This window comes from Pan paniscus, chromosome Y (assembly GCF_029289425.2).
Source record: "Pan paniscus chromosome Y, NHGRI_mPanPan1-v2.0_pri, whole genome shotgun sequence".
Classification (NCBI taxonomy): domain Eukaryota; kingdom Metazoa; phylum Chordata; class Mammalia; order Primates; family Hominidae; genus Pan; species Pan paniscus.
The window spans coordinates 36,695,939-36,768,027 of record NC_073273.2 but is presented as its reverse complement, the minus strand read 5'-3'; the positions used below and the strand labels follow the sequence as shown (position 1 = coordinate 36,768,027).

At 37.0% G+C, this 72,089-nt stretch overlaps 1 pseudogene; it reads left to right on the top strand.

The window, feature by feature from the left end:
- The first annotated feature begins 27,306 nt into the window (after positions 1-27,306).
- LOC129395508 (glyceraldehyde-3-phosphate dehydrogenase-like) lies at positions 27,307-63,059 on the top strand (annotated as a pseudogene).
- The last annotated feature ends 9,030 nt before the right edge of the window (positions 63,060-72,089 follow it).

Here is a 72,089-nt window from a genome sequence, read left to right as displayed (position 1 = left end):
CTCCTTCTTCATCTTCTACCATGATTGTGAAGCCTCTTCAGCCATATGGAACTGTGAGTCTATTAAACCTCTTTTTCTTTATAAATTACTGAATCTCAGGTTTTTATCCAGAGAAGTATGAGAATAAGCTAATACAAAGGGCATGCCATTTGCCTCCATTACCTAAGAGGAATTGGAGGAGGGTTGCTCAGGGATTAGCACAGATTAGGCAGCTTTTTAAACTCGGAAAATAAAATTTAATTTAATTCTATTTAATGTCTCAGATTTGCTCTTGACTTTATCTTGTTAATGACTATGTCTGAATTGAAAGCCAGCCAGAGCAAAGAGCTCCTGCAGCTTAAGGTCATCAGGGTTTGGGACTCTCTCCCAGGGACCCCTTTGCTTTCAAGGCAGTTTTGTTTTTTCATGGCTGAGTTTTTGGCAGAGTGGGCAAATCGTGAGAGGCTTTTTCCCATTTATATCATTGGTTTGCCTTACAGTGTCCTGGCCTTCTGTACTGGTTACAGTTACAAGAAAAGTGTCCTTAGGACAAACTGGAAGGGTTTTAACCTTTTAAAGCAGCAAAAATCATCCTAGTTCTTGTTTTTGCATTTCTTTTTTTCTTCTTAGCACTGTCTTCTTATTCTGCTGTCAGTTAAAAGACTAACAAGGCTAATATAAGAATTTATTTCATAGGGACCATCATGTATTGCACTAAAAAGTTAAATTATTTTTGGAGTCTGAGGGTTAAATTTATTCCAGTGTTTTAAAATGTAGCCCAGGCATGAAGCTAAAAAAATGGAGGGGCTTTGTCTCACAATAGGAACAGAAAGAATATCCACTGGCGACACAAATCACAATTTATCTTGGGCTTGCAGCCATTGAAAAGGGGCTTCATTTACAACTGTTGAGGGATTTTGAGATTCACTTTCCAAAGGGTCATCCACTTATTGGCAAAAAAAATTTCGGTGCTAGGGCTTCATGCTGGTACGAACACTTGGTGAGTGTCCCCAAATAAGTGCAGGTACCCATTACTGGGTGGAAAGCCCTTGTATGTGTTACACTGGGTGCTCAATCTGTAATAATAAGTAGTCATGCAAACATGACAGGCCAGGAGAGGACCCCCTCACAACTGGCAATGTTAAGTAACCGTTAGGTAATAGTCAGGTGTTTTTAAACTGTCTCCCTAATATAATAATTGGTCACAGCCAATTGCAGGGAAAGGCAGTCTCCCAATAAACAAAAACACATGAAACTGGTAATCAGCAGCTTATTAATACAATTTTAGGGTTTGGGTAAGTGGGCTTAAGCATGCACATGAAGAAGCAAAATGATAGAATTTAACTATGTATATGACCTTCTAGGGACATTTGCCTGGTAACAAAAGAATACCTTAAGTGAGTGTGTATACGACTTGAATAAATATACTGATGGGGCCATCTTCCAAGTGCTGGCAGACCTCTGTACCTGTGGATAGCCCACCCCAAGTGAAGAGTAAGAGGGAAAGGAACACAACTCCAAAAGTATGCCAAAGTATACTAAATCAAAGATCAAATTATGCACTTAATCTCTTAACTCACCCACTTGGGCCTCTTCCAACTGTACTTTCCTTCCTTTCTCTTCTGGTGTAAATTCTTAATAAAATTTCACTTCTGCTTGAAAACTTGCCTTACTCTTTCATTCTTCAGTAAACCTCTCAGTCAAATTAATTTTTTTCTGAGGAGGAAAGAATTCAGGTTACTTCAGACCCATACTAATTAACTGCCTCTAACATATTTTGATGCTATGTTACTCAAATTCATTTTCTAGTGTTAAGAAAACTGCAGTCTTTTTTTCTTTGGTAGATGTATTCAACCCCTGTATATGGTTTTCTTCTCTCTTTCTCTCTCCTGGTTAATAACATATCCCTAGAATAATTCCCAGTGCCTCTGCTTCCACTGGCTGATCTCTCAGGTCAGCCTGATGAGTGACTCTTGGTGGGGGTGGAAATGAACCACTAATGGTCCTCCTGGACAGGAGGCTCATGAGAGTGGGAGGGTTAAACCCTAAAACTGTGCAATGTCGGTGGTTTACCCTGCTTTTTCAATTAACCGTGGCTTTTCCCCAATAACGCACACTGCTTTTTCTTCTGTTTTCTCTATATGTGTTCTGAAATGGCCTTGCACACACCCATACTATCAACCTTAAGAGACAAACCTACCTCTTTGCTTTCACATTGCATGCCATGTGAATTTTTAAGCACATACTGCCTGTTATTTTTGCACCCCTAGCTCTCACTTTATTTGTGTGGCAGCAAAGACATGGACTCCCTTGCAGATATCCCCTGAGATTTATACTTGTTCTTACCCGATCAGCTTAGATGACTTCCAGCCCTTCCTCTGTCTGCTGGCACATGGTTAGGACAGACACTAGATGGAACTCTGGCTTTGCCAGAACCCGTATAATACCATATGCTTTTTATTTCTGTTACACCACAGTAGTAAATTTTCTAGTGGTTTTAGAGGCAATTTGTCCACAGCATGTGGCCTCACTCTGGTTCTTTATGGAACCCACCTACTTGCCTTTCTTGTTAGTACCCCTTTAAGTGGAGAAAAATTTCTCCTTTTGACATTTTGGAGTTTTTACCTCAAACCCAAGTCCTCTGAAGATTATTACTTTATGTCAAGAGAGCATATGAATCATTGCCCTTTGGGATCTAAGGGCTGCTGGTTTGGCAAGCATATGAAGGCTTTCCCAAAGTATTCCTCCCACTTTCTCCATAGCCCCCATTTTTTTGTTCACTTCCATACCCTTCTCAATATGCATCAAGACCTTTAGGGTCATATTCAAAGAAAGCAAAGTCCAGCCCTGCAGTGGCAGTTAGCTTAAAAACAGGCTTCTTGACTACTTATATGACATGAGAAATCAAATCTGAAAAAAAATAAGATAATCGTTTTGTTGCTAGAATGCCCTGAGTGAGAATGAGTAAACGGTCATGGAGACAAGGGATAGGCTGGCCTAAGGCTGCAGGCACAACAGACACACAGGACAGATAAAGATTGGTTCCAGGCTAAGAGATTACCACTAGCACAGAGATGAAAACAAAGCTAGGAGTGTATGATAAGACTGATTTATTCTTAATCCCAAGAACGATGAAAAATACCACATTTAGGATGATAGGAAAGTAGAGATAATGCATTTTTCCCCATCCCTCCACTCCATTTCTTTCTTTACAAATGGGTAATCATGTCTCTATACAACAGGAGAAGCCCCTTGAATCCATCCCCCCAAACTTGGGAAAAATTGATTCTCCCAAACCTTAAGGCAAGCCAACAAACAAAACAGTTTTTTCTTTGTAATACTGATTGGCCTGAAAAATTAACTAAGAGAAAATTATAAATTTAGCCTTGTAACACAGTGAACCTGCAGAGGAGGTCCTCAGATTAATTAGCCTTCTCAGTCTTTTTTTCCCTAACGGCAGAACTAGGACGATAATGCTAAGTTGAATTAAGATGCTAATTAGGAAGCTAAGAAAAGAAGGAATGTAAGGACAAAAGGCAGGCTTAATGATTGGCTGTTTTACAAGCTCTTCAGGACCCCCAGGTTTCCTGAAGACAAAGCCAAGGTCAACTCTGGAGGTGGCAACTAATAATAATGAATTTTTCTTTTAGGTTTAAGAGCTGTCTACTCAGTACTAATGTCCTCTAAGCAACTCTCCTTTAAATTATGTTGGGTAAGGTGGGAAAATGGGACCCATTACTCCTAAAGAAAAGATTCACACTCCTTCAGGCAAAAATACACTTTTTAAAATGGGTGGCTCCTTAATATCTATTTTAGAACCAGTTCGTCCACCTGCATAGGGCCTCACTCTGTGGTACTTTCAGGTACTCTGAGATTATCTTTCTGTCTGATAGTTCTATTTCTCCTGGAGAACTACCTAAATCTTTAACTAGTGATTTCAACCTGGACAGTTCTACCTCATGAGTTTAGAAATAGTTCACACTGAGTTCTTGCTATGTGTTGTTCTTGCTATGTATTGTTCTTGCTATGTGTGAAGAGAACCATTCAGAAACAAAATGTCTCTGATTAACTCTCTGTCAAAACAATTGTTTTCCTCCACCTAGAACCCCTTACTCATTGTTGCTTTCTTATCTTCTAGGAATTCACACAAAATATCTTCTCAGTGCTATCTAAAATGTGATATACTCAACAAAATTACAGTGTAGTATTTGTGTTTCAAGCAGTTTTTACTTCCTTGCTTTGCTTTAAAGTTTTATATGCAAGATATTTTTAGAAACATTTAGAGTGTCCACAGTGTCATAAACATATGTAAGATTTCAATGAGAAAATATCAATTTTATATGATTTTATAAAAATCTCAGCTGTAATTGGTTAGAACTGACAAGAAGGCATACATGTCTTATTCAAATACATATAAGTAAGCAAGTAGAGCACCACTTTGGTTTGCTCCAGGAAAGATAAAAAGAAGAGAAAAGGCTTTTGGGAATTGTGGTTAGTAAGTGTAAATAAGTGGCCCCAGGAAGGCCTCACTGATGATTAGAAGGTTTTAGTTATTGAATAATAGAGAAAAACTAAATAGCTATGCAGAGAGTTAATAGAAAATGTAATTTAATTTGTTATACAATTAAAATTTTTATGGTCCAACTGAATAAACTATTAATTTATCCAGTTCAAATATTAACATAATCACATCATTAATGTTATCTCAGTTAACAATTCTACATAAATTATTTCACATATTATTACATTTCAATATTTTCTACACCAATAATTATATTTCTATTTTCTTGTTTTACCAATGTCTCTTTTAAAGGCATTCTACCTGGCTTTTGTAGGTAGATTGTCAGCTGAGAAACTGAGACCCTAAACATATGGCCTACAGATATGGGTTTTTCCCCATCTTCAGCTAACAAAACATTTCTTCAGCTGTCTGTTGGAGTGGTATAAATCTTAGAAGGGCTACAATTCATGATTTTTTTAAAAAATTAGACTTTGAATAAAGCCATGAGTAATATCTTGGTTTTGGTGTCATGTGTGTTTATATCTGTGGTTTGAGACATTTATTCATAAGTCTATGACTTAACATTTTGCTTTATGTTTAGAATGTGATAGAAACTTTTTTTTTGGATTTTCAGTTTAGCCTTCTTACCTAAGCTAAATAAAACCATATATACACAGAAAGAAAAGGGAGTTTAGTAAAACGTTTCAAAGACAAACAGCTTTAAATAGTGATTAGGCCTCAAGTAAACAAATATACCCTACCTCCAAAACTTTTTATTTGTATAAATTTAAATTTCATAATACAAAAGCCACCAAACAGAAATGTGTATTATTTATCCTCATAAAACCTACTAAAAATATTTTCAGAGACTGATAGTCCAAAGTACATTTAATGAAAACTTGTATTTAGGCTATATATGTATATATACTTACTTGAGGCTTCTGCTTTTTCTATAAAAGATTCACAGTCAGCTGAATTTATCATTTCATAAACCCATGCTATGTGTGCTCCTTATGTCTATTTATTGTTTTGTTAACATTGTTGTTGCCAGAGATAATGTAAAATATTACTGACATTTTGAAAAAAGAGATTTTCTCAAACTGACACCATTAGGACTAGTTACCCTAACTACTTTCTGTCTTTTCTTCCTCCTACCACTTTTGACAGCATGTGAGGGCCCCTAGAGAAAACATCTAGTAGAATACAGACTCTTTGAGAAAGATTATAGAAAATACACAGATTTTTTTTTGGTAGTGTACTTCTGTTTTTCCTCACAGAGCCCAAAGAGTTGTGTGTGGAGAGGTTGCTGTTAGGTATAAGTTCCAGTGCCTTTTAAATTGAATATCTCAATTATTTTAGCTTCTAGATGCATATGCCTGTACATGTATGCATATGTTTATACCTGTTTGTATATTATCTATATGCTACCAAATTAAATTAAAGCTAAATGAGTGCTTGTAAATTGAATAAGCCCAAATATTTTGAAAGTTAATGCTATTTTAGTATATCTTATTTTAGTAAATCTTCCAATAAACATAATTAGTATTGCTGGTGTAGTAGAAACCACTGTCTTCTTACGTATCATCAAAATATACTTGTATTTCACTTAAATTTTTGCTTTTATAACCCATGTCTAGCATACAGCAATACAAAATTAGTTAATAAAAAATTTAACTTGAAATAAATACCAGATTTTTCTAATGTCTCATGAGAATTTCCATATATAGTTAAGAATGGATAAATGTAATAGACTTAAGTAAAACTTTGGAGATAAGTATATAATAATAATGTTTAATAGTATGCTTATTAGAAATGTTTTTGTATTAGTCTATTTTCAAACTACTCATAAAGACATACTCAACTTTGCATAATTTATAAAGTAATAGGATTAATGAACTCATAGTTCCACAGAGGTGGTAAGGCCTCATAATCATGGTGGAAGGTGAAAGGTACGTCCTATATGATGGTAGGAACTCCCTTTCATAAAAAATCAGATCTCATGATACTTAATTTACTATCATGAGGACAGCAAGGGAAAGACCTGCCCCCATGATTCAATTACCTTTCACTGGGTCCCTCCCATGACAATGTGGAAATTATAGGATCTATAATTCCAGATTTGGATGGGGATACAGACCATATCATTTTGCCCCAGGCCCCTCCCAAATCTCACGTCTTCATATTTTAAAACTAACCATGCCTTCCCAACAGTATCCACCATCTTAACTCATTTCAGCATTAACTCGAGTCCAAATTTCAAAGTTTCATCTGAGACAAGGTAAGTCACTTCCACTATGAGCCTGTAAAATCAAAAAAGCAACTTAATTACTTCCTAGATAGGATGGAGATATAAGCATTGGGTAAATATACCTATTCCAAATGAAAAAAAAAAAAAAAAAGAAGGCTAAAATAAAGACACTACAGAACCCACACAAGTCCAAAATCCAGCAGGGCAGCCAAATCTTTTTTTTTTTTTTTTTTTTTTTTTTGAGATGGAGTCTCACTCTTTCGCCCAGGCCAGAGTGCAGTGGCGCAATCTCGGCTCACTGCAACTCCGCCCCCCAGGTTCACGCCATTCTCCTGTCTCAGCCTCCCAAGTAACTGGGACTACAGGCGGCCGCCACGACGCCCGGCTAATTTTTTGTATTTTTAATAGAAACGGGGTTTCACCGTGTTAACCAGGATGGTCTCAGTCTCCTGTCCTCGTGATCCGCCTGCCTCGGCCTCCCTAAGTACTGGGATTACAGGCATGAGCCCCTGCACCCGGCCACAGCCAAATCTTAAAGCTCTCAACTAGTCTCCTTGGATTTCACGTCTCACATCCAGGACATGCTGATGCAAGAGGTGGGTTCCATGGTTATAGACACCTTCAGCACTGTGGTTTTGCAGGATATAGCCTCTCTTTTAGCTTCTTTTATGGGCTAGTATTGAGTGTCTGCAAGCTTTGTGGACCTACCATTCTCAGTTCTAGAGAACAATGAATTTCTTCTCAGAACTCCACTAGGCAGTGCCTCAGTGAGGATGCTGTGTGGAGGCTTCAACGCCACATTTTCCTTTTATACTGCCCTAGCAGAAATTTCCCATTAGGGCCCTGCCCCTGCAGCAAACTTCTGCCTGGACTTCCACCTGTTTAGATAAATCTTCTGAAATGTAGATAGAGGTTTCTAAACCTCAATTTATGACTTCCATGAGCCCACAGGCTCAACACCACATGGAAGGTGCCAACTCTTCTTGGAGCTTGCACTCTCTGAAACCATGGTCTCAAGCTGTACCTTGGCTCCTTGTAGCCATGGCTAGAGCAGCTGGAATGCAGAACAAGAAGTCCGTAGGCTGCACACAGCAAAGGTCCCTGCACCTAGACCACAAAACCATTTTTATCTTCTAGGCCTCTGTGTCTGTTATGGGAAAAACTGTCATGAAGCTCTCTGACATTGCCTGAAGACATTTTTCCCATTGTGACTAACAAATTTTCTCATTTGTGACTAACACAGGGCTCCTTACTACTTATGCAAATTTCTGCTGCAGGCATAAATTTCTCCCCTAAAATGGCTTTTCTTTTTCCATTGCATTATCAGCCTGCAAATTTTCCACACGTTCATACTTTTGTTTCTCTTGAAGTGTTTGCTGCTTAGAAATTTCTTCCACCCAATACCCTAAATCATCTCTCTCATGTTCAAAGTCTCACAGATGTCCAGGGAAGAGACAAAATGCCTTCAGTAGCAAAACTGACCTTTACTTCAGTTTCCAAAAAGCGTCTCATTTTTATCTGAGACCATCTCAACCTGGCTTTACTGTTCATATCACTATCAGTATGTTGGTCAAAGCCATTCAACAAATCTCTAGGCAAAGTTCCAAACTTTTTCATGTTTTTCTATTTTCTTCTGAGGCTTACAAACTGTTCCAGCCTCTGCTGGTTACCGGATTCTAAAGCTGCTTCCACATTTTCAGGTATCATTAGAGGCGCAACCTACTACCTAATACCAATTTACTGTATTAGTCCATATTTATGCTGCTGATAAATACATACCCAAGACTGGGTGATTTATAAAGAGAAAGAGGTTTAATTGACTCACAATTCCACACTGCTGGGGAGGCTTTATAATTATGGCAGTAGGTGAAAGGCACATCTTGTATGGTAGTAGGCAAAAAAGAAATCATGTGTGAGGGACCTCTTCTTTTCAAAACTAACAGAACCCAAAAGACTTATTCACTATCACTTATAACAGCAGCACAGAAAAGACCTGCCCACATGATTCTTCAACTACCTCCCCCCATGTCTTTCCCCTGACAAGTGGGAATTAAGGGAGCTACAATTCAAAATTTGGGTGGGGACAGAGCCAGACTGTATCAGCTTCCATATGCTTAGAATTTTGTAAAGCCAAATTAAATAATAAATATTTATTAGTTATGTGCATCAATTCTAAATATGATATAATTACTGACAATTACTAATTATAAATTGAATCTTATGTAATATTGACATCTGATTTCAGATAAAAGATATCTAGATGTTAGTAAACATGTTCTTTTTCAATCTGAAAAACTGTTAATTAAAACTACATGTTAAAAAGTTATAAAATGTGTACTCCTAAATTCTTGTTATGTGAATGAGTAAAAATTGTTTGCTTCTTAGGTTTTTACTATAAATTATTGTTACTAGAACTTAACATTTTTTCTAACATACAGTAACTAAAACTAGAAATAAGATAAATTATGCTATGCATGGCACATATAAAGAAAATAAGATGGACTTTTTAGTAAAAAAAATCTAATAAGAGACACAGGATGCAATATAAAAATAATTTTGCCTAATTTAGAGGTTAAGTGTTTATTAAATTGAAGAAATTTAACAAATGAGATAGATGAATAGAATACATATATAAAATTGAAGAAAAATTAATTTGAAAATTGTAAGAAGTTGTAAAAGGTTTATAGATCTCACCATGGTGGCTTAAATTTTTAATTTGAGTATTTTGGGGATCTGAGTTGGAAAGATCATTTGAGCTCAGGAGTTCAAGGTCAGCCTGGGCGACATAGAAAACCCTGTTTTATTCAAAGAAATCAAAGTATTAGCTCTGCATGCTGGCATATGCCTTATGTCCCAGCTACTGAGGAAACTGAGGGAGGAAAATTGCTTGCACCTGGGAGGTTGAGGCCTCAGTGACCCATGACCATGCCTCTACACTCCAGTCTTAGTGACAGAGTGAGACCTGTCTGAACAAAACAAACTAATGAACAAATAAAAGTTTTATAAAAATTGTATCTGTGGAACTGATTGAGATTACACAAACTCTTTACTAAAATTAGCTTTGATTTAATAATGCAATAAAACAGAAAATTTAATATTCTTTTTTAAACAAGATTTTTGGCCAGGTTCAGTGAGTGGCTCACGCCTATAATCCCAGCACTTTGGGAGGCTGAGGTGGGCAGATCGTGAGGTCAGGAATTTGAGACCAGCCTGGCCAACATGGTGAAACCCTGTCTCTACTAAAAATACAAAAATTCACTGGACATCATGGTGGGCATCTGTAATCCCAGCTACTTAGGAAGCTGAGGCAGGAGAATAGCTTGAACCTGGGACACGGAAGTTGTAGTGAGCCAGGATCATTCCATTGCACTCCAGTATGGGTGACAGAGCAAGATTCCAACTCAAAACAAAACAAAACAAAACAAAAAATACAAAAATTAGCTGGACATGGTGGCACACATGTAATCTCAGCTACTCAGAAAGCTAAGACAGGAAAATCACTTGAACCTGGGAGGCGGAGGTTCTAGTGAGCCACAATAGTGCCACTGCACTCTAGCCTGGGTGGCAGAACAAGACTCTATCTTAGAAAAAAAAAGATTTATATAAAGTATTCATAAGCAATAATAAAGGACTTTGATTCATCTTTTGAGTGAAATGTGGAAAATAAAAATGACCAAATATCTTTGTTAATTGAATTTTTAATCATGACCATTTTAAATCTTGATCAATTTTTTGTGGGGTACATCTTTCTGAGCTTCTGAGCTTCACAGAGACAAACACATTTTACTGGGCAAATAGTTTATTCTAGTTTTACATATGGGTTTTTTTTTTTTTTGAAAAAAAAAAAAAAACCACTTTCATCCTGCGTACCTCTGTTTTCTAGATTGGCAAAATGCACAAATGGATTAATTTAAAAAATTGAAAATTTGCAGAAATTTTAAGCTTCCTGGCCTAAGGCTCTTTTATTGGTATTATATAACCTATGTTGTGTCTAATTTGGAAAATACTAGGTTTCCCCCTTTAGAATAATAATAGCAAGTTCTATGCACCTGGATAAAGTAGCCTACAAAGCAGCTCTCCTTAAAGGTAATTTTTTTTTTGCAAGACCTTATAAAGTGCCTTACTATAAATTTTAAATTGATTCAAGATTTTTTAAAAGCAATATTCCAGGAAAATAAACATAAAAAATAATAGCCTTTACCTGAAAATTCTGTTTATTGCAAATACCATCAAATAAAAAATCCTCTCTACTTCTGCTGGAGGAATCCAGATAAGCTATTTGTGGCCAATCCTCATGCTGTTAAATTGAAGAGCCGTGTCTTTTAGGTTATTTCTCTAACTCTCTGTCTATACACAGCTCTGAAGTAACCCAACACTGGAATAGTTCTTTCAAAATTTTCCCTAGGCTTAACCACCGACAATTTCAGATAGAAATTCTCCTCGAAGAAAACTTCCTAATTATCTCTCTGGTCATCAAGTTAGTTAGTTTCTTCCACATTATTGGGAGAATGCTTTTATTTTTAAGTGATGTAACTTTCCATGATTGGAAATAATTTAATAGCCTTAGGAAAAATTGCTGATAAAGCTGAGATCTCCATTACAGTTTACAAAAAAAGTTATGGTTCACTGCCTGAGATAGCAGTAGACAATGACATTGCTTTACATTATGTGTTAGCTAAGCACAGAGGTGTACGTATGGTGACAAAAACTTCTTGTGTATACGTTAATACTTCTCATTATGTAAAAATTTATCCAGGAAAAATGAGAGAAGAAGCCACTTAATACCACAATTCTCTGAATATAAACCTGTCTTTAATCATGTTTGTAATGTTCTTAATTACCTTCTTAATGGATTAGGTTTTGGGTCTTGTTGTTCTGGTATAGAAACTACTTCTTCATAGTCTGAATGTGCATTGCATTTCTACTATTAATATTATTGATAATATGTATCTCTCATTGTTATACTTCTTCTGAAAGAAGTAAAATTATACTATTCCAAAGATGAGATAATAAAACAAGCAATAGAAACTATGTAAATAGATGACTTGACTGAAGTCTTATTTTTGCCACACTGTTATGACATCCCTATTTAAGTATTCAGGCACTCTTAAAATTTGTTGCTGAGACATCTCTTTCTTCCCATCTGACATGAGATAAACTTGTCAGAGAATGAGCCTTTTTGGACAGGAGAGATGCCTTGACACTTAGACTTAATTAATTATTTTTTCAAAAGTAAATTTTTGATCAAAAAAGGGGACACAAGAAAAAAATAAACTGTGTTATTTGAAGAGTGCAAAACTTTTCTAAATTACAGGTTCAGAGAGGGAAAAGAATAATAAAACTGTGATGTACCATTTTCTATGTAGACCAATGGGTTGAGTAACTATTTTTTGAACTGGCTTGCTATGTTGGCTCTAGACTGACACAGCTATAATTAATCTAATAAATACACTTGCTGGCTACCATAAGTTATTACCGTAGAGTATAGCAATGTATAGCCAATCACTAATCAATGTTATTTCTGTGTAGTAATGAGAAGTCATGACACAAAACTTCTACTGGTTTAACCCTGTTTTTGTTTTTGCCTTTGAAAGCCTGCTTATAACAAAATTCAAACAGAGTTTACATCCAAGGATACACAGGTCTGAAACCTACAGGTACCTACCTTCACCTTATCTAGAGTAAACTCTATAATATTTCATTTTGTGTCTCAGTTTTTTTCTTAGATAAACAAATTTGTAAAAAAAAGACAAAAACAATGTCAGTAATAATATTGTCAACAAAAAAATTTAAAAAACACAAAAATTTAAACAACTCAAGTTCCAAAAAAGTAAAATTGGTGAGTAAATTGTATGACTCTCGGCCTCAAACCTCAGTATGTGTACAATAAACTGAGGCAAACAAACAATAAAATACAATTTCAGTGTAATAGTAGTAAAGTTTTTAAGACAATATAAGTTAATCAAAACTCAAATAGGAAAACCAAGCAAAACTCTTCTTCATGATAGTTAAGTTGCAAAAAATAATAAAAGTAATTAGTACTGTGGTCAACCCTGGGTACGAAAAGTAGATGAGATCAAAGAAACACTGTAACTGCTCAAGCCCTATTTATTTACCTGCTGAGTACATGGAAAGTTATATTCTTGTTATTTAAACTAAGAACAAGTTGATTTATGTTGAAATTATCTTTGTTTCCTCAAATTATATCACAAATTTACTCTTACTTTCAACCTAGAAAAAATAATTTTACAAAGTTATGAAATCAAATTATTGAATTGTTGAAATAAGCTGTACTTACATAGCAGTAAGATTTTATAGAGTAAAGAAAATGAAAGCAACTACGGGAAGTAGCTTATTTTATTGGAAGTTCGTAAGAATCCACATACTCAGCAGGTTAAACAGATTCCTAAGCTTGGTGGAGAAGTTGCTCAGTGTAATTTGCTCCTAAACAGTAAGTAAAAAACCCTGAGAAGCTGACAAATGTAATTCTGAGAGTCCCACACATTTCACTATTTCTGACATGATGAAAACACTTTCTTTGTCAGGGTCTTAATTCTCACTAGTGTCCAAATTCACTTGGAATCAGTTTAAGGTTATCGCCTGTGATGTCTTTTTTTTTTCTTTTCCTAAAAATATGTCTGACACAAAATGTCTGAAGTTAGCTGTACATCAACTAATTCTTTAACACCAATTGACTGTCCAACAATTCAATTATGTTACATTCTAGATTAGCACAGAAACACAAGTTCAGGACTCAGCCCTACAAACCGCCCCTAGTATAGTTGCCAGTCACAAGCTTTGGGAGCCCATCATAATTCTGAGCAATTTTCTGTGAATTACAGGATCCCATAACCCATCAAGTCTAATAATTTGATAGAATTACTGACAGTAATAAAACAAATATTTGATTTATGTTCACCAGCTTATAACAAGTAATTCAACTCAGAAAGAGCCAGGTAACAGAGATGTATAAGACAAGAAAAAGTGGTGGAAGAAGATGGAAAAATTTGATAAATACTGGTTAAATAGCTCTGGTTTTTAAAATCTCTTAATTCTCAGTGTTCTGAAAGAGAAACTTACTGCAAAGAAACAACCTTCCATTATAACTTAAATAATAATCTCTTATTCATCTGTCACAACACTAGACAAAGAAACTGCAAATTCTCATTTATTTATTATAAACCATTAGCTTTTGTTTTCCATGGTCAGATCAAAATACTTGTTGACCAAATTTTACTTAAATTTATCTATTTTCTTCAGGCCCATGTACTCCGATCCATGCTTACAAAAACCAGCATTCAACCCTCTCATTCAACCTTTTAAGAGCAGGCTGACTTCTGGATGAAACAGTCTCTAATCTTAAATGTGATCTTGACACCCTCCATTCTTGTTTGCTTCCCATCCCAGACTCTGATAACCATGCTTTTATTCTCTATGCCCATCCATTTAATTGTATTGATTTCAAGTTTAATTGCTCTCAAAAAGTATTTACAAAAAATGTTTGTTTCTCTGTGCCTGGTTTATTTTCCTTAACATAATAATCTTCAGTTTTGTTCATGTTGTTGCAAATGACTGAGTCTCATTGTTTTTTATGGCTGACTCTATTGTTTACAGGTACCACATTTTCTTTGTCAGTTCATCTGTTGATGACCACAGGTTGCTCTCAAATTTTAGCTATTATTGCATATCATGCTGCAATAAACACAGAAGTGGAGACCTCTATTTTATATACTTTTTTTTCTTTTGGGTATATACTTAGAAGTGGGATTTCTGGGTCATATGATAGCTTATTTTTAGTTTTAGGAGCAATCTTCAAACAGTTCTCCATAGTGCTTGTACAAATTTACATTTTCTCCAACAGTGTACAAAGGTTTCCTTTTCTCCACATCGTAGGCAGCAATTGTTATTGTTTGTCTTTTGGATGTTTTTAATTGGGGTTAGATAATACCTAATTGTAGTTTTAATTTGCGTTCCTCTAACAGTCAATGATATTGAGCACTTTTTTATGCCATTAGCCATTTGCATATCTTTTTGAAAAAGGTATATTCAATTTTTTCTCATTTAATTTTCTGTGGGTTGTTCGAACTTATTACATATTCTGGTTACTAATGTCTTGTGAGGTATACAGTTTTTAAATATCTTTAAAGAGATGAAAAATAAAATGAATAGATTTCAAAGAGAATAAAAATAAAATGAAGAGATTCTTTGAGAATCTCTTCATTTTATTTATTGTATGGTTTTGTTTGCCAGAGCCTTTTAACTTGATGGTATTCTATTTGTTTATTTTTGGTTTAGTTTGCTGTGCTTGTGGGATATTCTTCAAAAAAATCTTTGCCCCAGTAAATATTGTACAGCTTTTTTCCAATGCTTTATTATAGTAGTCTTATAGATTTTTATCTTAGATTTAATTTTTAACTAATTTTGATTTCTTTTTTGTATATGGTGAGAGAAGGGATTTAGTTTTATTCTTCTGCATATGGATATCTGGTTGTTTGAGCATCATTAATTGAACAGACTGTCTTTTCTCAGTGTATGTTTTTGGCATTGTTGTCAAAATGAGCTTACTGTAGGTATGTTGGTTTGTTTCTAGGTTCTCTATTATTTTTCATTGGTCTATGTGTCTGTTTTTATTTTAGTACCATGCATTTTGTGTTACTGTAGATCTGTAGTGTAGTTAAAAGTAAAGTAATGTAATTTGTTTGGTTTGTTCTCTTTGCTTAGGGCAGCTATAGCAATTCTAGATTATTGGTAGCTACATATTAATTGTAGGATTGTTTTTTCTACTTATGTAAAGATGTCATTGATATTTTGATAGAGCTTGCATTAAGTCTGTAGATTGCTTTTGGTGATATAGACATATTAACAATATTAATTCCTTCAATCCATGATTAGGGAATATTTTCCAATTTTTTATGTCCCCTTAAACTTTCTTTGTTATTGTTTTATAGTTTTTATTATAGAGCTCTTTCATTTTTTATCAGTTAATTTCTAAGTATTTATTTCTATATGTGGCTATTTTGAATATAATTAGTTTTTTAATTTCTTCTCAACACTGTTTACTGTTGGCATATACAAATGCTACTAATTTTTTTCTGTTGATTTTGTACCTCAACTTAGTAAATTAGTTAATATTTTCATATTTTTCTCACAAAATATTTACAATGTTTCCAAAGTCAAAATTATATGATCTAAAAACAAAGAAAATTTTACTTTTCTCATTCTGATTTGAATGCTCTTGATATTATTCTTTGGTATGAATGATCTATCCAGGACTTCTACTTCTATGTTGAATGACAAATTATGTCAGTGGACATCCTTGCCATATTCCTGATCTTAGAAAAAAAGCCTTCAGTTTTTTTCATTCAGTATGGTACTAGTTGTTGGTCTGTCATATACAGTTTTTATTATGTTGATATATGTTCTTTTCATTGCAGTAGGATAATTTAGGAATCTGAGAGACTGAGGGGTTGAGGAGGATACTTATTATTTATTAGTTAGGTGTACTGGCCCAGTCAGATTAACATCTAAAGGACTGAGCCCCCAAAAAAGAGTCAAGCTACTTTTTAAGCATTTCATGGGGTTGGGGAAGATTTGCGCAGGGGAAAGCATATTACAGAAGAGAGAAACAAAGACAGTTATTCAATTGAGATATGCATTACATCATTTCTTACTTTTCAAGGAACAACATGTTTTACGACTTGAGATTATCTGCCTAGTGACTTTGCAGCTGCACAGCTAGAGAAACAGGGTCTTCACAATACCTGGGAAAGGGAGAGATAAGGCTCACTAGCCACAGAAAAACAGGCAGTTAATTTTTAAAAGACTTCAGCTCTTCCTCTTCCTCAGGGGGAATTGGGTTTTCTTACATACAACTGAGATTTTGCTTACACATTCTTTAATTTCTTTTAATTCCTGTTTCATTATTAAGAGATTTTTGAAGATTTTTGGCATAAATAAATGTTGAATTTTATCAAATGTTATATTCACATATGTTTACATGATTTGTACAGTTCCTGTTCTTTATTCTGTTGATATTTGATAAAGACAGTTTCCAGAGAAACTTTTGGCAGAAAATGTGGGCCTCTGGCAAAGCCCCACCCTCAAGTTTCAAAGCTTAAGACCACAGCTCCAAGTGAGAAATTATGTCCTCTTTTGTTTTGTTTTGTTTTTCCTCAAATTTTACCTTTTTCTAAACCATCCATTGCCCTTCCCCTCTCAATCCTGGGTCTATGGAGGCTGTGGCTTAATATTGGAGACGAGCAGATAGACTTCAGAGGGACTCCTCTCAAAAAACAAACAAACAACAACAACAACAACAAAACAACAGAAACCCTTAGTAAGATTTTCCTTTTAATGAAAGTAGCACACAAACTATTATTTTTCTAAGAAACAGCAGCCTGTAAAATTAAGCTGCAGACACAGATAAGCAAGTTGGAAGCTTGCAGAAGTGAATGCCAGCAGCTGTGTCAAAAGAAAAAGGTTACTTGGGGTCCAGGCATTTTTAACATGGTGACTCCATATTCACTTTTTTTTTTTCCATTTTTGTCAACCATGTGTACAGTAAGAAACAGACCACAGTGTGCAGGCCAGGTAGAAACCCCATCTGAGTAATAAAACATTAGGGTGAGATGGCCAGTTACTTTGCATGCTATGCAAATATCACACCTGGTTTGACAAATCTACTGGTTCCTATATAAATCACACACCACCTCTTCAAGCTCATCTATAAAACCCTGTGCATTTCACCATGAAATCAGAAGAGTTGTTCCGGTGACCCTCTCTCTCTCTGAGATGGAGAACTATTCTCTTTTCTTATTCTTTTGCCGATTAAACCTTCACTCTTAAACTCATGTTTTGTGTATTCGTGTCTTTGACTTCCTTGGCGTGAGAAAACAAAACTCAGGTGTTTACCCCAGATGATAATGCCACCTGAAGTCCAACCGAGGAAGTTTCTCCTAAGAAGAAGATGACATCATTGGCATAGACATCTTTCTTATAAGATGATAAACCGCGACTTCTCTGCTACTATTAGATTTTAGCTTTTAGATTTTCCCTTGCTTATGGCTCTATAAACAACAGAAATAAAAACAAGTCTTGTGTACTCGTGGGGTGTATTTTTTATGTAGAGGATTCTGCAGCCAACCATGCATTGATAGATGAAAAATGAAGAGTCAACATGAGTGAGAAATTTTAATGGGATATGTGTTGTTTTATAATGTCAGAAACACAACACTGGGCCACCTCTTTTTTTTTTTTTTTTTTTGAGTTGAAACCTTGCTCTGTCACCCAGGCTGGAGTGCAGTGGTGTAATCTTAGCTTACTGCAAGTTCCACCTCCCAGGTTCATGCCATTCTTCTGCCTCAGACTCCCGAGTAGCTGGGATCACAGGTGCCTGCCACAATGCCCGACTAATTTTTGTATTTTTAGTTGAGATGGGGTTTCACCATGTTAGCCAGGATGGTCTCAATCTCCTGACCTCCTGATCTACCTGCCTTGGCCTCCCAAAGTGCTGGGATTACAGGTGTGAACCACCGCGTCTGGCCTGGGCCAGTTCTCTTAATCTACTGCATAGGTTAAGGAGAACATTGCAGGCATAGGTTAAAGAGCATTTCCAGGATGTCTTCACTCTTCTTAATGGATATAAATTATTATGTGTTTGTTTTCATGCTTTACAGTAAATCAAAAAGTTATTCATCATAATAGGTTCTATAAAAGATTCTACTGTAAAGGCTATGGTTACACAATAGACTTTAATTTTTTTTGCAAAAGTTTTACCAAATAATATAATTTCTCTAGATTACTTACTGAATAAGCAGAGAAATATCTGTGCAGTTGCTTACAGCTGCAGTTACACATAAAGGAATACATTGGGTATTATGGACATTTAGTTGCAGGGAATTAATGAACGGGCTGTTTAGATGAAATGAGTGGACACATTACCTATTTTATTCTTTAGACTAGGTTCCAAAAGATCAATCCATTCCAAAATTGAGTCAATTATGCTAAATACAGTGTAATCAAAATGAAAGTTTAAGGACATAAATACAAAAACAAACCATGTATTTCTTATTTTCTATAAAAATTAGATTCCAACACAAGGAGATCACCCTATTTAATTGTTTTAAAGAATACTAAGGTGAAGTTTGTCCTCAGTTTACAAAACCCACAGTTCTGCAATTTTACAGTGTCATTTGAGATCAAGTAAGCATAAATACTATGGAGACAGAGTAATATCAATGACTGAAGTTTGGGTCTACCTATCAAAATTGACAAGACGACCAAGGGAAATAAATTTTTCAATTATGCTGTACCTAAATCTGCCTCCTAACATGTTTAATTTTAGAAAATTGTTTTTGTGCACAGTAAACTATAACTGAATGTGTTGTCCATTGAATAAAATGGTGAGACCAGTAATAATCATGTTGGGAGATTTATTTGCCAAAGGACATGTCCAGAAGACAACTCTATGACATTCCCCAAGGACAATTTTGAGTACTCCAAATTTGAAGGGAAAAATGCAGGATATTGAGAAACACACAGCTTTCACAAAGATGAAAAAGGGCAGAGAAAAATATGAGGAATCTACATTTTACATAAGATGACACAGACAAAATGGGGTAGGGAAACAATCAGTTACACATTTGTGTCTGGCTCCCCAGGGTGACTGCACATGTAAAGAAAAGCTATCAATTTGCATTGCCATGGTAAAGTTTTAAGAGCTCATCAGAAATTTTCTTGTGGGAAAACTATGTCATCTGCAAACAGGGACAATTTGATTTCCTCTTTTCCTAATTGAATGCCCTTTACTTCCTTCTCCTGCCTGATTGCCCTGGCCAGAACTTCCAACACTATGTTGAATAGGAGTGGGAAGAGATGGCATCCCTGTCTTGTGCCAGTTTTCAAAGGGAATGCTTCCAATTTTGTCCATTCAGTATGATATTGGCTGTGGGTTTGTCATAGATAGCTCTTATAATTTTGAGATACCTCCCATGAATACCTAATTTATTGAGAGTTTTTAGCATGAAGCATTGTTGAATTTTGTCAAAGGACTTTTCTGCATCTACTGAGATAATCCTGTGGTTTTTGTCTTTGGTTCTGTTTATATACTGGATTACGTTTATTGATTTCCATATGTTGAACCAGCCTTGCATCCCAGGGATGAAGCCCACTTGATCATGGTGGATAAGCTTTTTGATGTATTCCTGGATTCAGTTTGCTAGTATTTTACCGAGGATTTTTGCATCAATGTTCATCAAGGATATTGGTCTAAAATTCTCTTTTTTTGTTGTGTCTCTGCCTGGCTTTGGTATCAGAATGATGCTGGCCTCACAAAATGAGTTAGGGAGGTTTCCCTCTTTTCTATTGATTGGAATAGTTTCAGAAGGAATGGTACCAGCTGCTCCTTTTACCTCTGGTAGAATTTGGCTGTGAATCCATCTTGTCCTGGACTTTTTTTGGTTGGTAAGCTATCAATTATTGCCTCAATTTCAGAAGGTGTTATTGGTCTATTCAGAGATTCAACTTCTCCCTGGTGTAGTCTTGGGAGAGTGTATGTGTAGAGGAATTTACCCATTTCTTCTAGATTTTCTACTTTATTTGCATAGAGTTGTTTATAGTATTCTCTCATGGTAGTTTGTATTTCTGTGGGATCGGTGGTGATATCCCCTTTATCAGTTTTTATTGCGTCTATTTGATTCTTCTCTCTTTTCTTCTTTATTAGTCTTGCTAGCGGTCTATCAATTTTGTTGATCTTTTCAAAAAACTAGCTTCTGGATTCATTGATTTTTTTGAAGGTTTTTTTGGTGCCTCTGTCTCCTTCAATTCCGCTCTGATCTTAGTTATTTCTTGCCTTCTGCTAGCTTTTGAATGTCTGCCTTTGCTTCTCTAGTTCTTTTAATCGTGATGTTAGGGTGTCAATTTTAGATCTTTTCTGCTTTCTGTTGTCAGCATTTAGTGCTATAAATTTCCTCTTCACACTCTCCTTAAGCAGATAAGCAACTTTAGCAAAGTCTCAGCATAGAAAATCAACGTGCAAAAATCACAAGTATTCTTATATGCCAATAACAGACAAACAGAGAACCAAATCATGAGTGAACTCCCATTCACAATTGCTTCAAATATAATAAAATACCTAGGAATCTGACTTACAAGGGATGTGAAGGACTTCTTCAAGGAGAACTACAAATCAATACTCAATGAAATAAAAGAGGATACAAACAAATGGAAGAACTTTCCATTTTCATGGGTAGGGAGAATCAATATCGTGAAAATGGCCATACTGACCAAGGTAATTGATAGATTCAATGCCATCCCCATCAAGCTAACAATGACTTTCTTCACACAATTGGAAAAACTACTTTAAAGTTCATATGGAACCAAAAAAGAGCCCGCATTGCCAAGTCAATCCTAAGCCAAAAGAACAAAGCTGGAGGCATCACGCTACCTGACTTCAAACTATACTACAAGGCTACAGTAAACAAAACAGCATCCTACTGGTACCAAAACAGATATATAGACCAATGGAACAGAGCAGAGTCCTCAGAAATAAGGCTGCTTATCTACAGCTATCTAACCTTTGACAAACCTGACAAAAACAAGAAATGGGGAAAGGATTCCCTATTTAATAAATGGCACTGGGAAAACTGGCTAGCCATATGTAGAAAGCTGAAATTGGATCCCTTCCTTACACCTTATACAAAAATTAATTCACGATGGATTAAAGACTTACATGTTAGACCTAAAACCATAAAAACCCTAGGAGAAAACATAGGCAATACCATTCAGGCCATAGGCATGGGCGAGAACTTCATGTCCAAAACATCAAAAGCAATGGCAACAAAAGCCAAAACTGACAAATGGAATCTAATTAAACTAAAGAGCTTCTGCACAGCGAAAGAAACCACCATCAGAGTGAACAGGCAACCTAAAGAATGGGAGAAAATTTTTGCAATCTACTAATCTGACAAAGGGCTAATATCCAGAATCTACAATGAACTCAAACAAATTTACAAGAAAAAACAAACAACCCCATGAAAAAGTGGGTGAAGGATATGAACAGACACTTCTCAAAAGAAGACAGTTGTGCACCAAAAAACACATGAAAAATGCTCATCATCACTGGCCATCAGAGAAATGCAAATCAAAACCACAATGAGATACCATCTCACACCAGTTAGAATAGCAATCATTAAAAAGTCAGGAAACAACAGGTGCTGGAGAGGACGTGGAGAAATAGGAACACTTTTACACTGTTGATGGGACTGTAAACTAGTTCAACCATTGTGGAAGTCAGTGTGGTGATTCCTCAGGGATCTAGAACTAGAAATACCATTTGACCCAGCCATCCCATTACTGGGTATATATCCAAAGAATTATAAATCATGCTTCTATAAAGACACATACACACGTGTTTATTGCGGCACTATTCACAATAGCAAAGACTTGGAACCAACCCAAATGTCCAACAATGATAGACTGGATTAAGAAAATGTGGCACATTTACACCATGGAATATTATGCAGCCATAAAAAATGATGAGTTCTTGTCCTTTATAAGGACATGGATGAAGGTGGAAATTATCATTCTCAGCAAACTATCGCAAGGACAAAAAACCAAACACCACATGTTCTCACTCATAGTTGGGAATTGAACAATGAGATCACATGGACACAGGAAGGGAACATCACACACTGGGGACTGTTGTGGGGTGGGGAGAGGGGGTAGGGATAGCATTAGGAGATATACCTAATGCTAAATGATGAGTTAATGGGTGCCGCACACCAACGAGGCACATGTATACATATGTAACAAACCTGCACGTTGAGCACATGTACCCTAAAATTTAAAGTACAATAATAATAAAATAAATAGATAAATAATAAATAAAAATAAAAAAATTGAAAAAAGAAAACTATGAAGAAGGTATGTAGCCTTTGATCGATGTAACCACCTTATTTAGGAACCAAAATGGGGAGACAGATTTGCATGTCCCAGTTTCTAGCTTGACTTTTTGGTTTGGCTTAATGAATATGGGGCCCCAAAATTGAATTTTCATTCACTTTTTTTTTGTTTGTTTTTAAAAATCCTTTGGGTAAAAGCATTTTATAAAGAAATATGCGTTTCTGGCCTCAGGTTGATTTTTTCTCCCTTTTTATTTTCCTGCTGCTTTCTCATTGCAAGGAGGGTTTATTCCTGAAAGTTTAGGGCCTACATCCCTAGGAATGCTCATTCCTAGTAGGTCATATTTCACTATCCTATGAGGGTTCATTATTAGGAAATCTTTCACAAGTCACTAGAAAGACTCATTCTAAGGAAGTCATGTTCTATGAAGATAAAAATGGGGGAAGAAAGTAGAGAAAAAAAAAATATTGTGTGTGTGTATATATATGTATGTGTATATTTATATACACATATATACACATATATACATATATGTATGTGTATATTTATATACACATATATACACACATATACATGTATATGTATATGTGTGTATGTGTATATATATATGTATGTATATATATGGACTTAGGCAAGATTTACAGCAATAAAAGGAAAGAAAAACTGGAAGCTAAATCAGGCTATATTACTATATGCTCAATTAGAGCAATTCTCTGGGCAATTATTACCTTAGCCTTTTCAGATGTATATTTCCTTACTTACAACATGTACCATAAAAACATTGTAAGAAAAACAGGACAGAAGACAAATTGTTATCACTACTATGCCTATTATAAGCAATAATTTCTGCTACCAATTTCCACAGGATGCAAGCCGACCATACAACCATTAGATTAGTGAGGGTTTTGGCTCTAACAGGGTGGACCTTCACCATTATAAAAACTGGCTGCTGTGTGTATATTCCAGGTGAATTGAAGAACATAATCAGACTTATGACTGATGTTGAAATTCAGAAAACATGGTTTGCATGCTTTCAGTTGGGTTAAAGATTTTCCCTGCAGGCAAGCAATAGCCATGGCAGTTAAAAAAATTCATTTTTATTTCATAAGGAGACAGTTGATGTTTTCCAAAAGGGGTGGATTGGAATGTAAGCAGCATTAGGGAGAGTGCTTTGAACCAGGGGAGGTGAAACACCTCCATGAACTTAGCCAATTATGTTTTGATTATTCCCTTGGTCCTCTCCACTATGCCTGAGGATTGGGTATTGTAGAGACAATGGAAATGTTGAAATATGTCCAAATATTACAAATATTTTGACTAAGCTGGCCAGTAAAGTAAGTTCCCCATCACTGTGAAGTTCACAGGGGACTCCCCATGGTAGGATAATTTTTTCTTGTAGAATTTTTCTAGCTGCCATGGCTACTGCTTGCCTGCAGGAAAAAGCTTTAACCCAGTAGAAAACATGCAAATAATTACTGAAATATACTTGTAACCTTAAGATAATAGCAGCTGGATAAAATCAAGCTGTGATACCTCAGAAAGTTTAGCCACAAAAGGAAATTGACCCTGGGACCCTGGAGGAGCTTTCCTGGGCTATATTTGCGATGAATAACACATCAAGATTAAATCTTTCATGTCACTGTAAACAATGGTTTTCAGTGACATTGTTTACATCAGGATAGGATATCATTTTATTTGGATTCTAATGGGATGATGAACATATTCCATAAAGAGCACCTGACATCCCTGTGGAATGTTTATTATTAGGTACACATTATATTTCAATTTTGAAAGAAAAGTATCCCCTGCCTGTTTCCAAGTAGATTTCTCTTTTTTAGGAGTTATTCTCTGGGTTCCTTTCAACATGTTTATAAGTGCTTTAGGTTTTATGGCCATTTCCCAGTTTGGAACTGGTGGCTTGGTTGCTGCTCTTTTAGCTGTAGCATCAGCCAATTGGTTACCCTGACTTTCTGTGTTGTCTGATTATAAGTGACCTGAAATTTTTATAATGCCACACATTTTGGCTTTAGAATACCTTCTAACAGGTCTGATGCTTTTCCATTTTTTATGGTTTGCCCTGAAACGGGTAAATATTCTGTCTCTTTTTAAAGCATTCCAAAGCCATCAGCAACCTCAAAAGCACAGCAGCTGTCAGTGTAAATGTTTGCAGTCTTTTCTTATGCCAATTGACAAGCTCAGGTCAGGGCAATCAGTTCAGCCCCTATAGCTGATCTGGCTTAAAGAAAAGGATGGATTTCATTTACCTGTAGAAATGAAACCACAGCATATCCTGCTCTAAAATTTTCATCTTCTTTTCTTAAATAACACCCATCTGTATACCATTCTATCTCAACATTATTCAGTGGTGTCTTTTGTAGGTCTGCCTTGGGGGATGAGAAGTCAGTCAGTTATCAGAACAGAGTTATGGGGCTTTGTCTGATAGGTCCAGCAAGAGAGTGGCCAATTTAAGATTGTAACAGTGGAAAATAGTAATATTAGGAGATGATAGAAGCCAAATTTTATAAGACACTAACCAGTTGATGAAAAGATGTTGACTATGATGAGATTAGAAGGGTCTCAAGAGAATGTGGCACAAAAATGTTAAGCAGGAAACCCATAATTATTTTTTCCACAGGCTTGTACCGAAGGGCCGTGGCTGCTATTACTGTCACACAAGGAGTCAATTCTCAATCGATAGGGTCCATCTGTTGACTATAATAGTGTACTGGTCTCTGAAGATCACCGTGTTTCTGGGTCAGTAACCTGGATTCAGTATCTCCAGTTTCTTGTATAAAAAGGGAGCAAGGTTATTTGTCATTTGGGTGCCCTGAGGCTGGGCCATAATTTGAGTTCTTTTCATTTATTGTACTGCTGATTATTCTTATAGGGTACACATGATGGAATGAAGCTAACCATTTTTAGATATGCATTCAAAAGTTTAACCATAAGGAAGAAATTTGACATTCAGTTTCTACAATAGCCTACCAGGCCCCCAAATTCTCTAAGTTGTTTCTTAGTGACAGTCATTAAGAAAGCTAAAATTCCTTTCACTCTGTCAGAGTTTATACTCAGTTCTTTGGCTGAGATAATACATCCCAAATATTTAACTTGCATTAAGCATAGCTGAAGTTTGTCTGTGATACTTTGGGTCTCTTGTTGGCTAACTGAACAAATATAAACTATCTTACTAAGAGAAAGATAATGAGTCTGAATAAAGGAGAAAGTAATCTATGTATTGAGTCCTGGGGAGAAATTCAATCCTTAATATTTGGGAAAAGTAAGTGGGACCTTCTGTATACCCTTGGGGCATTATCATTTATATATATTGCCATTGTTTCCAAATAAAGGCAAACAAAGACTGGATGGATAGATCTACAGGAATCCAAAAAAAAAAAAAAAAGTCACTGAGGCGATCCACAACTGAGAAATAGTGAATCGCAGTTGTTATAAGTGATAGAAGGGTATGGGTTTGGGGACTATTGGATGCCTGAGTATTATAGTATTGTTTATTGCCCTCAAGTCCTGTACAAATCTTTATCCTCTTCTACTTGGTTTCTTTACTGTGAATATAGGACTGTTGCAGGGACTTGTGCAGTGAAAAATAAGCCCCTTTTTTCAGATTATCTTGTATGGTAGGGGCAGTTCCATCTATGGCTTCATGTTGTAGAGGATATTGTTTAAAGTTGGTAGGGATTTCTTTGGTTTTATCCCTGCCTTTTTTGGTGTGGCTATGAATATTTTCCCTATATCAGTATTTGACTGACCATAAATGGGAGGGAATATCCTTGAGCAAGTCTTCCATTTCTGGTGTTAATGAGAAAATTGGAAAAGCTAAAAGGAGTTTCATAGTTTCTTGTTCTTGATTGCGATAATTTCTCTTCTCTCCTAATATTTCCTCCTCTATCTTCATTTTATTTTCATAGTCACAAGATGATGTTTTACCATTACTAGTACTAAATTGTGGCACATTGTAAGGACATTTTTTAATTTGGTATCTTTGGACCCCTGGCTCTAATTCTAAAAGAGCTTCACCTTTTGATGAAACAGAGATATGGGCATTATGAATGTTGAGGAGATCATGACCAAAATATTGTCAGGGGCCACAGTACACATAACAAACATATGGGACTCACTGAGTGTCACACTTAGATCCTGCAGTTGTGGAACTGGAACCTGATGAAATGATAAGTTATAAGTTTTGACTTAAGACATAAGATCATCTTATTAGACATAGCCACCATGTTAATTTCTTTATTGCTCCATTCATCTTTATATCTGTCTTCTGGATTTTTGGGTTCTGATTGTTATGGCTCTGTTGGGAACAGGACCCCCAGAATCTCACCATAAACTGGCCCCAAAACTGGCCATAAACAAAATTGCTGCAGCATTGTGACATGTTCATGATAGCCATGACGTCCACACTGAAGGTTGCAGGTTTACTGGAAAGAGGGCAAGGAATGCCTGGCCCACCCAGGGCAGAAAACTGCTTAAAGGCATTCTTAAACCACAAACAATAGCTGTAAGACCCCTGATTTCCCACTCCACACCTCTATATTTCTTTGTGTGTGTGTCTAATTCCTTTAGCTCCTTTGGGTTAGGGTCTCCCCAAGTAAACTGGTCTCAGCAAGCAGTGCCCATACATGGGGGCTCGAATCCAGGTTGAAGGGTCGCTGGAGCGATGGTTGGAGAATGTGGAGCTAAGCTGGAGGACACCAGAATACTCTTAAAGCAATCCCTGTGGTGAGTAAGAGAGGGAGATCGGAAGCATCAGGATGACAATAGGGACAAGTGTGAGCTCTGGTTCATTCCACCTTGGAACATTTTCTCACTGATGATGAGGGGAAAAGAGAGTATAACCAAGTAACAGAAGAGGTTACAGAGCAGTTTTTTTTGACAGCTAAAGCTAAAGTGGCAAAGGAGGGAGAGGTTCATCCCTACCCTTCTGCCCCCCCCCTCATTTTTATTTTGAAGAAAAAGTCTTTTCTGACCCTCCACATCTTTCTTTTCCAGAGGACACTGGGCAAAAAGTAGTTGCCCCAGTTTCTGTTCAAGCAGCGCCTCTAGCGACCACTCTCAGTTCTATTCAGGCGGGAATTCAGCAAGCTAGATGAGAGGGTGATATAGAGGCTTGGCAGTTCCCTGTTAGAATACACTCCCCAGATCAAGAGGGAAATATTATAGCTACATATGAGCCTTTTCCCTTCAAATTACTCAAGGAATTCAAACAAGCTATTAATAAGTATGGACCAGGTTCTCCTTTTATAATGGGACTGTTAAAGAATGTTGCTATTTCCAGTCAGATGATTACTACTGACTGGGACATTCTTACTTGAGCTTGTCTAACTCCTGCTCAGTACTTAAAATTTAAAAATTAGTGGGCAGATTAAGCTTTCATTCAGGCTGCTGGCAACACCCAGGCCCAAACTCAAATTAATATAACTGCAGACCAACTTTTGGGGGTCAGTGGCTGGACTGGTTTAGATGCACAGTCATTATGGAGGATGATGCCATAGAACACCTTAGAGGAGTGTGCATTAGGGCTTGGGAACAAAAAATAACTTCAGGTGGAGAATAATAGCCTTCCTTTAGTGCTGTAAAACAGCTGTATAAGTGCTGTAAAAAAGGTGATTGCACATTCAGCTGCTCAGATATAGTGTTGTGGTTATTACCTTTTGACAATACTAATTTTGACAGCCAGGCTGCTCTGCGACTTATTAGAGGGAAAGCACATTTAATTGATTATATCAAGCCACGTAATGGTATTGGAGGTAATCTGCATAAGGCTACTCTGCTTGCCCAGGCAATGGCAAGACTGAGAGTGGATAAATGAAATACTCCACTTCCTGGAGCTTGTTTTAACTGTAGGAAGCATGGCCATACTAAAAAAGAACATAGAAATAATCAGTGAGTTAGGCCGCCAGATAGGTGAAAAAAGAAAACTGCTGAGCCTGAAATATGTCCAAAATGTAAAAAAGGAAATCATTGACCTAATCAGTGTCACTCTAAGTTTAATAAAGTTGGGAACCGATTTTGGGAAACGCCATCAGGGGCCCATCCCAGGCCCCATTCCAAACCGGGGCATTTCCAGCTCTGGCCATTCCCTCACCCCTGTAAAATGTCTGTCTGATCCCACAGCCGATAGTGCTGCAGTAGATTTATGCTGCACAAAAGCTGTGAGCCTTCTACCTAGGGAAACCCTGCAAAAGTTCCCAACAGGAGCCTGTGGATCCTTGCCAATGGGGATGATAGGATTACTTCTAGGACGGTCTAGTTTAAATTTAAAATGGGGTACAAATACATACAGGAGTCATTGATTCAGATTATAATGAGATACTCGAATTGTTATACCTGCTTCTGTTCCCTGGAAAGCAGAGCCAGGAAAGCATATAGCACAGCTCCTGATTGTGCCGTATGTGGAAATGGAGAAAAGTGAATTAAACTAATGGGAAGATTTGGAAGCACAAATAAACAAAGCAAAGCAGCTTATTGGGTAAATCAAATTACTGATGAACATCCTACCCATGAAATAACTATTCAGGAAAGAAATTTAAAGATTTGGTAGATACCAGATTGGACATTAAAATCATTTCTCTACAGCACTGGCCGTCCACGTGGCCAATTCAACCTGCTCAATTTAACATAGTTGGAGTTGGTAACTCCCCTGAAGTATGTCAAAGTAGTTATATTTTGCATTATGAAGGGACCTGATGGACACCCTGGGACTATTCAACCAATTATAACGTCTTTACCTATAAATTTATGGGGGAGAGATTTATTACAACCATGGGGAGCACAAGTTCTAATTCCAGAACAATTATATAGACCTCAAATTCAACATATGATGCCTGAAATGGAGTATGTCCCTGGCATGAGACTAGGAAAAAATTTGCAAGGTTTGAAATAACCATTTCAAGCAGAAAGACAATTTTCCCACCAAGGTTTAGGATATGAGTTTTGATGGTGACTATTGTTAAGACTCCAGAACCTATGCCTTTAAAATGGTTAATAGATACGCCAATTTGGATAGAACGAAGGCCGCTGAGTAAATAGAAAGGAGAGGCTTTGGAGAACTTAAAATTGACCTTTAATAGTCATAGATTTAAAAGACTGTTTCTTTACTATCCCCTTACCTAAGCAAGACTGTGAAAGGTTTGCATTTACAATTCCTGCAGTAAACAACGTGCAGCATGCTAAGCATTTTCATTGTTTTGCAGACGGGTCTAGTAATGGTAAAACTTCTTATTCTGGCTCAAAAAGTAAAGTTTTCCAGATGCTCTATACTTCAGCTCAAAAAGCAGAGCTTGTAGCTGTAATTGAGGTATTGAGTGTTTTTGATATGCCTATTAATTGATTTCTGATTCTTCATATGTGTTTCATTCCACACAGCTAATTTAAAATGCTCAGTTACAATTTCATACAGATAAACAACTGATGACAGAAACAAAAATGGGGGAGAAATAGGGACTATGGGATAGCCCATACACAACTGAAACTAACATTATTAATTTTAAATGAGCCTGCCCAAAGGCCAGATGTTATCAGCAGCTGAACAGCATCTACAGAAACCAGCTGCAAAGACAGAATCAGAACAACTGGTTCAATGGAGATATCCAATAACAAAAAGTTGGGAAATAGGTACAATAATAACTTGGGGTAGAGGTTATGCTTGTGTTTCTCCAGGCCAACATCAACAGCTGATCTGGATACCATCAAGACACCTGAAACCTTATCATGACACAGATACCAACGAAGAGATTCCAGGAGGATCCTGAGGACCCTGTGGTTGCAGCCATGTTGAGGGTGATGCTAAGGAGAACCCCAACTGTCATGAGCAATACCTATCAAACACAGCCACCCACCTGGGGACAGATCAAGAAGCTGTCACAGATGGTGGAAGAAAACCTGAGGAAAGTGGGACAACCAGTCACAAAGAGTAATTTAATGGTAGCTATGATCACTATGATCACCATTGCTGTGAGTATTCCTTCAACAAGAGCTGACACAGAGAACAATTATTAGGCATATTTATTAATCTTGGCTGGTAATAATGCCTGGATGTAATCACTCTATGACACAGTTACACATGCTTTCTGATCTCAATATTTACCATAATAAATAAATAATAAATACCTAAAAAAACCTATTTGTAAACAAAATTGAACCCAGTTAGAAATAATTAACATGCTTGTTTAGGATGATTGCATTGCAGAACAAGTAGAGGTGCTGCACAATGATTCCTATGGAATCATTATTGTTTGGTCCCCTAAGGGGATATTTAGCTTGAATTGCTACTCTCAGTCTGTGTGCCATGGCCACACTATGTTTATCTGGTCTGAACAAAAGAGTCAGATGGTAGAAATGATAAGAAATATGGCATGAGTTCCTATTATCTGGAAACATGGCAGTATAGAGTCACCTCAACCTCAAATGATATGGACCATTGTAGGAGCTAAACACAAGAATTTGTGGAAAGTATTATAGCTCTTAAAAAGACCAAAATTTAGGAAAGAATAAAAAAGCATCTAGAAGGAGACTCTACAAACTTGTCTTTGGGTATTGCAAAATTAAAAGAACAAATATTTAAAACATCCCAGGCACACCTGACCTTAATGCCAGGAACTGGAGTGCTTGAAGGAGCTGCAGACAGATTAGCAGCTGGTAACCCATTAAAATGGATCAAAACACTTGGAAGCACTGTGACTTCAATGATGATTATGCTTTTAATCTGTGTTGTTTGTCTTTGTATACTCTGCACATGCAGATCCTGAATCCTGCAAGAAGTAGCTCACCGTGACAAAACTGCCTTTGCTTTCATTGCTTTGCAAATCAAAGAAGGGGGACATGTTGGGAATAGGCCCTGCAAAGTCTGGCCAAAAACTGGTCCCAAAACTGTCCATAACAAAATTTCTGCAGTACTGTGGCATGTTTTTGATGGCCATGATGCCCACACTGAAGTTTGTGTGTTTACTGGAATGAGGGCAAGGAACACCTGGCACACCCAGGCAGAAAACCACTTAAAGGCATTCTTAAACCACAAACAATAGCATGAGCTATCTGTGCCTTAACAACATGCTGCTGCTGCAGGTAACTAGCCAGACCCATCCCTCTATTTTGGCCCATCCATTTGCTTTCCATAAGGAATATTTTAGTTAATCTATAACCTACAGAAACAATGCTTATCACTGGCTTGCTGTCAATAAATACGTGGCTAAAATACGTGGCTAAATGTCTGTTTGGGGCTCTCAGCTCTGAAGGCTGTGAGACCTCTGATTTCCCACTCCACACCTCTATATTTCTGTGTGTGTGTGTCTCTAGTTCCTCTAGCACCACTGGGTTAGGGTTTCCCCAACCGAGCTTGTCTTGTCAGGGCTCCATTGGGTTTTTATGCTGTAAGGCCTGACTGTTGTGCTTTTTTAAGCAATTATTTACCTTTAGCTTCTGAGACTAACATGAGCCATTGACCAGAATTAGTAGACAATTGCCATTGTTTCCCCACTTGTTGCCAGTTTTTCCTGTAGGTCTTCCGCCTTTTCTGTATCTTCCAGATGAGACAACTCCCATGATGCGGACACAGAATCCTCAGTCATAGGATCCTTGAAGTGATTCCCACCTGCTTTATATTGAGAGAGTGTTAAACATGCAGGAAAAGGGGAGCACAGGTCTGATCTTGGAAGTTCAGAGAGGTCAGGCCACAGTGGAGTTATAGGTGTGGGTGGTGGGGGTGCCAAGGAAGAAGTAAGGGATTCTGAAGATTTCTTTGAGATAAAAGATTAGAGAGCTTTTGATTAACATTTCTAAGTTGCTTTTTCACCTCTTGTAGGGAGATCACATGGTCTTCACCCCTTTTGCTACTCTCCAGGTACCACTGAAAATAACCGTTCCATTCTGGTTGCTTAGTTTCTGTGCCTGCATTTTCCATACTGGTTCAAAGGTACACTAATTTGAGAACCTCAAAATAACCCCATTTAGGCCATTGTAACTTAGAATCTGCTTTTGTTATTGTTGTCCACATAACTAAGTATTTCCATGATGATTCACTGTAAGTATTTTGCATATACCCTTTAGGAGTTTCTAAAAGGGGAATGTTATGTTCTGCATCTGCTGGGATCTTAGAGGCCTTTTTCCTCATAATTTAGGGTTTCTCTTTGGATTTTACCAAGTTGCGTCTTCTGTTGGATCAAAAATGTGTTGCTTGAAGACCTAGGTTTTCAAGGCTGTCCAAACCCCTGTACTGGTTTGGTTCACCCATGTTGCAGCTACCTGGCACAAACATGTCAGGGGATCAAAGTATGAGAGAGATTGGTTTCTTATATGCACCTGCCAGCTGAGATTAGTCCTTGAGTATGTTCTTCCGAGAAAGAAAAGCTATTTAGAACCACTGCATGTCTTAGGGCGCATTTCTCCCAAATGCCCTCACATGATTTTCAGTCACCTGAGAGTGCCCCAAATGGCTAAGGAAAGCAAGGTGTTTTATTTCTCTGGATTGGAAGAGTCCACACTTCTGAGCTGAGCTCAAGTGTTCAGAGTTGGTGAAATCTCATAGGAAAGGACTGAAACATACACACACACACACACACACACACACACACACACAAAACAGAGACAAACAAAAACAATTAGGCAAAACTAACAATGATCACACAAAATATATGATTTCTGACCACTAAGTGTAAGCAGGAAACTAACACCAGATGGTTGTTAATGCTAATTTTAGTCATTTGAAAGAATCAGCAAGACAGAAGCCCAAACCAGTTTCTTACCTAGTGATGGGACCCAAGTTGGAAACCAATCTCCACAAATGCAGAAGCAGACCAGCTTGACTTCCTTGATGAAAGTAAGTGGAAAAACTCCCACAGAAAAGAAATGTTTTAACAGCAAATAAACTGACCCCCAACTGAAAAACTTTGGAAGATTCGGCATCCCTGGAGATAAGAGGTCCAGGAATTTAGCAAATTGTCCTGTCAGTTTAGGCTAAAAGGTGTCCCAGCCAATACCTAGCACTGAGAGGTGAAGTGCCACAGGCTGCAGGCCACAGGCCAGGTAACTTTCACTTAGGATCCCTCTATGGTTAGCAGATATCAGTAAAGAAAAATGACAAGAAAAAAATCTCAATTATTTTAGGAGGTTTATTCGCTGAAGTTAAGGATGTGCCCAGGAGACAAGTTCTTGCCTTTTTCCAAAGATAACTTTAAGAACTCCCAATTTAAAGAAAAAGATCCTAAGAAGCACGCCATTTTCACATAACCACAAGAGAGTATAAGAAAAATTTGGGGAATCTGAATTATAAGTCAGATAACACAAACAAAATGGGGTAGGGGAACAATCAGACAAGAATTTGTTTCCGGTGGGCTGGGGTGACTGTACCTGTCAAGATAAGCTATAATTTTGAATTACCATGGTGAAATTTTAAGAGCTCACTAGGAATTTCCTTGTGGGAAAAATAAGGGGGAGGAATGTAGCCTTTCACCTATTTAGGGACCAAAAGGAAGAGGCAGGTTTGTGTGGCCTAGTTACCAGCTTGACTTCTCCCTCTGGCTAATGAGTTTGGGGTCCCAAGTGTGTGTGTGTTTGTGTGTGTGTGTGTGTATATATGTGTGTGTGTGTGTATATATATATAGGAACACATATATATACACACACATAAACACACACATATATACACATATATATGTATACAGATATACACATATATACATACATATATGTATGTTTATATAATTTATATATAATTTTATTTATTTATTTATTTTGAGATGGAGTCTTGCTCTGTCACCTGGGCTAAAGTGCAGTCATACAATCCCAGCTCACTGCAACCTCCACCTCCTGGGTTCAAGCAATTCTCCAGGCTCAGCCTCCCAAGTAGCTGGGATTATGGGTGTACACCACAGCGTTCAGCTAATTTTTGTATTTTTAGTGAAGACAGGGTTTCACCATGTTGGCCAGGCTGATCTTGAACTCCTGACCTCAGGTGATCCACTTACTTGGCCTCCCAAAGTGCTGGGATTACAGACATGAGCCACCATGCCCAGCCATTCCAAAACTGAATTTCCATTCACAGTGTAAACAGACTGTAACCCACTTTTGTGCCAATCAATGAATTTAGTCCAAAAAATAAGTGGTTCTACTGATAAAACTGTGTTTAAATAAAATCACTCGAGGTGTAAGTGATCTGGATGTATCTGCATCTCACTTCTGTTTTCTGTATGTCATTTTGCTTTATTTCTCCATATATCTTATGCTACTCCACATTAGAAAACTACTACCAAATTTGAGTCATTTTTTCCCAATTATGCTTTGTTAAATTTCAGTTTTTAATCATTTTGAACACTTTTTGCATTTCTTTATTGATAAAAAATAATGTTGAGCTTTGATTTCCTAAACTCGTCCCTCAGTCATTTCCTTAAATCGTTGTTTTTCCAAGATGTTTCTGCAATTTGTTAAAGAAATTATTACCACCAGTAAACAATACTATATAGGCAAATATTAAAAAGGAGTCTGGCTTTTATTTCAGAAGTGTAAGTGACCGGGACTTCAAAAATTTAGAAAAGCTACTTAAGTAGTATGCTCTATGGAGGTTTATTATCTTTGAAGTCAGGCAGAGTTAAGCCTGAGTTCTAGTTCAGCCACTTATTAGCTGTGGGTCATAGAGCAAGTTTCTTGACTTGGAAAAGTTTTATAAATCTCACCCCCCACCCCCCCAAAAAAAACAGCAGAATAATACTGATTACAGAAAAGGCAGGATATTTTTTTTTTATTTTTTCTGTACCCATGCCTATTGAAAAGTACTCATACAGCTCTTTCCATTGAGAAGCTGTATCTGTTTTCCAAACCTCGTACCTGGCTATCCTTATTTGCTTAGAGCTATAGGAACACATGAACAGTGGTGTTTGGTGGCTCACACCTGTGATCCTACATGTTGACTGGCTGAGATGAGAGAATTACTAGAGCTATAAGTTAAAAACCAGCCTAGAGAACATGGAAAGACCCTCTCTACATAAAAATATTATTTTAAGAAATCATTAGATAGGCATGGTGGCAAAAATCTGTAGTGCCAGTTCCTTAGGATACGAAAGTGAGAGAATTGCTTAAACTTTGGAAGTTAAGGCTGCCATTAGCCATGATCATGTGACTTCACTGAAGCCTGTGTGGTTGAGCAAGACCCATTTTTAAAAAAGAAACAAATAAAGAAAGGAAGAAAAATGAAAGGAATGAAGAAAGGAAGAAAGGGAGAAATGAATGAATAAGAACGAAAAAGAGAAAAAAGAAAGAAAGACAAGAAGGAGAGAAAGAAAGAAAAAAGAAAACAAGATAGAAAGAGAAAGAAGGACAAGAAAGGACAAGAAAGAAAGAAGGAAAGAAAGAAAGAAAGAAAGAAAAGAACAAAGAGAAAGAGAAGTATAAAAATGGCCAGGTGCAGTGGCTCACGGCTGTAATCCCAACACTTTAAGAGGCTGAGATGGAAGATCACAAATCCAGAAGTTTGAGACCAGCCTGACCAACATGATGAAACTCATTTCCACTAAAAATACAAAAAAATTAGCCTACCATGGTGGCACATGCCTGTAATCCCAGCTACTCAGGAGGCTGAGCCAAGAGAATCACTACAGGCACAGGTTGCAGTGAGCCAAGATTGTGCCACTGTAATCCAGGCTGCATGACAGAGAAAGACTCTGTCTCAAAAAAAAAAAAAAAAAAAAAAAAAAAAAAAAAAAAAAAAAGATAAAGACAAAAAAGAAGGAGAGAGAAAGAAAGGAAAGAAAGAATGACAAGAAACAAATGTGTGAACATGAGTGTATGCTAATGCTAGTTTGGGGACTGAATTCAAAAGTTGTTGAATCCTTCTTCACCTTGCTCCTTTTCCTTTCTTCTTCTTCTTCTTCTTCTTCTTCTTCTTCTTCTTCTTCTTCTTCTTCTTCTTCTTCTTCTTCTTCTTCTCCTTCTTCTTCCTCTTCCTCCTCTTCTTCCTCCTCCTCCTCCTTCTTCTTCTTTTCTTTCTCCCTCTTCTTTTCAGAATACTGCCATTGTTCTGAGAGAAAACTCATTTTACCAGCTGGGGCATGAGATATAATGTGGAAATCCAGCAAGGCACCCATGTTAATAGCCAGGTCACTCTCAGGATTACAGCTGTCTAGTCAATCAGCAGCTGATTATGCATGCCTGAAGGTATTCAGCTCAGACCAAAATGATCCAGCTGAGTCCATCCTATATGTCTGAGTAGCTCAACAATGAGCTAATGTAATAAATTTGGGTTGTTCTTTTGTTCTTTTATGGAACAGTAGCTAACTAAAATGTGCACTCAATGCAGATAGAATGCCAGGATTCAGTAATAAGTTAATTGCTGGTTACCTGCAAACAATGGCTGTCTTATAGAAGTTGATTTCCTTTTCCCATTATTTAAAGTTGAATGTCTTATAAGATAATATTGAGTAATACAGAAATGTATGCAGACATGTATACAGATAATTGATGCTTACATTCTTATAATCCCCCACACAACATCAGGAAACTGACAACCACAGCCTGACAACTAGGGCCAAGGCCACATAGCAAAATAGAATTGTTTCTAGTCTATTTTACTCCATATCTAAGCATTGGAGATCAAAGCTGTTAAGAAATATGAAGATACAGCATTCCTTTATTTTATGGCCTCATCATTGTTTGTTTACTCTCAGATCTCTGAAAGGAATGTGGACCGCAGGTGGGCAGCAATGTTCTACCCGTAGATATTTTATTCTTGCAGCCATCTTTTGTCTGTAAGGGTGCTTCCTCTTCCACCATTTTACTTGAGGGAAGATGCTCCTTGAGAAAGGCTGTCTCATCACCTCTAGCAGAAATGGAATGTTCAGGCCATTCACCTCTTTGATGTCAGAACTATACTGCAATGTCCTGGCTACTGGCTATGTGTGACTACTGAGTTCCTGTTGCTCATCCAACCCAAGGTGTACTAAAAAAGGGAAAAGACAGAGTTTCAAAACATCAGTAACACACACATACAGAGACACATTTTGTTAAGAATTAAAAGTTAATTACATATTTGAAGAATAGTATTTAGGATATATTCAGTTAAATACATTGTTACAATCAATTTCACCTTTTTTAAAGAAAACTTTAAAAAACTGTGGCTACTAGAAAACTTAAAAGTCATACGTTACTCACATTTTACATCAGAGAATTGCCTGTTTTTTGAAATAGCAGGCAGCCCACTCAAAAGACCAGAAGCCAGAAATGTCATAAAATCTGAAATTTAAAATAATTGCCATTATATATAATTTTCAATGTGCGAATAACATAATATTTATAAATTGATAGGACCTTATACTCATGGTCAAATGCAAATATTCTGTGAGCTATGCTCCTGTCAGTGCAACGAATAAGCCCTATGTAAAGACTGTAGCCTAGGCTGTCATTCTTGCCTCATTGTGCCCAGTACCTGATAACAATGACAGAAGTGTCATTCAAGGTCTGAGGGAATGGAGGCTGAAGCCTTATCTAATCAGGACAGAGACCTGGATTATAAGGTTATGGTTCTAGGAAATCTGGCAGGGATATCCACACACCTGAATACAGGGCTCTGTGGGTGGGCTGCCAGGACACACTGGTTGTTAAGAAAGGGCCATGGAGACAGTTACAATCACAGGCAGCATTCAAAGCTGGATTCTTCAAATACCTAATTGCTCCTAACAAAATGACATGTCCATCAGCCACCCACACATGCCCTCTGAAATTTCTTTGCCTAGGACCTGTTATGCCCAGACCGTTTGTTCCCCAAAGAAGACCACCAGAGTCCAGAGTCAAAGCCAAGCGGCAAGGATCTTTACTACAAGTTCGAACCTGGTCCCTCCATTCCACCGCATACAAGAGGGCCCCGAACAATGCGAGTGTTTGCTTTTTTATAGCCTGAAAGTTACAGGGGAACAAAGGAATTCTTTTGGTTACCGCTCTTTAGTAAAACTTTGAAGGGCTGTCCCTTCATCTGTCCCCTTATCGGAGACTTTCCTGGTGGTGTTTGTAGTGGGCTTGTTTGTTTTGAGCCCGGGGGAAGTTTAAGAGATATATGGTGATATGTGGTGGGATGGGAGGATGGGATGTGTTTGTACTGGGCTTGTTTGTTTTGAGCCCGGGGCAAATTTAAGAGATATATGGTGATATGTGGTGGGATGGGAGGATGGGATGTGTTTGTACTGGGCTTGTTTGTTTTGAGCCCGGGGCTGAGGAACGTGCCTGGCTCTTTTCATTCCCTCACATTTGTTTACCCTGAATGTTTCACTGTCTGCCTCCAGAGATAAACTTAAATGAGTAACACAATAGACTTCAAACAAAAAGCAAACAACAAAAGTATTATAACAATTTCAGGAAAATAAAAAGGAGATTTTTTCCAAGACTTGTCTTACTTTTTAAAGAGCAATAGAAGAGAATGCTATTAGCTGCTACTGTTTGTTTTCCTCCTAAGACTCTGAGGCAACTACTGTTTGTTTTCCTCCTAAGACTCTGAGGCAACAAAAAACAAAATGAAACAAGCAAAAATCCATTAAGGGTAGAGCTTTCACATGCAGATGTAGTTGACAGGCAGAAAATTGAGACATTAAATACATTATTGAGTGATCTTTAATGCTTACTCAGGCAGCTGTTAATATCAAACCTCAAAGTATTATTTTGCTCTTTCTTCATTTTTCTATTCAAAATATCGAGTTTAAAATACATAAAGTACAAAGGGAAAAAATATCAGGTTTTCCAGAAATATCTTCATTTAGAAATATGACTTATGAAGGGTTGGTGGGATGGTCACTAGGATCCAAAAATGTTGAGTTTCATTTCTCAGCCCAACTTTCCATATTTAGAAGTGCCAACATTTATCAACAAAGTCAACATCCACCAGAAATAATATTAAATAAAGCTTACAGTTTTGAAACATGACAATAATACACACAGACCTCACTCACCAATTCTTAATCGGCAGAAACAAATACTTGCATTTAAACTCTTCTAAAATGTCAAATTAGCATATCCTCTTCTTAATGTAAAGTTTAAATAAGCTTAATTCAATCTGCTTTTATTAAAATACCTATGGAAACCTGTATTTAATTGTTGAGAAAAGTTAATTGTGTGCTGTATTCAAAGATAAAATACTTTTACTGTATAGCCAAATACAGTTGTATGTTTTCTTTTAAAAATTAATTTAAGATGGATTAAAGACTTAAATATTAGACCTAGAACCATAAAATCCCTAGAAGAAAACCTAGGCAATACCATTCATGACATAGGCATGGGCGAAGACTTCATGTCTAAAACACCAAAAGCAATGGCAACAAAAGCGAAAATTATCAAATGGGATCTAATTAAACTAAACAGCTTCTGCACAGCAAAAGAAACTACCATCAGAGTGAACAGGCAACCTACAGAATGGGAGAAAAATTTTTCAATCTACTCATCTGACAAAGGGTTAATATCCAGAATCTACAAATAACTCAAACAAATTCACAAGAAAAAGCAACCCCATGAAAAAGTGGGCAAAGGATATGAACAGACACTTCTCAAAAGAAGACATTTATGCAGCCAACAGACACATGGAAAAATACTCATCATCACTGGACATCAGAGAAATGCAATTAAAAAAGCTTGGCATTAGAGTAGTTAATACATCACAGTTACACTGTTATAATATTCTGTGTTTTTCTGTTTACTTACAATTATCACTGAACTTTGTACCATCAGGCGATAATTTTTTTTCTAGTTAAAGTACTCTCTTTAGCATTTCTTGTAGGACAGATCTGGTATTGATAAAGTTCCTCAGCTTTTGCTTCCATGAAAAGTCTTTGTCTCTCTTTTATATTTAAATAATATTTTCATCAGATTATTTTATTCTAAAAGTTATTTTCTTTCTTCAAAACTATAAATATGTCATGTCACTTTTTCCTGACCTGTAAAGTTTCTACTAAAAATTCTGCTGCCAAATGTATTGGGTCTTCATTTTACACTCTTTGTTTTTTTGCTCTTGCTACTTTTAGAATTCTTTATTTATTCGATCCTTTTTTTCTTCAACACTTTAAATATGTCATGTCACTCTTTCCTAGCCTGAAAGGTTTTCAGTAAAAAGTCTGCTGTGAAATATACAGGGTCTTCATTGCATGCTGTTTGTTCCTTTGTTCTTGTTACTTTTAGAATCTTTTTTTTTTTTTTTTTTTAATTCTAGCCTCAATGCCTCAAGATAGCCTTCTTTGGGTTGAAACTGCTTTGTGTTCCACAACTTTCTTATACTTGGGTGTTGATATCTTTCTCTAGGCCTTGGATGTTCTCTGTTATCACTTGGAATAACTCATAACCCCCTTTTCTATATCTTCCTTAAAGCCAGTATCTCTTAGAATAGCCTTTTTGAAGTTATTTTTAAAATATATTTTTGGCATGCTTTATTTTTTATTTTATTGACTTATCTGTGTATTTTGAATTAGCCTGTTTCCAAGCTCACTTCCTTTTCCTTCTGTTTGATCAATTAATCTGTAAAAAAACTCGATGCATTTTTAAGATATCAATTGCATTTTTTAGCTTCAGAATTTTGACTTGATTTTTAAAAACATTTTAATGTCTGTTAAATTTATCTGATGAAATTTTGACATTCCTCTCTGTGTTATCATAAATTTCTTTGAGTTTCCTTAACACTGTTTTTTTTTTTTTTTTTTTTTTAATTTTCTGTCTGAAAAGCCACATGTCTTTGTTTCTCCAGGATTGGTTTCTAGTAGCTTAGTTAGTTAATTTGTTTAGAACATGTTTTCCTAGGTGGTATGGATTCTAGTAGACGTTCTTCAGCTTCTGGATATTGATGAACTAAGTATCTTGTGTAGTCTTTACTCTCTAGATTTACTCATAGCCATTATCCTGTGGACACATCAGATATTTGAAAGACTTTGGGTGTTACAATCCAAACTGAATCTGCTTTATGGGGCACCCCAATCTCAGTAACACTGTTGTTCTTGTAGCCTTGTAGAGATACTTTTCTGATGGTCTTCAAAAAGATCTGAAATAATTCTCTGGACTGAAGAGACTCTTATTTCTCTCCTACTTTCTCCCAAATGTAAGAATCTTCCTCTCTGATATGAGCCACCTATAGCTGGGGGTTGAGTCGCACAGTAACCCCTGTGGCCACCATAACTATGACTGCACTGTTTCAGACCTTCAATCATCACAATGCTGGATCTCAGCCATGGCCTGCTATAATCTCTTTATGTCTATTGCCTATATTCACTCAAGGACTCAGGGCTTTATTAGCATCAAGTGTCAAAGAATCCAGGCCCATTAATTTAGGGTAGCAAGATTTCCCAAGCCCCAGATGGGTTCAGAAGTGCCATCAGCAATTAGGGACTAGTGTCATAAAACGTAGATGTCTACCTTGTTTTTTATTGTATTGTGGCTGAGCCAGCATGCAAACCACATAATGCAGTCTTTCCCTCTCTTTCCTCTTCTTTACAAAGGGAGAGAAACCTCACCCTGTAGTCAGCACCAAACCAGACCAAGATGTGTACTGCCTGACTACTGCTGATGTTATACGAAGGCCCAAGGTTCCTTAAGGCAGTTTGTTACAAATACTACCTGGTCTGGAACTCACCTTTCAGGGAAGCTGGGTTCTGTCTAGCTCAACGCAGGTTCAGCAATATCATTGTTAAGTAAAATCCTGTAATTGGGGACCTTGATTTTCTTCTTGGTGCTCTACAATACTGTGGCTCTGCTGCTACTTAAGTTTCAAGTCAAAGTTTCCCTTACTTTTTTCCTCTGCTTTTCTAAAGCAGGAGTTTTAGCCACATAGACACAACGGCTGGTTACTTGGAGAGGATCACAGAAAGACAAAAATTCTGTTTTATCCAGCTTCTCGATCTTGTAACAGGGCATTGCTGCTGCTTATTCAGAGCCCATGGGGTTGTGGTCCTGGTAAATTTCAGGTGGTATAGGCGATTCATGACATTCTTTAAAATCTCTGTATTGCCTTATTTTCAGTGATATGAAATTACACTAGGCACTTTTGGCGCTCATTTATTTTTGTTTCTTATGAATGGGCAGATAGTTGTCAACCTTGTGTTTTTGCAGTGGAGGGATTATCAGTGGACCATTCTATTCTGCCAGCTTACTCTGCCCTTCCCATTTAATTTCTTTTGAGTGTGTAGCAGCCAATGTGATTGCTGAGTTTATTGATAGTTTTGTTTTCAGTTACTTGAGAAATCTTTAGACTACTTTCTTAGTAGCTGCCTTAATTTCCACTTCCACCATCAGTGCCTGTTTTATTATTACTATCAGAAGATTTGTTATCTTCTAATGTTTTTCTGATTTTTCGATAGTAGCCATTCTAATTCGTGTGAGGTGGTATCTAATTTTGGTTTTTATATTTCTTATAGACACCACAAAAACCAGATATTCAGGTAGCCAGAGTGGATCCTTCCCTCCAAGTGCCTCCAAGTGAGCAAACTACCTCCCCAGAAATGGTAAACTGGTTTAAATTTTCTGAAATGACACATGTATAATTAACTATCTGAGTGTCAAATAAGCTACTTGAGATTAAGAAAAATTTTAACATTTAATCCAAGAATTTCAAGTCATATGATAAAATAATTCTTAGGCAGAAAATAAAGATTCCATTTTAAGAAAGATCCAAATTGAGCTCATTGAGACAAAAATGTACAAGCATCACATAATACAATCAGAGTTAATAACAGATAAAAGACTAAGCTAAGCAAATAATTTCAGAGCAGGTAATTCAAATCAGTAAAATTTGACAAAAATTAAAATGGAAACATATCAGGAAATGAAAACTTCTTATTAATGAGGGATTATGTACAGCAATGAAATCCATGACTTACAAACATAGTTGTTCTCAACATAACAATTATGCATTATCTATCAATGACATTAAGTAATGACTATGTAAAAAAATTTCAAAATCTCCCAGAGCTACTTCTCAGTTCTATAGTGAAATAAATTCTTTCTTTATACTCTGATAGATACCACTGTGAGTTTAATAAAGGATTATCAACAAATAAAAACCAACAAAGATGTATCATGAAAAAAATACAATGAACAGATATGCTTTCTTTCAGCTACCTGACAGTTTCTGTAAGCCAATATTTGGTAGGTGCCTCACTTCAAAATTATGTTGCCTTAAAAATGTAAGAAGATTTCTTTGTTGTTGTAGCTGGAGACAATTAGGTAACACAAATTGTCACCCTACATAACAGGGAAAATACACCTAAACTTTGTGGGAGATACATTCTTGTAAGTTCCTCTTAATTTAAAACTTATTGTAGTTTATCTGAAAAATATGTATATTCAAATAATTTCCTATAATTAACTATTGGTAAAATGAATTAATTTTTTTCTTTTTAATCTTAATAATGTGTTGCCAGAGTTGTGTATTCTAATTTGTAACTTATTTAATGATAAAATTATTTTCCTGATACACTATTATTTGAGAGACATTTTTGAATCAGTGGGAGGTTATAACAAAAATTTCTCTTACCAATGGTAGCCTAACTTCAGAAATAACTGCTTTCTGCATGCATGTTTTAGTCTGTTCTCACACTGCTGACAAAGACATACCTGAGATTGGGTAATTTATTAAAAAAAAATTTTAATGGACTCACAGTTTTACTTGATCAGAGAGAACTCACAATTATGGCAGAAGGTGAAAGGCATGTATTACTTGGTGGTGGGCAAGAGAGAATAAGTGCCAAGCAAAAAGAAAAATCCATTATAAAACCATTAGATGTCATGAGACTTATTCACTACCAGGAAAACTGTATGGGGAAATCGCCCTCATGATTCAGTTGTCTCCCACTAGGAACCTCCCATAACACATGGGAATTGTGGGAGCTAAAGCTGAAGCTGAGATTTGGGTGGAGACAAAGCCAAAGCATATTGTTTCAGCCCCGGCGCCTCCCAAATCTCATGTCTTCACTTACAAAACAAATCATGTCATAACTTATTTCAGGATTAACTCAAAAGTCCACAGTCTACAAATTTTCATATGAGACAAGGACAGTCTCTTCCACTATGCACCTGTAAAATCAAAAGCAAGACAGCTACTTCTTAGACAAAATGGTGGTACAAAAAGTAGATAAATACAACTATTTCAAATGAAAGAAATTGGGAAAAACAAAGGAACTACTGTGTACATGCAAGTTCAAAATCCAGCAAGGCAGTGAAATCTTATAGTTTCAAGATGATTTCCTTTGAGTCCATGTCTCAATTTCAAGGCATTCCAATGCAAGAGGCCAATTTCCATGGTTTGGGGCAACTCTGCCCTCATGGCTTTGCAGGATACAGCCTCCAGCCCAGCTGCTTTCATAGGCTGCCATTAAGTATCTGTGGATTATCTTGGCACATGGTGCAAAATGTTGGTGGGTTTACCATTCCGGAGTAGGGAGAATGGTGACCCTTTTTCCACAGCTCCATTAGGCTGTGTCCCAGTGGAGACTGTGTGTGCTGAGGGCTTCAAGTCTACATTTCCTGTGTGTACTGTCCTAGCAGAGGCTGTCAATGAGGGCTTTTCCCTGCATCAAACGTCTTCCTGGGCATCCAAGCATTTCTATTTATCGTCTAAAATCTAGGCAGAGTATCCCAAACCTCAATTATTGACGCCTCTGCCCAATACCACATGAAAGATCAAGGCTTGGAGGTTGAACCCTCTGAAGCAAGAGTCTGAGCTACATCATAGCCCCTTTTATTGATGGATAGAGTGGCTGAGATGCAGGGAACTGCGTACCTAGGCTACACAGAGCAAGGAAGTACTGCATCTGGCCCACAACCTTATTTCTTCCTCCTAGGCCTCAAGGCCTGTGATGCAAGTAGCTGGTATAAAGACTTCTGCTATGCCATGACCTGGAGACATTTTTTTGAATTGTCTTGGTGATTAATATTTGGATCTTCATTACTTATGCAAATTTCTGCAGCTGGCTTAAACTCCTTCTCAGAAATTTTTTTTTCTTTTTTTTTATAGTCAAAATTTTAATGAAGAATTGGAGCAATTCAGTGGAGAAAGACAAATCTTTTTATTTTATTTTATTTTATTTTATTTTATTATTATTATACTTTAAGTATCAGGGTACATGTGCACAACATGCAGGTTTTATTCATATGTATACATGTGCCATGTTGATGTGCTTCACCCATTAACTCATCATTTAGCATTAGGTATATCTCCTAATGCCATCCCTCCCCCCTCCTCCCACTCCACAACAGTTCATGGTGTGTGATGTTGCCCTTCCTGTGTCCATGTGCTCTCATTGTTCAATTCCCATCTAGGAGTGAGAATATGTGGTGTTTGGTTTTTTGTCCTTGTGATAATTTGCTGAGAATGGTGGTTTCCAGCTTCATCCATGTCCCCACAAAGGACATGAACTCATCATTTTTTATAGCTGCATAGTATTCCATGGTGTATATGTGCCATATTTTCTTAATCCAGTCTATCATTGGTGGACATTTGGGATGGTTTCAAGTCTTTGTTATTGTGAATAGTGCCGCTATGAACATACATGTGCATGTGTCTTTATAGCAGCATGTTTTATAATCCTTTGAGTATATACCCAGTAATGGGATGGTTGGGTCAAATGGTATTTCTAATTCTAGATCCCTGAGGAATCATTACCACACTGACTTCCACAATGGTTGAACTAGTTTATAGTCCCAACAACAGTTTAAAAGTATTCCTATTTCTCCACATCCTCTCCAGCACCTGTTGTTTCCTGACTTTTTAATGATCACCATTCTAACTGGTGTGAGAGGATATCTCATTGTGGATTTGATTTGCATTTCTCTGATGGTCAGTGACGATGAGCATTTTTTTCATGTGTTTTTTGGCTGCATAAATGTCTTCTTTTGAGAAGTGTCTGTTCATATCCTTTGCCAACTTTTTCATGGGGTTGTTTGTTTTTTTCCTGTAAATTTGTTTGAGTTCATTGTAGATTCTGGATATTAGCCCTTTGTCTGATGAGTAGATTGCAAAAATTTTCTCCCATTCTGTAGGTTGCCTCTTCACTCTGATGGTGGTTTATTTTGCTGTGCAGAAGCTCATGAGTTTAATTAGATCCCATTTGTCAATTTTGGCTTTTGTTACATTGCTTTTGATGTTTTAGACATGAAGTCCTTCCCCATGCCTATGTCCTGAATGGTATTGCCTAGGTTTTCTTCTAGGGTTTTTATGGTTTTAGGTCTAACATATAAGTCTTTCATCCATCTTGAATTAATTTTTATAAGGTGTAATGAAGGGATCCAGTTTCAGCTTTCTACATATGGCTAGCAAGTTTCCCAGCACCATTTATTAAATAGGGAATCCTTTCCCCATTTCTTGTTTTTGTCAGGTTTGTCAAAGATCAGATAGTTGTAGATATGCGGCCTTATTTCTGAGGGCTCTGTTCTGTTCCATTGATCTATAACTCCGTTTTGGTACAAGTACAATGCTGTTTTGGTTACTGTAGCCTTGTCGTATAGTTTGAAGTCATGTAGCATGATGCCTGCAGCTTTGTTCTTTTGACTTAGGATTGACTTGGCAAGGCAGGCTCTTTTTTTGGTTCCATTTGAACTTTAAAGTAGTTTTTTTCCAATTCTGTGAAGAAAGTCATTGTTAGCTTGATGGGGATGGCATTGAATCTATAAATTACCTTGGGCAGTATGGCCATTTTCATGATATTGATTCTTCCTACCCATGAGCATGAAATGTTCTTCCATTTGTTTGTATCCTCTTTCATTTCATTGAGCAGTGGTTTGTAGTTCTCCTTGAAGAGGTCCTTCACATTCTTTTTAAGTTGGACTATTAGGTATTTAATTCTCTTTGAAGAAATTGTGAATCGGAGTTCACTCATGATTTGGCTCTCTGTTTGTCTGTTATTGGTGTATAAGAATGCTTGTGATTTTTGCACATTGATTTTGTGCAGAAGATGGCTGATTTCTGCATTTCCAACTGAGGTACCAGGTTCATCTCACTGAGGAGTGCTGGATAGTGGGTGCAGGAGAGTGGATGCAGTGCACCATGCATGAGTCAAAGCAGGGCAAGATATTGCCTTACCCAGGAAGCACAAAGAGTCTGGGAATTCCCTTTTCTAGTCAGAGAAAGGGGTGATAGATGACACCTGGAAAATCAGGTCACTCCCACCCTAATACTGTGTTTTCCAATGGGCTTAACAAATAGCACACACGAGATTATATCCCATGACTGGTTCAGAGGGTCCTACACCCACAGAGTCTCACTCTGATAGCACAGCAGTCTGAGATCAAACTACAAGGTGACAGTGAGTTTGGGGGTGGGGCGCCCACAATTGCCGAGGCTTGAGTAGGTAAACAAAGCAGCTGGGAAGCTGGAACTTGGTGGAGCCCACCTCAGCTCAAGGAGGCCTGCCTGCCTTTCTAGACTCCACCTCTGGAGGCAGGGCACAGACAAACAAAAGGCAGCAGTAACCTCTGCAGACTTAAATGTTCCTGTCTGACAGGTTTGAAGAGAGTAGAGGTTCTCCCAGCATGCAGCTTGAGATCTGAGAACAGGCAGAATGTCTCATCAAGTTGGTCCCTGACCCCTGAGTAGCCTAACTGGGAGACATTCCCAAGTAGGGGTGGACTGACACCTCACACGGCCGGGTTCTCCTCTGAGATAAAACTTCCAGATGAACGATCAGGCTGCAGCATTTGCAGTTCACCAATATCCACTGTTCTGCAGCCACCACTCCTGAAACCCAGGCAAACAGGGTCTGGAATGGACCTCCAGCAAACTCCAACAGATCTGCAGCTGAGAGTCCTGATTCTTAGGAGGAAAACTAACAGAAAAGACATCCACACCAAAAACCCATCTGTACGTCACCATCATCAAAGACCAAAGGTAGATAAAACCACAAAGATGGGGAAAAAAACAGCAAAAAAGCTGGAAACTCTAAAAATCGGAGCTTCTCTCCTCCTCCAAAGGAACACAGCTCCTTACCAGCAATGGAAAAAAGCTGGATGGAGAATGACTCTGACGAGTTGAGAAATTTTTTTTTCTATTGCATCATCAGGCTGAAAAATTTCCAAATTTGTATGCTCTGTTTTATTTTAAAAGGGAATTTAACAACACCCAAGTCACAGTTTGAATTATCTGCTGCTTAGACATTTTTTTCAGCCAGATATTCTAAATCATCTTCCTCAAGTTCAAAATTCCAAAAATTGCTAGGGCAGAGGCAAAATGCCACCAGTCTTTTTGCTAAAATATAACAACAGTCATTTTTACCTGATTTCTCAAAAAGTTCCTCATCTCCATCTGAGGCCACCACAGCCTTGATTTTACTGTCCATGTCATTATAAATATTTTGGTCAAGCCATAAACAAGTCTCTAGGAATTTCCAAATTTTTGCACATCATCTTGTCTTCTGAGCCCTCAAAGTATTTAGGAAGTTCCAAACTTTTTCACATTTTCTTATCCTTCTCCTCCTCCTCCTTTCCTCCTCCTCATCATTCTTCTGCTGCTGCTGCTTCTTCTACTGCTTCTACTTCTGCTTCTTCTGCTTATTCTTCTCCTCCTCCTGCTTCTCCTTCTTATTCCTCTTTTTCTTCCTCTTCCTCCCCTTTTTCTTTTTCTTCTTCCTATTCCTCTCCTTCCTCTTCTTCTCCTCCTCCTCCTCTTTCTTTCTTCTCCTCCTCCTCCTTCTTCTTCTTCCTCTTCTTCTTCTTCATCATTGTCATCTTCCCCCAAACTATTGCAACTTCAAACTCTTACTCATTTCCAAAGTCACATTTACTTTTTAGTTATCTTTACAAAGCAGCACTTCAATACTTGTACCAATTTACCATATTAATGTCTGTTCTCAAACTGCTGATACACACTTACCCAGAACAGGTTGATTTATATAAAGAAAGAGGTTTGGCCTGGCATGCTGGGTCACACCTGTAATTCCATCACTTTGGGTGGTCGAGGTGGGAAGGTCATGAGGTCAAGAGATCAAGACCATCCTGGCTAACACGGCAAAACCCGTCTCTACTAAAAATATAAAAAATTAGCCAGGTGTGGTGGTGGGTGCCTGTAGTCCCAGCTACTTGGGAGGCTGAGGCAGGAGAATGGTGTGAACCCAGGAGGCAGAGCTTGCAGTGAGCTGAGATCATGCCATGCACTCCAGCCTTTGGACAGAGAAAGACTCCACCTTGAAAGAAAGAAAGAAAGAAAGAAAGAAAGAAAGAAAGAAAGAAAGAAAGAAAGAAAGAGAGAGAAAGAGAGAGAAAGAAAGAAAGAAAGAAAGAAAGAAAGAAAGAAAGAAAGAAAGAAAGAAAGAAAGAAAGAAAAAGTTTATGGAACTCACAGCTTTCCATGGCTGGGAAGTCCTCACAATCTTGGTAGAAGGAAAAAGGCAGTTCTTACATGGCAGCAGCCAATAGACAAAGGGAACCAAGTGTAAAAGCTTTTTTTCTTATAATACCATCAGATATAGTGAAACTTATTCACTACCACAAGAACAGTATGGGGACAACCACCCCCCTGATTCAATTATCCTTTTTTGGGTCCCTCCAAAATCACAAGGAAATTTAGGAGCTACAATTCAAGATGAGATTTGGGTGGGGACATATCCAAACCATATCAATGAACAAAAGCTTTGGTTGAGGTGAAGTCTCCTGTAAGAGATACATTGATCTAGAACTACAAGGTATCAAAAAATAGAAAAATATGACATCAGCTACACTGTATTCCTTGCAATACTAAATGATAGATTTCTCATATCTATAACATTTGATTGTCACTTTATCTGCAGACAGAAATTTTAACCAGAAAAACTAAGTAAAATGATATTAGATAGACTGATTTCAACCTAATAGTATTGTGTCTTTATAAGTACAAAAGAATAAAACTCAGTGGGAGGGGCTGAGATGACCAAATAGAAATGTCTTCAATCTGCAGCTCCCATTAAGAGAAAGGTAAACAGTGAGTGAATTCTTCATTTTCAGCTGTAGTACATAGATTCTCTCATTGGGACTGACTAGACATTGTGAGAAATCCAGAGAGAGCAAGGAAAAGCTGAGTGGGTGACAGTCCATCCAGAAGCTGCACGGGACAAAAGGACTCCCTCTCTTAAACAAAGGAGGTCATGAGGGATTGTGCTATCCATCCGGGAAACTATGTATTTTCCACAGACTTTGCAATCCATGGATTAGGAGATTCCCTTCTCGGCCCACACCACAAGGGCCTTGGGTCCTCAGCATAAACCTGTGAAGATTCATGGTAGCCACTTAAGTCAGTAGTGACTTGGGGAGCTCCCAAAAGCACAGTGAGACAGGAGATCCATACTTCCTTGGAAAGGGGGATAAAGCCAGGAATCCAAGTGGCCTCAGTCACTGGGTCCCATGGAAACTCACTACCTAAGATCTGCTGGCTTGGAATGCCCACTGGACAGAAGAGCAGCCTGGATTCTGCCTAATATGACCAAGTTTCTGAGGAGAAAGTTGATAGCCATTACTGTGCTCTAGTTGGTGGTTTTTCTCTGCAAGTGCTAGAGAATCTGGGTGATTTAAACTGGACCGAATTCACCATTGTGCAGCACAGCAGCTGGGGAAAATCAAGGGCAGACTTTTTCTTTATTTGGAACCCAGATTTATCCTTCTAGAATCAGTTAGTTAACTTGTCTTAGGTAGATAGCAAAAAAAGGTCCCCAGAGGGACCCCAGCCTACAAGTTAGTGCCTCATCCCTACATAACACAAAAAGCAGCCTGTTAAAAAAAAAAAAAAAAATCAACCCACAGGCACCAATAAAGAAACTAGCACATGTGTTGAGCCTCAAGACATGCCCACAGCTGCACAGATGAAAGAACATCTTCCCCCTTTGAGTAAAAACTGGAAAAAACCTCCAGGTCACTCAGATAAGAGGACTAGACCTGACATGGAAATGTCTTTGTCCTTTTGTAGTCGACAAGCTCCTAGGAAATTGTTTCTCTTCCTTCTGTGGGCATGGGCACAGTGGGCTTTGGTGGGTTCTGGTGGGCACTTTTATTTTCTTTTTTTGAACTGCTAGCATAGCCTCTATGAATCATTATTACAGCCCCAGATTAGTTGCAGACGAAGATTAGTTGTAGACCACAAGTTCTCCAAGACAGCCCACAGGCTGAGCTCATTTCTTCCCCTTTCCAGTCCGCAAACCCCTCAGAACTGACTTCATATTTGGTGCCTTTTCTGGGCCTCCCTCTCTGCTGGCAGAGAACTATCTTTTGCTTATTAAACTTTTGCTGCAACCTCATCTTTGTGTCTATATTCCTTAATTATCTTAGAGATAAGACATAGAACTCTGGATATTATCTCAGACAATCAGAGACACATCTTGGTGCACTGGTGAGACTGCATTATATTTTGGTACATTGATGAGGAGGAAAGAAATTCATCCAAAATGTGAATAACAGTGGACCTTTAACTTTGCAAATATTTACTTTAATTTCTGAGACTTCTTGTCTATTCGAATCCAGTTTTCTTTCATGGTGGGCCAACCTGTTGTGCAGGACTGAAAGAAACTCCCAGGGCAACTATAAATTTCTGGCTAAAATTACACCTCAGTGTTATCTGAAGGTCACTGGACTAACTCCAGTCCACAATAACTTATCAGCAAAAGGAGCACTAGTCTTTTTCTATCACTTTTTTTGATTCTCATGGCTATCATGCCTCATGTGCCTTCTTTGAATGCAAAGTTGTGGGTGTTTATGTAACCTAAATATATAATCTTGCTGGGTAGTTAGTCAGTGTCTTAGTAATCAGTGATGGAATTTAAAGAGTTGTTTTTATGATTTTCTGGGAAGAGGGGAAGTTCAAGATTTCAGTCTACATTTCTACCTTATAAGGATGCTTCTATCCCTTAATAATAGATATTCATGGCACCATATGGAAAGATATTTCACCCTAAGTGATTTGCCTCATCTCTATTTCATCTTTAATATAGTTGTTCAGCATTGTCCAATGAATTTAAACAGCTCATTTATATGACAAATTAATTTTCTTTTGCTGGGGGCAATGCTATGCGGACAGCCTATCAAACCCCAGATGTTTCATTCTAACTTTTGCTTTAAAAAATTCTGGATCAGAGTTTTACATAACATTTTTAACCCTACAGCTTCATCTAGTGGAATGGGATTTATTTTCTGAATGGGTATTTTTTCAGTCCTCTTCCCCAAACCTCTAGTTTCCCAATTATTTTTTTCTTCCATACTCACCTACCAGTGAAAAGGCCCAATATTCTATATGTAGACAAAAACCCCTCCACTTTCAAGAGCTGAGAGGAAGCCATTCTGATAAGACAGGTCTTAGCTGAAATACTGTTCCCATCAAAAGAGGGGCAGCCATTTAATTTTTATGCTCTGTGAGCCAGGGGTTCTTCATTCAACTACATTGGGATTTAAACAAAAAAGAAATTATATGTTTCAAAGTTAATTAGTTCAATTATGTGAAATTTTGATTTTTCACTGGAGCCATAGCAAAGGAAACCAGAGATGATGTTAGAATACTCCTTGTGCTAATGAGTCTTGGCTAAGTTCTACTACTACATAATCTCTCCCACGTCTCTGGGAGTATTTTGGAAGTTTGAGTCCGAATAGGTCTAGGAATCCAGCAGAGTGGATAGTTGAGTCTTCTACAGAAGAGCATGACTGGTCCTACCTACTAATGTCTGTAGATCCATGGGTGAAAGTCATGCTTGCATACGTGTGGTGGCACTTATGACCATTGCTAGGATCCAGTGGAAAGGAGAAAGGGAATGCCCTTTCTCTGGTTCCATTTACCCTGAGTCACACTAAAAGGAGGAATGATACTAAGGGACACCTTGTCTTTCCCTCTTTTCTTAATGGTAACAAACAATCTGTAATCCTTTCTCCTCTCCTGGCATGCATTCCAAATAGCTATAACACCTTTAACCCTGAGGCTCTGAAAAGAAAATGACTTTTCTATTGCACAAGGGCCTTGTTACCATCTTGGGGATGAAAAAAAAAAATCTGGCTTTCTGAGGAAAGCCTTGATTCCTATAATCTTCAACAACCAGATCTTTTCTATTGGTGGGAGGACAAATAAACTGAGATTCCCTAGATACAATCTTTCTTTGTCCTGTGAAACAACCCAAATCTTGGTAAATGTTGTAAAGTTGACCCTACCCTCTTTGCAGCCAGGTCAGTGAAGCCTACAAAGTATGGTTCCCCAAAATCATAGAAAAAATTCTGTATTTTACAAAACAGACTGGAAGGAGGCCCAGGAGAAGGAGAGAAAACATAAGAAGGTAATGGAGGCTCTAGTGGCTGCATTATAGGCTTATAAAATCATGAACCCCTGAAGTGCATTTATCAATGGTACCAATGTGGCAAAGCAAAACACTCTAAAAGGGATTGACCACAGAGCATGGCGAAGCCATCTCAACCCTGTCCAGCATTTAATGGAGACTGCTGGAAGTCAAACTCTCTCCAAACATGTAGGTAACCAGGTCAAGAGCCAGTTTTTCAGATGGTCCAGCAGGACTGATAGGGCCCTGCACTCAATTCATCAGCTTCAGTGGCTCAAATTGCCATCACTATCCAGGAGCTTTGGGTATGAGGAAGGAAGATAGGCTTCCTTCTAGAAACCAGATCTAGCCTCTCTGTTCTCTTCCCCAGTCCAGGCCTTCTCTCCTCCTATAACATGACCATGGTAGGCATCTTGAAAAAGTCTTTAACCCAATACGTTTTTTACAGCCTTTGTGTTGTACGTGGCAGGACTTTCCATTTACTCATGCTTCTTAAATTATGCCTGAAAGTCCCACCTCTTTACTAGGAACGGATATTCTAGTCTCTATGGTACCCTCCATTCTTATGGCTCAAGGACAGAGTCTCTATCTTCCCTTAGTGAAAATCAACATTAACCCAGAGGTGTGAGCAGGTCAGGAAAAGTTGACCAGGCTACAACTGCTATATCATTCCAGATTCACCCTAAGGATTCCACCTTGTTTGCTAACCAGAAGCAGTATCCCCTAAAGCCAGAAGCTAGAGAAGAACTAGAAACTATCATTAATAATTAAAAAACCCAGAGCCTCTTCACGTCTTGCAACAGCCCTTGCAAAACTGCAATATTAGTGGTACAGAAACTCATGAGGAAGAGGGGCTAGTTCAGGACCTCCATCTCACTGATAAAGCTGTAGTTTCAATTCATAATTTAGTTTCTTTTTCTTTTCTTACTTTCTTTCTTTTTTTTTTTTTTTTTTTTTTTTTGAGATGGAGTCACACTCTGTGGCCTAGCTGGAGTGCAGTGGCACAATCTCAATTCACTGCAACCTCCACCTCCCAGGTTCAACTAGTTCTCCTGCCTCAGTCTCCTGAGTAGCTGGGACTATAGGTGCGTGAAACCATGCCCAGCTAATTTTTGTATTTTTTGGTAGAGAAGAGGTTCACCATGTTTGGCAGGATGGTCTCAATCTCCTGACCTTGAGATCCACCCACTTCAACCTTCCAAGGTGCTAGATTATAGATATGAGCCATCACAGGCACCATATTGGTTTCCAATCCTTATGTGTCCATAGTTTGTTCCTTCCATTGTATTCTTTGTCTCACTGAATTCAAGAATGAAGCCGTGGACCTTCTCCATGATTATTACAGCTTTTAAAGTTGGCATGGACCAAAAGAGTGAGAAGCAGCAAGATTTACTGTAGAAAATGAAAAAACAAAGATTCCACAATGTGGACAGGGACCCAAGTGGGTTGCTGCTGCTGGCTAGTGGGTGGCCAGCTTTTATTCCCTTATTTGTCTTTAGCCACGTCCTGCTGATTGGTCCATTTTGCAGAGTGCTGATTGGTACATTTTACAGAGCACTGATTGGTCCATTTTACAAAATTCTAGCTTGCTGCAGAGTGCTGATTTGTGCGTTTTAAAGAGCATTGATTGGCGCAGTTTACAAACCTCTAGCTACAGAGTGCTCATTGGTGTGTGTTACAATCCACTTGTAAGACAGAAGAGTTCTCCCAGTCCCCACTCGACCAAGGAAATCCAGCTAGCTTCACCTCTCACTAATACTTTGCTAACTCAAATATCTGAGACAATTAAGTGGTTCACAATTTTAGACTTAAAAATTGACTTTTTTCCTGCATACCACGGCACCCTGACTTTTAATATTCATTTGCCTTGAAAGATTCCTCCAACCAGTCTGACCAGTTTACATGGGCAGTACTGACTCACGGGTTCTAAGGAAACTCCTCCTTGTTTAGGCAAACATCCAACTAACTCTCTGAGTAATCTAATACTCAGGCTAAAGTTTTACGGTATGTAGATATCGTTCTCCTCTGTGCCTCATCTCAGGGGGTTTCTCAAAAAGGCACTGGGGCTCTTTTTAATTTTCCAGCAGGCAGAGAATAAAAAGTTTCTAACTGTAAATCACAGCTGTGTCAAGCTTCTGCATGGTACCTAGGCCTAGCTTTGTCAGAAGGGACCGAAACATTAGTTGTGGAGTCAATTGTCTATTTTTCTATTTTTTTCCAAAATCCTTGAACCAGTAAGAGAATTTTGGGGAATTACAGGTTTTTCTCAGATTGCGAATAGCTGAGTACATTGAAACAGCTCACCCTTTATATCACCATTCAAAAGAAACTTAAGCCACTAAAACTCACTCACTGACATGGGAAACTGAGGCTCAAAATGTCTTTAATCAGCTAAGGCAAGCTTTACTTAAAGTACCTGCCCTCAGTCTTCTGATAAAGAAGTCATTTAATCTTTATGTCTCAGAAAAAAAATTGATAGCCTTGGGAGTTTTAACTGTTTCCTAAAGTAAGCCCAGCAGCCAGCTGGTTACCTATGCAAGGAGCTCAACTTGGCAGCTAAAGAATTGGCAGCTAGCTGGCAAGCAGTTGCAGTTGTGGATTTGCTGATTCCAGAAGTCACTAATGCCCAGTCTTCATTTCTGAAGGGGGAATAAAATTAGTTATATAGCTTGTCTTCAGTAGATAGAAAGCAAAGGATCCCCAGAGACCCCCCAGCCCATAGGTAGGTGCCTCATCTCCACATAAAATAAAAAAAAAAAGATTGGGAAATATCAAGCTACAGGAACCAATAGAAGAACAAGCACAGGCTGTTGTGCCTGGAGACATGCACATGGCTGCACAGATAAACAAATCTGTGACCCATTTAGATAAAAACTTTCACACAACTCCAGCTCACTTAGATAAGAGAATAAGGCCTGGCATAAAAAATGCTTTTTATTTTGTATAGTCAGAAAACGCCCTAGAAAATGCTTCTTCTCCCTTTGTGGGCATGGACACAGTGGGTTCTAGTGGGCACTTTTCTTCTATTTATTTGGACTGTGAGTCTAGCCTCTATGAATCATCACTTCAGGCCCTGATTGGTCCTAAGCTGAAGTGCCAGGTCAAGCTATCTGTGACTTGAATGAATGAATCGTGACTTGAGCCCTGATTGGTCCCGGGCCAACGTGAGTGATGGGTTTCTCAAGGCAGCTGGCAGACTAATCACATTTCTTGCCATTTCCAGTCCATAAAAATCCCAGAAGTGAAAACAAAGTTGGCAATCTTTCTAAGCCTCCCTCTCTTCTGGCAGAGAGTTTTTCTCCCTTTGCTTATTAAACTATTGCTCAAACCTCAGCATTGTGTACGTGCTCCTTAATTTTCTTGCAGGTTGAAAAAAATAACTCTTTTCTTTTCTCAGAAATGGTTAATTTTCTCTGAAACTTAGAGACAGTAACATTTTTGTGCACTGGTAGGACTACAACACCTTCTCCTTAGGCACAGCCTCTTTGTAGAAATTTTGGTAACTCCAGGAAGCAGTTTATAGACCTAACTCTAATGTTTTCAAAAAATAACACTTGAGGGGAGGGGTGGCCACAGTCTCTGGTATAGTGGACTTAATATTTTTTTACCTGCTAACTCTGAAGTGTCTGGGCCATCAGACAAGATGGATTACCCCCAATGCAGCACATTTGATTTCACTAAGAGCAGCCAGAATTCTTCCTTCAGCAAGTCTCTAATTCCATGCCTCCTGACTGGGTAAGTCATTTGAAAAGGGGTCTCCAGACACATTATACGAGAGAGTTTCAGCTGGCATCAGTTCAGTGTCCTTCTGAAACAAACTTCCAGAGGAACAAGCAACTTCATCAAAGTCTCAGAATACAAAATAGATATGTGGACAAGAAAAGCATTTCTGTACACCAAAAACACACAAGCAAAGAGCCAAATTATGAATAAATTCTCATTTACAATTGTCAGAAAGAAAATAAAATACTTAAAAATACAGCTAAAAAGGGAAGTGACGAAATTCTTCAGTGAGAACTACAAACTACGAATAGAAAAAAAGTAAATATCATGAAAATGGCCATACTGCCAAAAGCAAGATGTAGACTTGATGCTATTTCTGTTAAACTACCATTGACATTCTTCAAAGAATTAGAAAGAAATATGGATTAAAAAGCTTTGGGGCTAAGTCATTCGGGTTTTCAAGATATAGGATTATATCATCTTCAGAAAAGAACAGTTTGACTCTCTCTCTCTTTTATTAAATACCTATTTTTTTCTCTTGTCTGATTACCCTTTCAACACTTCAACCTTATGTTGAATGAGGGTAGTGAGAGAGGGATTTTTGTCTTGTGACAGTTTTCAAGGGTTATGATTCTAGATTTTGCCATTTCTGTATAATATTGGCTGTCAGTTTATCATAAATGGCTTTATCAGTTTGATGTACATGTCTTTAATTCTTAGTTTATTGAGCGTTTTTAACATGAATGGAAGTTGAATTTTATTTAAGGCCATTTTTATGTTTATTGAGATAATTATGTGATTTTTCTCTTTTTGAGATGAATTACATATCTTGATTTGCATTTATTGAACCAGGCTTGCATCCTTGGGATGTAGCCAACTAGATTATGGTGGACAAGCTTTTTGATGTGCTGGTGGATTCTGTTTGCCAGTATTTTATTGAAAATTTTTGCATCAATATCCATCAGGGATATTGGCCTAAAGTTTACTTTTGTTATTGTATTTCTGCCAGGTTTTGTAACAGGATGATGCTGACCTCATAAAATGATTTCTGAAGGAGTCCCTACTTTTCAACTGTTGGAGATAGTTCTGGAAGAAATGATACGGACTCCTCTTTTTATCTGTGCTATATTGTAAATATAAATTGTAAATCCATCTTGTCTTTGGCTTTTTTTAAATTGGTAGAATATTCATTACTCTCTCAATTTCAGAAATTATTGTTGGCCTATTCAGTGATTCAACTTCTTCCTGGTTCTATCTTGGGAGACTGTATATGTCCAGGCATTTATTCATTTATATTAAGTTTTCTAGTTTATTTGCCTAGAGGAGTTTATGATATTCTCCGGTTGATTTTTTGTATTTTTGTGGGGTCAGTGTTGGTTTCTCCATTATCATTTCTGATTGTGCTTATTTGAATCTCCTACTTTCTTATTTGTTAGTTTATTAGTAATATATCTACTTTATTGATTTAAAAAAAAAAACTTTGGGATTTGTTGATTGAAGAGGTTTTCATTTCTCTATCTTTTGCAGTTCCACTCTGTGCTTGGTTATCTCTTGCCTTCCACTAGCTCTAGAGTTAGTTTCCTCTTGGTTCTCCAGTTCTTACAGTTGTGATGTTAGGAAGTTGATTTGAGATACTTCTACCTTTTTGATTTGGGCCTGTAGTGCTATAAATTTAGTCCTATAAATAAATAAATTTTGTGCTATAAATTTGTCTTTTAACAGTGTTTTAGCTGAATTTCAGACACCCTGCTATGTTGCCTCTTTGTTCTCATAAGTTTCAAAGATCTTCTTGATTTCTGCCTTAATTTAATTATTTACCCAGAAGTCATTCAGGAGCAGATTGTTCCATTTTAATGTAGTTGTGTGGTTTTGAGTAAAATTCTTAACCTTGAGTTTTAATTGTATTGCACCATGACCTGAGAGACTGTTTTTATGATGTCAGTTCTTTTGCATTTGCTGAGGAGTGTTTTACTTCCAATTATGTAATCAATTTCAAGGTAAGTGTCAGTGGCACCTAAAAACATGTATATTGTTGTTTTGGGTGGAGAGTTCTGTTGCTGTTTCTCAGGGCAACTTGATACAGAGTCTTAAATGTTAATTTGCTGTCTCAATTATCTATTCAATATTGAACATGTGGCATTGATGTCTCCCTCTGCTATTTTGTGGGCATTTAAGTCTTTTTGTAGTCTTTTTTTTTTTAAATCTCTGTTGGTTTACATTCTATTTTGTCAGAAACTAGGATGGTGATCTCTGCTTTCTTCTGCTTTCTATTTGTTTGGTAAATTTTTCTTCATCACTTTGTTTTGTGCATATACATGTCTTTGCATAATATGTATATCTTTAATACAGTACACTAGTGGATATTGTCTTTTTACCCAGCTTACCATGTGGTGTCTTTTAATTGGGTCATTTAATCCATTTACATTTAAGGTTAATATTACTCTGCATTAGTTTGATTATGTCATTGTAATGCTGGCTGAATAATTTTGCAGATTGGTTAATGTAGTTGTTTCATAGTGTCATTTGTCTGTGTACTTCAGTGTGTTTTATTCAAACAGGAAGAGAGGAAGTCAAATTTTCTCTGTTTGCTGATGACATGATTTGATATTTAGAAAACCCCATTATCTCAGCCTAAGAACACCTTAGACTGATAAGCAACTTTGGCAAAATCTCAGGAAACAAAATTAATGTGCAATAATTACAAACTCTTTTTACATCAATAGTAGACAATCAGAGAGTCAAATTATGAATAAACTCCCATTCACAATCACTACAAAGAGAATAAAATTCCTAGGAATACATTTAACAAAGGATGTGAAGAGGGATTTTTTTTCAAAGAGGACTCCAAACCAGTGCTCAAGACAATAAGAGAGGACACAAACAAATAAAAAATAATTCCTTCCTCATTAATAGAAATAATCAATATCATGAAAATGGTCTTAATGCCCAAAGTGATTTATAGATTCAATGCTATTCCCATAAAACTACTATTGACATTCCTCACAGAATTAGAAAAATAAATAAATTTGATACAGTATCAAAGAAGACCCTGTTTATCCAAGACAATTCTAAGCAAGAAAAAAATAAAAAAGCTGGAGGCACCATGCTACCTGACTTCAAATTATTCTACAAGGCTGCAGTAACCAAAACAGCATAGTATTGGTACAACAACACATATATAAACCAATGGAACACAACAGAGACCTCAGAAATCACACCACAAATCTATAATCATCTGATTTTCAACAAACCTGAAAAAAACAAGCAAAGGGGAAAAATCTCCTATTCAGTAAATGATGCTGGGAAAACTGGCTAGCTATACATGGAAAACTGAAACTTGGCCCATTTCTTAGACCTTATACACAAATTAACTCAAGATGGATTAAAGACTTAAATGTAAAACCCCAAACCATGGAGGCCCTAGAAGAAAACATAGGCAATACCATTTAGGACACAGGCATGGGCAAAGACTTAATGACAAAAACACCAAAAGCAATTGAAGCAAATTCCAAAATTAAGAAATGGGATTTAATTAATCTAAAGAGCTTCTGCATAGCAAAAGAAACTATCATCAGAGTAAACAGGCAACCCACAAAATGGGAGAAACTTTCTGCAATCCACCCATCTGACAAAGGTGTAATATCTGGAATTAATAAGAAACTTATGTTAATTTTGAGAAAAAAACAACTCCATCAAAAAGTGGGAAAAGGATATAAACAGTCAATTCTCAGAAAAACACATTTATGTGGCCAAAAAACATATGAAAAATGGTTCAACATCACTGATCATCAGAGAAATTTAAATCAAAACCACAATGAATTACCATCTCACGCTATTAAGATGACGACTATTAAAAATTCAGAGGCCAGGCAAAGTGGCTCACATCTGTAATCCCAGCACTTGGGGAGGCCAAGATGGGCTGATCATCTGAGGTCAGCAGTTCCAGACCCAGCCTGGCCAGCATGGTGAAACTCTGACTAAATATTACAAAACTTAGCTGGGAGTGGTGGCATATGCCTATAGTTCCAGCTGCTTGGGAAGCTGAGACTGGAAGATTGCTTGAAATTTTGCTATTTGTCTGACAATGGTCTAATTTCCAGAATCTACAAGAAACATAAAGACATTTACAATAAATAAACAACCCCATTAAAAAGTGGACAAAAGACATGAACAGAAACTTATTAAAAGAAAACATACGTGCAGCCAAATAACATACCAAAAAAAGGCTCAACATCACTGATTATTAGAAAAATGCAAATTAAAACCACAATGAGGTACCATCTCAAAATAGTCACATGATTATTAAAGTCGGGAAACAGCAGGCTCTCTGCTCCTCCCATTTGACACACAGCAGCATCTTCTTGTGCTTTACCAGTTACATCCCTGAGATGCCATGATGAAGGTAAAGGCAAGAGTCAATGATTAGGCCATATTGGGCACCTCATTGTTAGGGCTGCTTTTAAGTATGGTAAAGTGAATATTGTTACCATCAGGGACCCCTTCGTTGACATCAACTATGTGGTCTACATATTCCGGTATGATTCTACCCATGGCAAATTCCATGGCACTGTCAAGGCTGAGAAAAGAAAGCCTGTCATCAATAGAAATCCCATCACCACTTCCAGGAGCGAGATCCCTCCCAAATCAAATGGGGCAATGCTGGCACTGAGTATGTTGTGGAATCCACTGGTATCTTCACCACCATAGAGAAGCCAGGGGCTCACTTTCAGGGAGGAGTCAAAGAGTCATCATCTCTGTCTCCTCTGCTGGCACCCCCATGTTTGTGATCAGCCCGAACCATGAGAAGCACAAAGGTTGTCAACAATGCCTCCTGTGCCACCAACTGCTTAGTGGCCCCATTGGCCAAGGTAATCCATGACAATTTTGGTATCATGGAAGGACCCATATTCACAGTAACTGCCATCACTGCTACCCAGAAGACTGTGGATGACCCCTCTGGGACGCTGTGGTGTGACACCCATGGGGCTCTCCAAAACATTCTCTCTGTCTCTACAGACACTGCCAATGCTGTGGGCAAGATCATTTATAAGCTGAATGGGAAATTCACTAGCATGGTTTTTCGTGTCCCACCACCTACCTGTTGGTCATGGACCTAACCTGCCATATGTAAAAACCTACCAAATATGATAACATCAACAAGGTGGTGAAGCAGGTGCCAGAGGTCCCCCTCAAGGGCATCCTAAGCTACACTGAGCACCAAATTGCCTCCTTTTAATCCAAAAGTGACACCTTCTCTTCCACCTTTGATGCAGGGACTGGCATTGCTTTCAACAACCACTGTGCCAAGCTCATTTTTTTTTTTTTTTTTGGTATGACAATGAATTTGGATATACAAACAGCCTGATAGACCTCGTGACCTATATGGCCTCCAAGGAGTAAGATTCCCAGACCACCACCTCCAGTGAGAGAATGAGAGGAAGACAGGCCCTCACTGCTAAGGATTGCTTACCAATCTCAGTTCTCCACCACATGGAGAATCTCCCCTCATAAAAGTTTTCATGAAGACTCCTTGAAGAAGAAGAGGCCTAGTGAGCCCCCCCTTGTTGTGTTCCACCAATAAAATCTCCTGTATAAAAAAAAAGACATAAACAGTTGCTGGTGAAACTGTGGAGATATATGAACACTTCTACATTGTTGATGGGAATATAAACCAGTATATCCATTGTTTAGGACAATGTGATCATTCCTCAAGGATCTAAAACCAGAAATACCATTTGCCCAGCATGATTACTGGTTATACACCAAAAGATATAGATTATTCTATTATGATGATATATACACATATATGTTCATTGCAGAACTATTCACAATATCAAAGACATGGCATCAATGCAAATGCCCATCAATTATAGACTAGATAAAGAAAATGTAGTACATATCCACATGGTATATACTATGCAACCATAAGAAGGAATGAGGTAATGTCCTTTAGAGGGACACAGATGAACCTGGAAGTCATTATTTTCAGCAAACTAATACAAGAACAGAAGACCAAACACAGCATGTTCTCACCTATAAGTGGGAGCTGAGCAATGATGACATATAAACATGGGGAGGGAAACAACACACACTGGGGCCTGTTGGGAGAGGACAATGTGGGGAGGGCATCAGAAAAAATATCTAATGGATGCTGAACTTAATACCTAGGTGATAGTTTGGTAACTGCAGAGAACCACCATTGTACATATGTAACAAATCTGCATATCCTGCACATGTACACTGGAAAATATAAATAAAATAAAATAAATAAGAATAAGACTTAAACAATAAAAAAGAGTGATCATTTGAAGAAATAGAAAGAATATACACATATCAATTATGAGAGTCACATAACAAAAATCTCAACCAGTCAACTTCATCATCCTGCCATTTTAGCCTCTAGAAGTGAGTTTCTGATGTTTAAGTCATCCAGTAAGAATTCCTTTACTATGAAAATATGAATACACTTATACCATTACTTATAAGTGGTCTTGCTTTTTAAATGTATTATTGCATCTCTCTTTCTTAATAATAGCCACAGAAAAACACAGCTGATAAATAATGTTTAGGTGTATTTTTACAAGTCACACAAACTTCTGATAATTTCTAAGATAATTATTGTCTACCTACCACTGATAGTCTTACAGCACTGATTTGTTTTACAGGGAACATAAATCTATACCCCAAAAACACTATGACTTATTCAAACAGTAAAGAATGGAAAGCGTGAATGATCAACACAATCTGTTGGAATAAAAAGACAAAGGCTGTGATATAAAATAACACTGTTGGTGCCTACAGCAGAAAATGGTCCCAGGTGGTAATGCAACAGGTGGAGATACAGAACATGAGGATAGTAAACTAGAACAAGATAGGATTCAGATATTTTGGATGGTGGTAATTCTAAACTGGCTTCATGTCATGGAGACATATTTTACTATGGAGTAAAGTAAAGAATTGTCCTACTTTGTACAGGTGGAAAATGCTTCCATTGTACTTAATATTGAGTAAATAGTTCAAGGAGGTAGGCAAGACTAACTTCAGTGTGGCTGCTGAGAAATTCAGAAAATACCATTGTTCACAGGAATATATCTGTTTTTCATATTGTTAACATCAGCAGTAGCATTATATCTGAGGCCATAGTTATATGGACTTCATTGTTCATATTACTATTAGCATTTTAGTCACATCATTCAACCGGTTTCTAGAAAGTTCTAACCTTTCTCAAAAACTATTTCAATGTTCTTCTGAGCCCTCCATACTTTCTCAACTTTTGCCCATTATCCAGTTCCAAACTGGCTTTCACATTTTCACGTGTCTTTAGAGCAATACCCCCACTTCATTGGTAAAAATTTTCTGTATTAGCCTATCCTCCCACTGTTGTAAAGAATGACCTGAGCCAAAAAAAGAATATAAATAATTATCTTATTAGTATAATAATGACTTCCACAGTTATTTCACCTTTAATTTTTAGAATCTGTAAATATGTTACCTTGCAGGGTAAAATATGCCTTGCAGATGTGATTATAGTTATGGCTTTCAGATGCAAAGGTGATTCAGATTTATCAAAGTGAAATCGATATAATCACAGAAATAATTATGTTTTTTTTTCTGCTGTTGTCAAAAAATAACAATAACTAAAGCTTAGTGAGATATAACATGAGAGGACATTTATACTTCATTTGTTGTTTAAACATAAAAATAGGCCCCAGTGTGTATTATTTTTCACCGTGTGTCCACATGTTCTTATAGTTCAGTGTCCACTTAAGAGTGAGAAGTTGCAGTGTTTGGGTTTCTATTTCTATGTTAGTTTGCCAAGAAGGATGGATTCCAGCTTCATTCATGTACCTGCAAACAATATGATATCATTCCTTTTTATAGCTGTGTAGTATTCAATGGTGTATATGTACCACATCTTCTTTATCCAGTCTATCATTGATGAGCATTTGGTTTGGTTTTATGTCTTTGCTATTGGGGATATTGCCACAATAAACATACGTATACATGTATCTTTATAATAGAATGATTTATATTACATTAAGCATATACCCAGTAATGAGCTTTCTTGTTCTAGATCCTTGAGGAATCCTCACATTGTCTTTCACAATCGTTGAACTAATTTATGTTCCCACCAACAGTGTAAAACCTTCCTGTTTTTCTACAGCATTGTCAACATTGTTTTTTCTTACCTTTTTACAACTGCCATTTAGACTGGTATAAAATGGCATCTTACTGGTGACAGAATGGAGAGCATCAGGAAAAATAGCTAATGTGTGCCAGGCTTATTACCTAGCTGATGGGTTGATGGGTGCAGTAAACCACCATGGCACATGTTTACCTACGTAACAAACCTGCACATTCTGCACGTGTGTCTGAAACTTAAAGTAAAATTTAAAAAATATATATTTATTTTTTTAAAAAAGAAAAATGGAAATAAATGAATAAGGGATAAACAGGAGAAAATGAATATAGCAACATAATAATTAAGGGTGTGTTAAATAGGGAGACATTGAAATATAATACATTAAATAAGAAAAAAATAATTTGCATTGTTGACATAAAAGCAATCAATTATATAAAATTAACAGACTTTTTGAAGAAAGTATTTTCCTGTCTTCTGTCAAGGGTACACGAATCTTTTTTAAAAGTGACCATATTCTATATCACAAAATAAGTAGAACTCGAAGACATGCATGTATACTTAAATAATTGCCTGTAAACCAATGTTTTTAAGAACAGACTATATAGTGTTTTAAATTGCTAATTTGTCTTTCTTTTGCAGTTTAGGCATCTTTACTTAATTTTAATTGTATAATTGTTTAATCATGCAATACATAGGAATAAAATAAAACTTCCACAAAAAAAGGGCCATAAGCCAAGAAATATAGCATGTCTACAAGCTGTAAAGAGCAAGAAAACTCATTAACAAAAGAAAAATCATAAACTGACAATACAATGAAATCTAGCTTAGACTTTTGATCTACAAAACTGTAAGATACAATTTTATGTTGTTTAAGCCACTAAGTTTGTGGCAATTTGTTAGGGCAACAATTAAAAAAAAATTATACCCATTACTTTTTGAGTAAAAGGAGTTTCTGCAGTCAAATCTGTCTGCTGCTTCACTTTTTCAAAATGATTTTGGAACATGATTATTTTCTATGTAGAATCCTAATGTGACAGTATTTTTATTACTAGATAAGTAAATGAAAACTTTTTGCCCAATTATATTAAGTATATACACTTAAAGTTTGACTAGGTCGATTTTGAGGTAATAAAAAGTTGTTGTTCTAAATAACAGCCAAGAAAGTCTTACAATTATACTGACAGAAGTTTGTTCTCAGCTGTGTTTTAATATAATATTGATTTTGATTTTGATTTTGATTTTCTTATTGCTTTATCCTATTTCTCAAAGCATCTCCCATTTGCTTTGTGGGCTTTTCTTGTCTTAAACTGATAAGTTTGACTCCGTTTTGCCACCTAAGTCTCATGTCAAATTGTAATCTCCAGTGTTAAAGGAAGGGCCTCCTGGGAGGTGTTCAAATCATGAAGGTGGATTTCCCTTTGGCTCTTCTTATAATAAAATTCTCATGACCTCTGTTTATTTAAAACCTCTTTCTTTACTCTCTCTCTCTCTCTGCCTGCCATGTAAAGAAGTGCTTGCTTCCCCTTTACCTTGTGCAATGAGGGTAAGTGTCTTGAGGCCTTCTCAGAAAAAGAAGCTAGTACAACATGCAAAACCATGAGCCAATTAAACCTCTTTTTAAAATAAATTACCCAGTTGCAGTGGTGTCTTTATAACAGTGTGAGAATGGATTAATAATATATACCCACATCAACAAACAGTTTTGTTGACAAACTGAAAATTGAAATGCTTTTTATTTTTATAAATGGATCTTTATTTTTCTTTCTATATAAAAATTCATTGAAAATATATTAAATACTTAAATGTAAAACCTAAAACTGTAACACTTTTACAAAATAACATAGAAAAAAGCTTCATGATTTAGGAGTGCTAAATGAGAATTTGGAAGTAACCTCAAAAGCATGTGCAATAGAAACAAATAATCACATGAGATTTTGTTAGTTAAAAAACTTCAAAATAAATAAACAAAAGAAATAAATAATAGATTAAGGAGAGAATGCTCAGATTCCAAAAAAATATTTGCAAACCAACTCTAAGGTAAGGGAGAAATATTCAAGATATACAATAACTCAAACTACTCAAAAAGAAGAAATTTTTAAAAATATCAAAAACAGGCAAGAAACTTGAACTATTTCCAAAAAAATATAAATAAGCCACAAATGTATTTTTAAACATTCAACATCTATAATTATTACAAATATACAAATGAAATTTATTAAATATTAACTCATACTTGTTGAAATTATTGTTATAAAAAATGAAAGATAAGTGTTGGTGAAAATGTGAAGAAAAGGAAATGTTAATGCACTGTTAGAGTTATTGTAAATTAGTAAATATATTACAAAAATGTAAAATACATAAAATTTGCTCAATAAACTAAAATAGATATTTTATATAATAGAGCAATGCTAACTTTCAGTATATATTCCAAGAAATTAAAATCAGTATGCCAAAGAGATATTTGTACTATCATGTTGATTGGAGCATTATTTACAATACCTAAGATATAGAGACAATCTAATGTTTAACCACAGGTGAATAAATTTTTAGAAATTTGGTGTATATAAAACCAATAGAATATTTTTTAGCCTCTTAAAAATAGAAACTTCTGTTATTCATGACTACCTAGATAAATCTGGAGAAAATGCTAACTGAAACAAGACAAAAAGAGAGAAAAAGGCTGTAAAATCTCATTTTTTAAAAATTATACTTTAAATTCTGGGCTATATGTACAGAATGAACAGGTTTGTTATATAGGTATACATGTGCCAAGGTGGTTTGCTGCACCCATCAGCCTGTCATCAACATTAGGTATTTCTCCTAATACTATCCCTTCTCTAGTCCCTCACCCCCAAACAGGCCCCCGTGTGTGATGTTCCCCTCCCTGTGTCCATGTATTCTCATTGTTCAACTCCCACTTATGAGTGAGAACATGTGGTGTTTGGTTTTCTCTTCTTGTGTTAGTTTGCTGAGAATGACGGTTTTCAGCTTCATCCATGTCCCTTCAAAGGACATGAATTCATCCTTTTTTATGGGAGCATAGTATTCCATGGTGTATATGTGCCAGATTTTTCCTATCCAGTCTATCACTGATGGATATTTGGGTGGGTTCCAAGTTTTTATTATTGTGAACAGTGCTGCAAAAAACATACATATGCATGAATCTTTGTAGTAGAATAATATATAATCCTTTGGGTATATAACCAGTAATGGGATTTATGGGTGAAATGGTATCCGACGTTCTAGACCCTTGAGGAGGAATCGCTATACTGTCTTCCACAATGATTGAACTAATTTACACTCCCACTGTCAGTGTAAAAGCATTCCTATTTCTCCACATCCTCTCCAGCACCTGTTGTTTCCTGACATTTTTAATGATCACCATTCTAACTGGCATGAGATGGTATCTCATTGTGGTTTTGATTTGAATTTCTCTAATGACCACTGATGGTGAGCCTTTTTCATCTGTTTGTTGGCTGCATAATGTCTTCTTTTGAGAAGTGTCTGTTCATATCCTTTGCCCACTTTTTTATAGGGTTGTTTGTTTTGTTCTTGTAAAAGTTTGTTTAAGTTCCTTGTAGATTCTGGATATTAGCCCTTTGTCCGAAGGATACATTGCAAAAACTTTATCTCATTCTATAGGTTTCCTGCTCACTCTGATGATAGTTTTTTGTTGTTGTTTTTTTTTTGTTATTGTTTGTTTTTGTTTTTGCTGTGCAGAGCTCTTTACTTTAATTAGATCCCATTTGTCAATTCTGGCTTTGGTTGTCGTTGCTTTTGGTATTTTAGTCATGAACTCTTTGCCCATGCCTGTGTCCTGAATGGTATTGCCTGTTATCTTCTAGGGTTTTATGGTTTTAGATCTTAAGTTTAAGCCTTTAATTCATCTTGAGTTAATTTTTGTATAAGGTGGAAGGAAGCGGTCCAGTATAATTTTTTCCACGTATGGGAAGCCACTTTATCAATACTATTTATTAAATAGGGAATCCTTTCCCCATTTGTTGTTTTTGTCAGGTTTGACAAAGATCAGATGGTTCTAGATGTGTGGTGTTATTTCTGAGGTTTCTGTTCTGTCCAGTTGGTCTATATATTTGTTTTGGTACCAGTACCATGCTGCATTGGTTACTGTAGCCTTGTAGTATAGTTTGAAGTAAGGTAGCATGATGCCTCAAACTTTGTGCTTTTTGCTTAGGATTGTCTTGGTAATATGAGGTCTTTTTTGGTTCCGTATGAAATTTAAAGTACTTTTTCTAATTCTCTGATGAAAGTCAGTAGTAGCCAGTTAGAGTTAGCATTAAATCTATAAATGTATAGCGTTAAATCTATAGTCTATGAACTTCGGGCAATATGGCCTTTTCACAATATTGATACTTCTAATTTATGAGCATAGAATGTTTTTCCATTTGTTTGTGTCCTCTTTTATTTCCTTGAACAGTGGTTTGAAGTTTTCCTTAAAGAGGTCCTTCACATCTTTTGTAAGTAGTATTGCTAAGTATTTTATTCTCTTTGTAGTATTCGTAAATAAGTGTACCACTCATGATTTGTCTATCTGTTTGTCTGTTATTGGTGTATAGAAATACTTGTGATTTTTTATTGAGAGTTTTTAGCATGAAGGGTTGTTGAATTTTGTCAAAGTACTTTCTGCATCTATTGAGATAATCATATGGTTTTTGTCATTGGTTCTGTTTGTATGCTGGATTACGTTTATTGATTTGCATATGTTGAACCAGCCTTGCATCTCAGGGATGAAGCCCACTTGATCATGGTGGATAAGCTTCTTGATGTGCTGTTGGATTTGGTTTGCCAGTAATTTATTGAGGACTTTTGCATCGATGTTCATCAGGGATATTGGTCTAAAATTCTCTTTTTTGTTGTTGTTGTGTCTCTGCCAGGCTTTGGTATCAGATGATGCTGGCTTTGTAAAATGAGATAGGGAGGACTCCCTCTTTCTCTATTATTGGAATAGTTTCAGGAGGAACGGTACCAGCTCCTCCTTTTACCTATGGTAGAATTAGCCTGTGAATCCATCTTGTCCTGGACTTTTTTTGGTTGGTAAGCTATTAATTATTGCCTCAATTTCAGAGCCTGTTATTGATCTATTCAGAGATTCAACTTCTTCCTGGTTTAGTCTTGGGAGGGTGTATGCGTTGAGGAATTTATTCATTTCTTCTAGATTTTCTAGTTTATTGTGTGTAGATGTGTTTATAGTATTCTCTGATGGTAGTTTGTATTTCTGTGGGATCGGTGGTGATATCCTCTCTATCATTTTTTATTGCATCTATTTGATTTTTCTCTTTTCTTCTTTATCAATCTTGCTAGCAGTCTATCAATTCTGTTGATGGGACATATCTCAAAATAATAAGAGCTATCTATGACAAACCCACAGCCAATATCATACTCAATGGGCAAAAACTGGAAGCATTCCCTTTGAAAACTGGCACAAGACAGGGATGCCCTCTCTCACCACTCCTATTCAACATAGTGTTGGAATTTCTGGCCAGGGCAATCAGGCAGGAGAAGGAAATAAAGGGTATTCAATTAGGAAAAGAGGAAGTCAAATTGTCCCTGTTTGCTGATAACATGACTGTACATCCAGAAAACCCCATCGTCTCAGCCCAAAGTCTCCTTAAGCTGGTAAGCAACTTCAGCAAAGTCTCAGGATACAAAATCAATGTACAAAAATCACAAGCATTCTTATACACCAAAAACAGACAAACAGAGAGCCAAATCATGAGTGAACTCCCATTCACAATTGCTTCAAAGAGAATAAAATACCTAGGAATCCAACTTACAAGAGACAAGAAGGACCTCTTCAAGGAGAACTACAAACCACTGCTCAATGAAATAAAAAAAAAAAATACAAAGAAATGGAAGTACATCCCATGCTCATGCATAGGAAGAATCAATATCGTGAAAATGGCCATACTGCCCAAGGTTTGCTTGCTTTTCGACAGACTTTTTTGTTTTTTGTTTGTTGCTTTAAGTTTTTTATAGACGGTGGATTTGAGATTTGTGTCAAACATATAGTTTATAAACAATTTGTCCTATTTTATAGGTGGTCTATTTATTCTACACTTAAAGAAAACCCCAGTTGTCAAAGTTTGCTTTTGTTTTAATTGCCTTCAGAGTCTTTCTTATTTAATCTTTGCCTAAGCAAATGTCAATAATGGTATTTTCTAGGTATTCTGTTGTGATATCTTGAGTCTTTTATTGTAACATACATTTTACTTTTTTTAAATTTTAGTAGTTTTGGGGGAACAGGTGGTGTTTGATCATATGAATAATTTACTTAGTGGTGCTTTCTGAGATTGTAGTGTACCCAAGCAGTGTAACTATGTCCAATATGTAATCTTTTATTTCTTACCTCCC